The sequence below is a fragment of the Netta rufina genome, assembly GCF_964035555.1.
Source record: "Netta rufina genome assembly, chromosome: 5".
Classification (NCBI taxonomy): domain Eukaryota; kingdom Metazoa; phylum Chordata; class Aves; order Anseriformes; family Anatidae; genus Netta; species Netta rufina.
In genome coordinates, this window is record NC_140128.1 from 42,806,691 (window position 1) to 42,878,779 (window position 72,089).

The 72,089-nt window shown below is 39.8% G+C and overlaps 1 protein-coding gene across 1 annotated transcript; it reads left to right on the forward strand.

Moving 5' to 3' along the window:
- Positions 1 to 4,482: 4,482 nt before the first annotated feature.
- LOC311210143 (mucin-5AC-like) lies at positions 4,483 to 52,960 on the forward strand (the record flags this gene model as incomplete). The annotated part of the gene is made up of 45 exons (XM_084287932.1): positions 4,483 to 4,555; positions 6,399 to 6,470; positions 8,086 to 8,157; positions 8,544 to 8,805; positions 9,843 to 9,957; positions 10,441 to 10,531; positions 10,927 to 11,039; positions 11,373 to 11,589; positions 11,919 to 12,044; positions 13,051 to 13,168; positions 14,027 to 14,165; positions 15,684 to 15,794; positions 16,322 to 16,391; positions 17,236 to 17,373; positions 17,466 to 17,630; positions 18,346 to 18,440; positions 20,347 to 20,473; positions 21,065 to 21,320; positions 21,908 to 21,957; positions 22,576 to 22,676; positions 22,805 to 22,956; positions 23,523 to 23,661; positions 23,761 to 23,874; positions 24,211 to 24,390; positions 24,901 to 25,140; positions 25,734 to 25,890; positions 26,496 to 26,624; positions 26,991 to 27,132; positions 27,682 to 27,725; positions 27,826 to 28,023; positions 28,568 to 40,339; positions 40,925 to 41,127; positions 42,023 to 42,197; positions 42,379 to 42,629; positions 44,064 to 44,247; positions 44,634 to 44,832; positions 45,741 to 45,919; positions 46,188 to 46,257; positions 47,819 to 47,996; positions 49,362 to 49,484; positions 49,595 to 49,693; positions 50,467 to 50,595; positions 51,353 to 51,401; positions 52,023 to 52,137; positions 52,756 to 52,960. The coding sequence occupies 45 exons, from the start codon at positions 4,483 to 4,485 to the stop codon at positions 52,958 to 52,960; spliced, it is 17,937 nt and encodes a 5,978-aa protein (XP_084144058.1).
- Positions 52,961 to 72,089: the final 19,129 nt, after the last annotated feature.

The following is a 72,089-nucleotide window of genomic DNA, read 5'->3' on the forward strand; positions in this document are numbered from 1 at the left end:
AAGATACTGGAAGAAGAAGAAAAGAGGAAGGGAAGAAAGCAAAGCAGCATCAACTGCAGGTAGAGCTGATGTGAAGAGACAGTTGCCAGAAGCAGCCAGTCACTAGAAGGGTTATTCTATATTCAAAAATCCTGGGACAACCTGAAATTTGGCACTGGACTTACAGAGAAGGTGTAAAGGAAGGCTGGGGCTAAAACAATACTGTTCAACCTCTGAATGTTTTATTGCAGGAAAAACACCTCTACCAGTTACCAACAAGGTTACTCTGTGAACTTGTGGTAATGTCACATTACTGTGCTAATACTAACACTATTGTCCACTTGACAGTCACATCAGTCATGGCATTTCAGATCTTTCACAAGAAAAGTTTTGTTACAATAAGAGCATGGGTATATTTGAAATACGATACTTAAAAATGCTGTCTTTTTACCAGCCTTGAATAGGAGGAATTTCCTAATACAGAACTGTAAGATTTTCTGTGGCTGAGTTTCTTCCCAAAGGAAATCTGGTAAATAAAGTGAGAGATACTCACTGTGTTTTACTTTCTTGTTATGATGGTGTAAACTAGGGTCTTAAGTTGTAGCTAGACAGCTGTCAATTCCTGATTTCACTTGTTCCACTTTGCTTGGGTTCCTCTAATTGACACTGCAACCTTTGAAATGGACAGATAATAGAAATAGAAACAAAAATAGAAACTATTCATATTATGCATTATCTATTTTACAATAAAGCACAGAGGCTGCAGTGAATATCAGAGCATTATGTGCTTGGTCCTTTAGAAAGTACACACCCAAAGACAGCAACAGTTCTGAAAAGTTTGCAATGTTATATAGGAGAACTACTCATGTTAATGAAATGGGGTTTCAAATTTCAGTTATTAACATCCAATTTTCAACCCAATGAGTTTTATCTAAGCATTTGGAAGCAAATGAATGGATCAGTGACACCATGTTTTACTAAGATCTAGCAAAGGACACAAAAGAATTTTATCCCTATTGTAGTCTTTAACTATAGCTTTACTTTAGATAGACCATATCATATCGTACTATAAAATATCTACTGCAACTGTTCGAAATGCAGTTCATCATCATATAATTAAGAGAATAAGACCTGAAAAGTTAATGTACAACTTTTGAGTAGAAACTGATCAGTAGCCTTACATTCCCCTGGATATTTTCTGATTAAAGCTTGTGTTTGAATCTGAGCAGATTAAAAAATCAGGGACAGTTGGAATCCTTCTTCAGCTGAATGCAAAGCCTCATGTCCCAGCACTGATTCTGGAGCAAGAACTCAACCTCAGTGCTGGGCTAATGGCCAGACAGAAAAGAGTCCAGCAGACAGACCATTGTTGATGATCTCTTGCATTTTAGAGCTAGCACAGAGGAAGTACCACAATTTCTATCAATCACAAATGATTTCGTCCTACTCTCTAAAATGAAGTTATTCCAACTTTAGGTATTTCAGCCTTCATATGTGTTATCAAAACCAAAGAAATTAAGTAAATAAAAGCTCTTCTTCCAGTCTGACCCTGTATTTATAGAAAATTGCTGTCTCCTTTTCTTCAACTCATTGGACTAAGGCTCCTGTAGTTCCCTCAAACTGATGAGATTTGAACTGGATAAGTGGACAAAAAGGTTCATGGAAATGTGGCTCAACAGCCAGGCTCAAAGTGTTGTGATCAGTGGCATAAAATCTACCAGATGACACGGCATTCTAGTTTTATAATAAAAGAGCATAGATTTAGATTAGATATTAGCAAGAAATCCCTTACAATTCTGCATCTAACTATGAGTCAATCATTCCATCTGTTAGAATAAAAATGGAGACACTAATTTAAATTATTAGTGCACCCCAAAGCTAGACAAATTTGCTAGGAAATTTTATTTGCATTCAATAGAGAGGATGTATGAAAATAAGATATGATGGTCTCATTTTTTCTTTCAAAGAATCAGATTCAGAAATCTTAAGTAAGATGCATGAGGAACATCATTACTGTGGAATGTTTGATCATAAAGGATTAAAAAGGATGCATCTGAAAGTGCAAGCAACTCTTCTACTGAAATGTTCTTGTTCAACTGAATACTGCAGATGTAGAGTAGGGATATGATCCTGTGAAAAAGAAAGAGAAGATGTCGTTATCAGAATATTGCATCTTTTCTGATAAAAAACAATAACATGCATCAATAAATTATCCCTAGCTATTAACACTTCTGCTTATGCAGTTCACTGTACACAGATTTGATCATAAACAAGTATACAAATCTGGACATGTTACCCCAAACCAATTAAAAAAAATATCTTCCATGTTGCCTGTGTAGGTCTCTTGAGTGAATGGAGATGAAATAAAACTTAAAAAGGAAGAATTTCTATCAATAAATTGTAATACTACAATATTAAATTATCATAAATATTTGGAAATTATTTTCACAAGATTCATATATTTTGATATATTTCATGGTCATTTCTGAAAAGACCCAATATAAGGTAATGAATTAACTTGGCAAAAGGATTAATCAATGAAGTAACCATTTAGGAGCGTAAGAATAATATGATCCATGACATATATTTGAGACTTTCAACAAAAAAATGCAGACATATGGAACCACTTTTGATGGTGCCTTAAAGGTCAAAGGAGTAAAATTTAAGCGTAAACTTGTTTCAGCCTTATTTATGATGGCCATACAAATGGAATCATCAGCAGTGAGCAACCTGGGACCTTTGAGAGGTCATGGTACTTCCCTGACCGTGCAGGAAATATTAACTTGTGTATTTGAAACCACAGCATAGCAACTGTTGATATGAATTGATTTTTCAGTGGTAAGCAATGTAATGATTCATAAATCATATTTTCCTCTCACCAGCATGCATTACTTCATCAGAATCACTTAATAAACTTACGTGTTACCCAGCTGAGTTTACCTTACCTCTTTCATCATGACTTTACCTGAGCACCAGTTACCTCTGTTAACATTTTTCATTTTTAGCTCTTCATCTTGGTACCTTGATACTAAATAAAATGGTAACATTTACCTTAATTTTGCACTGCATATATTTCTTTACATATAACTATCCTGTAGTCACCTTCTTTTCCTCATTCAGATAATACTAAGGTTAATTCTACATTGATTTATATGTCAGTAAAGTTGTCAGAGGTATGCACAACTGAAAGCGGACAATTTTTTTCCTCAATGTTTCCAATTTTATTTAGTTATTTTCAGAAAAATCATAGAAAATCGAGTTCAAAGGACTCTAAAATGGCCATTTAGTCCATTCCCCTGCCTCAGGGCACTATCAGTTACACTTACACCATCCTCAGGCAGGTGTCTGTCTAACCTGTTCTTGAAAACCACCAGTGATGGAAATTCAACAGTGTTCTCAGGTAACCTATATAAGTACTTCACCATACCCGTAAAAAGATTTTTTTTGTCCTCATTGTCTAACCTAAAAGATTTTCCTGGTTTTACATCTAATTACATCTTGTCCTGTTCTCAGTGAATATGGAAATTATCTTAGTACTTACTGCTTTGCAGGAACTTTCAATTCATCCTTCTTCTGAAAGACTGTTTCTGTACAGCCCAGGGTAATACACTTTAAATGTTTAATTCATTATAGCAATATATATTCAAATTAATGTTTCAATACGTTCAAAAAACATCATTCACTCTCATTGCTCAAGATAATGAACATTCCAAAGGACATTCCTGTAAATTAAATGTATATACATATATATATAGATAGATAGATTAATTGTAGATAGAATCAATTTTAGTCGAAGCCATGTTTACTCAGAAGGGAAACTGCCGATCTAGCACTAAAATTGCACATATGAAAAGAAAGGAACCTTCAAGGAAGGGTCCATATTACCTTAGACGGCCTTTGATCTTTTCCATTTTCACAGGCAAAGTAGTTTCATACACAGATGCAAACTCATTAAAAATCTATGTCAGATGGAGCTTCCTTGTTTTTTTGTGTGTTTGGTGTTGTTGTTTTTTGTTTCTTTGTGTTTTTCTTTTTCTGTTTTGTTGTTGTTGTTTGTTTTGTTTTGTTTTTTGTTTTTGAGAAGTTGCTACCTTTAACTATAAGGAGGAAACTAAAAACATGTGAAGCCATTCATTCCAAGGTCCCACTCACAAGTTACTCAAAAGTCCCTTAAATTATATTTATCACATAATATTAACAATTTTGGAGGACTAATTCTGAGCAAGATTTCTTCCTGCTCACCTCTTGACATTTCATCTTAAGGACTTGTAGAAAGAAGACTCCTCCTAGAGTGCAAATACCTTAGGAAAGTCAGAGCATCCTCTATTTACCTGTACACCTGCAAAGGAAAAGTAAAACATCTGAAGCCCCACCTTTTAAGAACCTTGTGAAACAATCTGGGAACTGAGCCAAAACTTGCTCTCTCGCTATATAAAACTCAGGAGCAGACAGGTATTTTCTCAGAGGCAGGTTGTTCGGTAGTTTCTACCGGACTTCCAGAAGATGGGCACAGGTAGTGGGACGCGAATACCACTATGGATATCAATAATAGCACTTGCCTTCATACAGATCAAAGGTAGGAGGATTTATTTGCTTGGCATTTTTACAGTTTCAAAGAATTTATTGCCTGCGTCAGAGTTTGAAACCTTTTTTCTTGGCTTTGTGGAGCTACTGAACCTTTATGCAAGATTTTATTTTCTGTTACAAATACTTTCTTTCCTAAGAAGAGGAAAATAATTATCTTCAAACTTCATAACCTACTTGGTGTTCTTAATGTATTTTCTCCATTTGAAATCAGGAATAATTCTTATTTCTACCACTGTGCCTCAAGATTGGCATTTAGTTTTTGATGTCCACATTTGAAAGTACAGCATGTGTAAAAGCACAAGCCAAAAGGGGCAAAAATACATTTAAGAATGAACAAACCAGTGGAGCCAGCATTATTAAAGATTTTTTTTGTTTAGTTTTATCAGCTCATGATACACTAAGTATTTTGCCTGACAAACGTTGGACATCAGATTTTAAAAGTTAATTTGTCCTCGCACGTGAGATTCTACAAAAGATTAGAGCACAGGCATGTTTATTGAGGGAGTGAAAATAAATGGATCTGCTTTAAGCATTATAAAAGGACACTTAATTCTCACAGATGGGTAGAAAGTTTTTTTTACTCATATTCCTCCTGTTAATTTCCCTTAAGGTTTAAGGTGACAAAAACATTAGTTTTTAGTGTGCTTTAGTGTTTGTTTTTTTTGTTGTTGTTGTTGTTGGTTGTTTGTTTTTTTTTTAGTGTGTTTTGATCTCAGATGCGGATCCAACTGAGTTATTTTTTACTACTTCCAGCTAATTCTACACTAACTTATGGTCAAAACTAGTGCTAAGAGCAGTTCATCAGAAGGCTAGCTGTAGCATTATCATACCATGCAATGAAATGGTAATGGAATGGTAATCTGGGACGAATGTGGCACCAGGCATAGTGTTGAAGCCATACCATGCATGAAAAAAGAAGCAAAAAACTCTCTGAGAATAGATAGAAGAGGAGGGGAACTCAGAATGGTTCACATCTCCAGAAGGGGCACAATGCGTCCTTCCAACGCCAGCTGCAGATGTCCAGCTGGTGCAAGAAGAAAGGGATTTATGGAGCTCCCTGCAGCTCTAATTTCAGCACTAGCTCCTCTAGCGGTGCTACCCATGGACTGCCCTGTTGTGGGGTGCAGCAGACAGTCAGCCTGCCATCTGGGTTTTCTCCAGCTGGCATGGCCTCCCCTGCAACCTGCCCTGTATCTGATGAACTCTCAACAAGCCGTGCATTAAAAGTCCTCCTTGGCCCTGCAGATTTTGTGTGTATTCCTATTATGAAGCTGAAGTGGAACGGAAAAAAATGATTTCACCACTGGAAACACAAGTTCTGCTTTGGGGCAAAATCAGGAGTGTATCTATTGGAAAGGCCTATTTCTTTCTGTGTGACTTTTGGGTTTATTTTTCTTCTGCTGTTTATTATAAATAGTGCATGAAACCATAAAATATAGACTAACTTTGGCTTTGCATAAGAGACGACAAAGATCACTCTTATAATTAAAAAAAGGGGTTCTTCTGTCTGAAAAGTATATAAGAGCATCCAGGGGCTATTATGACAAAAACAGAATAAGGATCTGCTGAAATTCTCACTGACACACTTTTAATGGCTTCCTTTCAATAATTTATTAGCCTACTGAAAAAACAAATAGCTCAAGGAATGGTATGTGGCCATCATGGTTGCATGTAGTACAAGTTCTGATGTAAGTCTGACCTTCATGAACATAGCTTTGCCAATTTTTGATATACTGACTTTGCAAGTTTAAACAAATATAATGGAAAAAATGATGAAGGAACTCATACAAATTAAACATTTACATTTTACTCTTCTACTTCCCTTTATACAGTTCAAGTCCAGGGCGAAGAACAGCAATCACAATCAAACTATGATTCTCTATCCTTCCTGCAGAGAAAAAACAGTAAGTAATTTTATTCTGAGATATTTCTAATATTTTGCCCTAAATTAAACTGATAAAGAATATTCCTAGAACATCCATTCCTTTTACAAATATATATTTTTATACATATATATAGAAAAGAGAGACAGAGAGAGAGAGAGAGAAAACCTGTGTACGATACATCCAAGTCCCAGTCAGAAATTCCTCTGAGATCTGTCCCAGTAGATCTGGTCTACTGATGTGATACAGTTATCTAATCTTTAACTTTATGAAAGGTACATACCATCTATCTAAAAGTGTATTTTCAGAAGGGCGTGTGTATACATACATATCATCAAGATACCTTATAGTAGGTAATAAAAAATACATTTTTTATTCTTTGTAAATATGACCACGTCACTCACAAGTGAGAATAACAGAACTGTAACTACCTTAAACATTAGAATGATTAAGCACTAAATAATCATGTATAAAAAACAGTTTTATGACACATACTGTAACACACTAACAGTACACAGCAAAATAAGGGTGGAAGGATAAAACGCCTACTGGTATATTACTGATGAAAGGCTGAAATAATTAATCATTTAGCCTGCAATGCAAACTGCAATTTGTGAAGTCACTAGCTGGCAATTAAAACAGTGGTACACCCAAACTGGAAGTATACCTCTAATTATTTAATAAGTGTGCATTTAATTATTGGAATAGATTGTAAAGTAAGGTAGTATGTATGTTTACAATTCAAATTCTTACATCAAGACTTAACCAAATTGTCTTCCTAAAACACGTATTTGTCTTAGTGATATGTTTTGATCTAAATAGAGAAGTCAATGGTTAATAATCCACAGTCTACAGTTTGGAAGTTATTGAATGATATTTTGATACTTTCAATTTTGATTCTTTCAAAGGAGAAAACTGTAGCAAGTCCTCAGACTCTCATGTAAAGAAAATGCATAACAGGTTTTCTAAGTATTCTCTCTGCTTCATACCTGGATCTCAAGAGAAAACATTGGATTTGGACATAGAAAATTTAGGGCTGTAACCTACAAATAGAAGTCTTTCCATGAAGAGTACATGACTAAAGTTTTGCAAACTTTAAATGGCATTTTCTAAAAAAAATCTGCTTGCAGTTGGTTGTGCAAAGTTGCATGACTCAGCACAGAGAAAGATACAAGCTTCAGGGAAAAAAAAATTAAAAAAGGAAAAAAAAAAAAAAAAAGCTGTGGTTTCTTATCCTCTAAGATTCTTCTGTAACTTTCTAAGTGTACTGAGAGGCAGAGGTTCAGACAAAGACATTAGCATTTTCCCCACCTCTATTACAACACAGCAGTCAAAGGATTAGATTGCTGCTCTTGAGTTCAGATCAGCAGGGCCTGCATCAGGTGGGAGTCTTGAACAAATAATGGAAAAAAGAACTACAGCCAAAGAGGTCTTTGGGATTTGGCTCTTAGTGGAAAGACACATGGAAAGACAGAACACAAAGTGCTGTTTAAAATACATCTATAAATCCTTGTGGAAATTCTCCCTAGGGAGTAACTAGTACTAGGAAATATTAATCACTAAAGAAACTAAGCAACCTCTAGCCATATTTTAGGACTTCTTATGAGATTAAACTTGATCATTTTTCTCCTCATAGGTCTTTCACTGGGTACTAAATCCCATGGATTGACAATCATTCCACCTCTTCAAAACACACTGAAAGTAAAGGGTAAGTTCAACAAATGTCATGCCTCAGATACTTATTTGTTGATCAAACAGGCAGAAAGAATATGGAATGAACTGAACAGATTGGTAAATTGTGTAAGATCCTTTAGCCTCATAGAATAAAAAATAAACAAGAAAAGTAGTCAGTTCATCAAATAATGATAATCTATATGTGGCTTGATGCTCAGCTTGTATATTGTTAATATGATGAGGCTGAAAAAAAAAAGCACATATGTAATACTTGGATAAATCATGCACACTATTTCCAGTAAAGAAAGGGAAATGATAATGTGCTCAAAATATTGGTGAGATACCTTATCTAGGCAACCTAAGAGGAGGGTATCCATGGCAAATTGTGGAAAATTCTTATGGCTCATTTTGAATCCACAGCTGGCAACCCCTCTCACAATGGCCGTGTGTGCAGCACATGGGGTAACTTCCACTTCAAGAACTTTGACGGGGACATCTTTTATTTCCCTGGGGTCTGCAATTACATCTTTGCATCCAACTGCAAATCTTCCTATGAGGATTTCAACATCCAGATTAGGCGTACAATGGTGGAAAATGCTACCATGATCACCCACGTCATCATGAAGCTGGAAGGAGCAGTGGTTGAACTGACCCGCACATCCGTCCTGGTCAATGGCCAACAGTATGTTCATATCTTCTGCTATGAACTGAAATTGCCATGACTGCCCTTGCTCTCAGAAGGCTCTTTGAGCAAGCATCCCTTTCTTTCATCTCATCTCATATTGCTCCCACGCAGCTGTAGGACTCATGTCCTTCCTGAGGCACCAGCAAAAATAAGAGGGTCTGACAGTGAGCTGTCATTTCTACAGATTATTCTTGTGTTCATTTTATTCAGATGATCTGTAACCCAGATGCTGTCCCCCTCTAGTATAAATATATATATATAAATATATATACAATCAAATGTATAAGTTGGATTTAGTCAAAGTGTTAGGCTTTTACACCCTTTAAGTTTCTACTTTCCATTAACTTTACCAGAACAGGAGCCCTGTGATGAATTTCTGACTGTTCTTGTCCTTGCTCTGAAGACTGTGCAGTTAAGCACACTGCAACTGCAGCTTGCACCTGGGCTCATTTTAAACAAGCTAGTCTGGGAACTTCCTATCTATGTAGTAATGATAGCATTGATTTTGGCAAAGGGTGTGAAACTTGTCCAAAAGTTTGGGTAAATATTTGGACAGCTATGCCACAATGATATATGTATTACAGCAGCTATATATGGCAAGCTAGTAGAAAGACTATCTGGAGTACATCTTTGTGAATGGCACTCATGCCACAGAAAGCACAAAGAGTATCTCTTTATTATCAAGAGCTTTAAGGAATAAATAGTAATATCATGAAGCATAATGCCTGCAAAACAGAACTTCCCAGAACGTTTTTGAACAATATAACTGAAGACATGCCAACATTTCACCTACAAAAACACAACTAACAGAAATAGCCAAAAGGAACAACAGGGAAAGCAAGGCTGATCCATTTGTACACAAAGAAGCAATCAAAACAGCTAAAATGTTATAAATGTGCATTGTTTGCATTTAGTTATTGCACTGACTAGTTTTGTCATCTTTGCATGTTGAAGCTTCTCAAAGAGAGCAAGAATGGGTATTAATGTGGATATTCTGTCCCTACCCCCACTGAATTATAGTGATCTTTCCCCAGGGTTCAGATGCCCTACAACCATATGGGAGTCTTGGTAGAGAGAAGCAACAGCTATCTGAAAGTTTCTGCCAAGTTAGGACTGACCTTCCTTTGGAATGAAGAGGATGCCCTCCTGGTAAGAAAACATCCAAACCATGGCAGTTAGGTAGTATTTTGAAAGTAGTCCATTGACATCTTTGTAATCTTAATCAGTCAGGCAGACATTAGTTACTTAGGCTTCTGTACTAATTTTTAGTGTACTGGGCTATATTCCAATCTTCTCCTAGTTTTCCTTTATTATTTTTTTCCCAATGAGTTCTGTTCAGAGTCAATATACCCCCATATTATAATGTCCCCACATCACAATGGACTAATCCCAGATTCCAGACTTGGCAATGCTCACAATGCTCACAAATGTTCACAGTCCCAGTGCTAGACTAAGACTAAGCTTTTCTTGGTGGTTGTTGACCTTCCCAATGATGCCTACCACATCTCACAGCCTGCACAGCACACATATGTCAAATTTTGTGTACATAAGGAATATTGGTGTAGGCTGTGTTTCTAACCAGCAGGGTTGATGTTGCTGTGAACCTAAACTTGCTTTCCTCATTTCTTTTAGGTGGAACTAGATAAGAAATATGCCAATCAAACTTGTGGACTGTGTGGGGACTTCAATGGAATTCCAACCAATAATGAGTTTATTTCACAGAGTAAGTAATAAAAAGCATTATTAAGTATTGGCACTTTGTTTTTCTTTGTTTTAGCCTTATACAGTCACAGAGGTTGTGGGTTGTATTAACTGCAAAACCAGGGATACTTTTTTCAGTATATATTTTTATGATGTCAGTTGTAATACTTAAGTAACAGAGTCAGGGCTTTCCGTTGCATTAGGCTGTTTCCATCACTGTTACATCTTTTAAAACCTGCCACATGTTAACTTTCTTCTTTTTTCAATAGTTAGTCTGCTGTCCTTGATATACCTGTTTCATCTCCTTTTGCCTTTGCGTATCTGCTTTTAATGGGTAGTGTCACAAAAGAAAATACCTCCATGTAGAAGCCAGTAAATCAGTAAATATTATTCTAATACTTTAACATTTTTGTACAGATACAAAACTGACTGCCGTTCAGTTTGGGAACAGGCAGAAGATAGATGGACCCACAGAGCAGTGCGATGACCCTATTCCTCCTGCTGTTCTGAAGAACTGCTCAAGTGAATTTGTAAGAATCTCTCTTTCAGAATTCGTTTTTCCAATTCAGCATATATTATCCCTTTCTCTCTTCGGAGAATATCTGCCAGGATAGGAAAAACTACAGCATGAATATAACCCAGCCATGGGTCTGGAAGGAAAATGTTTCCAAAATGGGTTTTTCAATTCTTTGCTAAAGTGAAGGCTAAAAAATTATATGAGTTCACATCTGATTATGGTTACTACTGGACAGGTTTTTGGACCAGAAGGACCTTTGGCTTGTTTTGTTACATGCCTTAAATGAAATAATCATTTTCACATTTTCTTAACACAGTTGTTTTATTTTCACTGTTTTCCCTTCCAGGCTTCTATCTGTGAGACAGTATTAACTAGTAAAGCATTCACAAGCTGTAATGTACTTGTGGATGTTCAGGACTACATTGAAACTTGCATACAAGACTTATGCCACTGTGATACCTCTATGGCTGACTTCTGCATGTGCAACACCTTTGCTGAATACTCACGGCAGTGTGCTCATGCTGGTGGACAGCCTCTGAACTGGAGAACCTCAGAATTGTGCCGTAAGTATCTCTGGAAGAGACTTTCAGTTATGTTCCCTATTTATATCTAGTAAACTTCAAATATGTGATTTTTTTTTTTTTTCCTGAAGAAGACAGCCATTTAAAAGTGGATGTAATTTTCATGAAATCAGCTTTATTCTGAGCATATTCAAGAATGTTGGGATATTGCATTACTGAAGGTTTTCAGTATATTTCAGAAGATCTAAAATCTTGCACCTTCCACTTGGTTGCTCTCCATTGTATCTTGATGGAAAACATCCTAGATAGTAAATACTGTTTTATCAGCATTTCAAAGGAAAAGCCAGCATTATAACTCTTTCTACTTTCAGCCAAATCATGTCCCTTCAACATGCAACATCAGGAATGTGGCTCCCCCTGCTCTGATACCTGCAGCAACCCTGAAAGATCTGCACTTTGCGAAGATCATTGTACAGATGGTTGCGTCTGTCCTCCGGGTAAGTTACTTTATACTCTTTTCTCATAGTCGCAACCATCGAAACTTTCCTACTCTATCATTCTTGCCATATCTTGTTGTTATTATCATAGCATCATAGTAATAACTATGCTTCTTCCTTGACACACATGCACTATTTATATCCAGGTTAATAAAAACACCCTTTTGAACATGTGCCTGACACATGTATGTAATGACTGAACTGGGTATAAGATACTTCACTGTTATTGATAACATGAAGATTCCTGTTCTCAGCATCCATACTCAGTTAATAGAAAGTGTGTAACATTTAATTGCATTCTGCCCTGGGGTTAGCAAAGCTGTGTCTGGTTCCCCACATTACCACACCCTTCCATGTCCAGTGCTGTGTATCTAAACAACAAGGAGCGGAGAGATGACCAGGCAGTTTATAAAATCTGGTGTTTCACAGACTTACATCTGAGAACTGAGTATCAGCACAAGATGAATGATACAAATACGTTTTCTTTGTGCACACTTATTTCTGTGGCTGAGAATTGTTGCTGTTGTGACAGTAAGGTATGATCTTACCGCATTGCAAATCTTCTGCCCATCTTCCATGTTGTCTCACAGAATTCACCATCACTTGTTTATATAACATCATTGACTCCTCTTAGATAATCCTCTGCCTTGGGCATATATACATGTACTATGAAAATATGTCCCCAGGCAGTCTTACAAAAAGTTCATCTATTCCACTTTGCTATCTAGTATTTTTAATCCTAATTGCAATCTAATGAAGCTCATAACAAAAAGGTATTTCCCTAGAAGTCCCTTATGATCACCCGAAGATTTTAGATAGGCTTTAATGGACTATAGTTCCTTCAATCCCTACATAGCTGGCATCCTTCCTTAAAATAAGGAAGTGGCTTTCAATTTTCCGTGTAACACAGGAGAAATGAAAAATGCTTTAAAGCATCTGACAGATATGTGTACAAAAGTAGGTTCTGCAGCGCACAGAATGAGTAACAGACAATTTCTTTCCCTAGGAATGGTATTTGATGACATTAATGGTGCTGGCTGTATTCCCCGTAAGGAATGTCACTGCACCTATGAAGGTGAAACTTATGCTCCTGGTACCTCCTTCTCATCTAAATGCAGATCATGGTAAAATATTCCTTTTCTTCTATTTCTTTTTTAGGTGCATTACCTGGACATTTTGGAGACAGGGAAAAATGATTAATTGCTGCTTAAAAATATACAAAGAAGTACTTATGAACTGAACTTCTTTGATTATATTTTTTGGAAGATTTTTATATCCATGTTTTCTCCTCACAAATAGAAACAAAAATTTAAGTTTAGATATAAGTGCTCCAGTTTCAGGAAGAATGACCTAAAGAAGACAATCAAATTCACATATTGGAGACTGAAAAGCCATACAGAAATGTGAATTACTGTGTTACATCCTTTGCTGCCCTACAGTGTAACACTGGGGCACTTGTGTAAATACTGGAGTCAAGGGCTATGATATTCAGGAACATGCTGCATCGTGCATACTAGGAGATCATGTTTGAGAGGCATGTTTGGCAGATATTATGTATATTTTTTCAATTTCATTATTATTACTGAAGTCTTATTACATATGTATATGCAAATGCACCTATCTATATGTCGATGAATGCAAAAACCACAAACGTATTACTTTTCAAGAAATACATTACACATTTGAAGGTAAAATCATTCTCATGGAGATGAGGGGCAATCTTTCATATGCATCAGAATGGATGCCAGATTCAAAAGGACTGAATTTTGGCCAGAGACTGGAAATCAAAAGCATTATATAAAAAATATCATCAATATAAATGTGCCTTTTTGATACTTTTTCTGAGATTTCAAAGAAATGTGGCTTCTTTGTAAGCACTCTTTTCCTTCAAGGGGAAAATTAAGGCATCAGCTCCCCTTATTGTCACTTATTTAATTTATACTTGCACTATCCAAGGTTACAGAATGCCTTCTTAATTTCAGTACCTGTGCTGAAGGTGAATGGGCTTGCGTTACCCAGTCGTGTCCTGGAACTTGCAGTATTGAAGGAGGTTCCCACATCTCAACATTTGATGAAAAATATTATTCCTTCTTTGGAGACTGTAGCTATGTCCTAACCAAGGTAAAAAATCAGTCACATTCTTTGCTAAAGCAATATGCTAAAGGAAAATGCTTTTATTAAATATGCTTGATTTAAACTACTAGTAATCATGTCAATTTCCTGAAATTTAAAGGAACAACATGGAGCCTTAAATAGATTCCAGTAGGCTTTCTGTTAGTTTTATATTAAATAAATATATTATAGTATACTCGTGTACTTTGATCAATGCTTAAGAATTGCACTGAGTTCCATGTTCAGGTTCCATGAAACAATGCTTCCCATTAATTTTTAAATGTAATATTCCCTGTCTGGTGCTCTGTAACTATTTCCTTCTGAAAAATGCTCAGGAGATATTTCATTAAGATGATCAACCTTCCAAACAGTCTTTCCCAGTAAAAATATAAGACTTTTGAATTTAAAAGCAAAAGTTAAGAAATCGTACATGTATCCTAAAGCATCAAAAACTGATTAAAATAAATAAATAAATTTACTGGACTTCTAAGATTAGTAAGGGCTGAATTCTAAGTAGGTATGTCTAAAGTATATTTTCTGTTGATTTGTATTGGGTGAGCAATGTTAAAAAAAATATCTCATAAAGGCTTCATATTAAATAAAACCTGTTCTCAAAGAGTTCAGGCTAAATGTTACTAGGAAAGAGAATCATAAAAACTCAGAAATGAACTAGAATAAGGTAATTTAGATATAAACTAGATTAAATGTATGATGATTTTCAATGAGAATCACAAGCTGGATCAGCAATGGGTGCATACCTTTGGAGGTACAGAAAAACCTTAAACCTGGACTGAAAAGGTTTAAAAGCCCACAATTTTAACATTAAATTTCTACACAGCTGTAATTCTGCATTTCTGCTGTCCTCAATTTAGTCTTGTTAATGTCAAGAAAATGATAAGACAAATTCAGATCCATAGCCTTCTTTCTGTTTCCCTGTAATGTTTTGTTCATTAGGCACACTTTGAATATAGCTCACAGAAAAAAAAATCAGAACCAAGAGAAATCAGTCTGTAAAAAATCAGAACCAAGAGAAGAAATGCAGTTTGCCTTTATTTGGTAGCTCAATGAATGGTGATCTTGGCTCAATTTTCTCCTGTGAGAGGATATTTAAATGCATGTTTCCTACTTGTTAAAAGAATGTCCAAATTGCCAGCCTTTTTGATAATCTATTCAGTGCAGAAAAGATCAGAAGCAATTTTTTTCCTTTCCCAGGTAAACACCATAACCAATGAGGACGAAAGGCATACTTGCTTCTTCTCTAGCAGATTAAACTAGTACTACCTAAACATTCTGAAGTTTTAATGTTCAGTTTAACATGTCTAACTTGCCACTGAATGTCAGCAGTAATTGATAGCTTACATTGTGTGACATACAAGAACATCAGATTACTTTGCTGACTACATATGGATATGCAAGAAATGAGAAGAAAAGGAATAATCAACATTTTAAAAGACTCACTTTAATAAGAACGCCATTTGAGTGTGATCCTTTCTAGTACAGTAGACTTATTTTGTTTTCTTCTTCTAGCTCTGTGACAGCAATGATTTCACTGTCCTGGGAGACATCCACAAATGTGGCCTGACTGACACTGAGACATGCCTCAAGGGTGTAGCCATCAGCCTAAGTGGAGGACAAACTGTAAGTAGCAAATGCAAATACCTAGCATTCTGGAGGGATGTTTACAAAACTTAATAGGCAAGTAGTATGCAAATGACACATAACAGCACAGACAGGAAATCTACACTGTTTTTTGTTTTATCTCATTTGAACATTAATCAAAGAAAAAAAAAAAAAAGAATAAAGTATGTATATCGGAAGTCAAGATCCTGATAGTTTTCTGTGATTTAGTTGTCTTTGGGGTTTTATTTGGTTCTTATTTGTTATTTGTTCTTGTTATTACTTGTTTCTTTCTTTCTTTTTCTTCTTCTTTTTTTTCTTTTTTTTTTTTTTTGGAGGGGGGGTGGTGGGGAAGGCAGTTAATGGACCTCTATAATAAAGATCAATGAAATAGTAAGGGAATCAGAAAATCAATAGACCCTGAGTCTTTCTTCCACACACACCATTTTCCTTCCTCTATCTTTAATGATACTAGATACACGATATTTGGAACGTGTTTTTACCTTTCCTAAGCATGCTTGATAATCATTCCCTCTTTTTGTGGACAGAACATTGTGATCCAACCTTCTGGCAGTGTATTTGTGAATATGATCTACACACAGCTGCCCTTCTCTGCAGGTAAGTGCCTTTGGAAGACTCCTCTGATGTTTGTCTTTGAATTTAAAATATTTTATTTCTTCATCTGCTACCAAATTCTGCCTTTGGTTATACTACAGCAAACCCAAGGTACTCAGAGTATAGCCTCTTATTTTTAAATAAAAAGAGTTTGCCTAATCAACTCTGCTCTAATTTTAGCAAATTTATGGTCTGATTTTAGTAAGATCTGATCAAATGGAGATGCAGTTCAGACAAATAGTTTCATTGGACACTTCCAGATCCAAATATTGCCATAAGAGAGGAAATAAAAATTCTGATTTACAACAGGAATTCAATTTCCCAAGTTGTTTAGTTCTCCTGTGTCCCTTGTGTCTCTTTGTATGATGTACATTAATCACTGGAGATTTTCTCTGCCACTAATCCTCAAATAACTGCTGCACCTAAACAGAAAGCATAAATGACAGAATAGTTTGAGGTTAGAGGCTACCACTAAATCATCCTAAACAATTTTCATTAAGCAAAGGTGGCCTTTTAAATAGTCACAGAAGTGTACGTTTTTCCCCTTATTTCAAAACAGTTGATGGAAGGTGGAGTTTTTTACAATTTTTTTTGAAGGTAAAGACAGCCCACTTCAGTGCTGGATTTGAAATCTTAATTGATACATACATACATATATAATATATAATATATATAATATATTATCTGTAATTATATATATATATAATATATCTAATATTATATATTATATATATTGTTCTTCAACAACTAGGATCACACACAGCTGTACAATCCTCCTATATAATGAACAGTAGTTTCAACTGTTCATCTTAGATAAAATTGTAACTCTTATGTCCATTGTCCCCAGCAAATGTCACCATCTTCAGACCATCATCGTTCTTCATTATTTTACAAACAACTTTTGGTCTTCAGCTACAGATCCAGCTTACGCCTATCATGCAACTTTTTATAAACTTAGACCCATCACATAAAGGGCAGACCTGTGGTAAGTGATTTTATCCTAACAACTGCCTTCATCTGTACACTTGATTCTGTAGGTTCAATCTGCTTCCATCTGACCCACCTGTTTCCTTCTAGGTCTCTGTGGAAATTTCAACGACGTCCAGACTGATGACTTCAAAACCACCAGTGGTGTAATAGAGGGTACTTCAGCTGCCTTTGGCAATACTTGGAAAACTCGGGCTGATTGTCCTGATGCCAAAATCACATTTGAGAACCCCTGTACCCTCAGCATAGAAAATGGTAAGCTCAGCATATAGCAAACTCTTCCGTTCTCTTTTAAAATAAGAAGAAGAAATAAGCTAATCAACCACAAAACATTTAGCCAAAATAACAGCAGACCCTTTGCAAATGCACACTATTTTCCTCAATAGACATAAGAAATCTTCAATTAATAAATAATAACTAATAAAATATTTTGGATCTTCAAAAATATTCCTTTGGCTAAAGAAAGCAAATGTTTTTGCAAGTTTGCTTAAGGGGAACCAGAACCATTTAGCATATAAGGAATACACTCCTTGAAAGCTCTGATTGTCACATAGGAAAAAAGCTGAGTTTAGCCCCACTGAAGGCTGGATGACTTCAATGTGGTCCTTCCACTGTCAAAATATGAACCAGTCTTACAGTTCATAACTTCATAGCTGTCAGGCTGTCAAGAATTTCAAGCAATGAAATACTCAAGACTTGAGCATCCACAATGCATCTAAGGATGTATTATTTTATTCCATGACAACTACCATGAATTGAGAGCATTCAGTTTATGAAGAATTCTTATTTCTGTGTAGACGACGTGAAATGTTGTTCAATTTCCAGGAGAAAAAAAAAAAAAAAAAAAAAAAAAAAAGCTGAATTCTATTAAGTTAAGCCTCTGCAATTTCCCCGCAAGAAGTATTGTTACACAAAAACAGGAATTTAGACAATGAAGTGCAATACAAATTTGTATATTTTAAATTCACAGACAAGTACGCTCAGCACTGGTGTGGACTGCTCTCTGATACCACGGGACCTTTTGCTGAATGTCACTCAACAGTGAATCCAGAAGTTTACCAGAAGGTACTTGGTTTTAACTTTTTTGTGTTTGAAAGAATAAGACTTGGACTTCTGATTCTAACACCTGAAAGAACAACTTGCCAATCAGGTGGAGATGCATTCATTACAATTCTTTTGAAGCCCGAAGCCCATTACACATCATAACACTCCTTTTTTAAAGGTATCTTTCTTTCCATTCAAAGGAGGATAAACTTACAGGCATTTTCCTGATGCTAAATGCCTAATCTAGGAGCTTGGACTGTCTGGATTCCTTATGAGATCAAAGGACAGAAGCCTCCTTTCCTGAGATATAAGGAAAGCTTTAGTCAGGAGCTTAACTAGTACTTTGCATAGTTGCTCTCAGGAGGCATCTACGTTTGCATATATCCAAGGGCAAAGTAATAAATGCATGCACAAAGCAGCAAAGAGATTGTGGGGAAAAATACGTTCCAGGAATTCAAGATGATGAAGCTCTGGAACTTCTTGGGCAGCTTGAATATCTGTAAGAGTATGTTTAACAAATCCTTTGGAATGGCCACTTTATAGTGGCCTTACTTGGCACAGTAACAGATTAAGTGACTTCTTGTTTTCTTTGTTCCTCGGATGCAAAGAGCCCAAGCTTCAAATAAAAGTACTAAAAGTCAGGTGCAAATAACCTCTACTTGTCCCACTAAGTAACCATGGCACTGTGGCTAGAAACTGGAAGTAGCTGGGAAAGCTACCACCACTTGCAAAAGTAAAGAACAACCAAAAGGAAAAATAAGTTTAAACTCTGGTCCTCTGATTACTATCTCTCCTTGAAAAGACTATTTTCTGAAAGGACTCAAGGAAATCTTCAAATGAAAAATGAGCATATGCTTACTTACATATATGGGGCCGGTCCTCTTTAATATCTTCATCGATGATCTGGACGAGGGCATCGAGTGCACCCTCAGTAAGTTCGCAGATGACACCAAGTTAGGTGCGTGTGTCGATCTGCTTGAGGGTAGGAAAGCTCTGCAGGAGGATCTGGATAGGCTGCACCGATGGGCTGAGGTCAACTGCATGAAGTTCAACAAGGCCAAGTGCCGGGTCCTGCACCTGGGGCGCAGTAACCCCAAGCAGAGCTACAGGCTGGGAGAGGAATGGTTGGAGAGCTGCCAGGCAGAGAAGGACCTGGGAGTGATGGTGGATAGTCGGCTGAATATGAGCCAGCAGTGTGCTCAGGTGGCCAAGAAGGCCAACGGCATCCTGGCTTGTGTCAGGAACAGTTTGACCAGCAGGGCTAGGGAGGTGATCGTCCCCCTGTACTCGGCTCTGGTGAGGCCGCACCTCGAGTACTGTGTTCAGTTTTGGGCCCCTCGCTACAAGAAGGACATCGAGATGCTTGAGCGGGTGCAGAGAAGGGCGACGAAGCTGGTGAGGGGCCTGGAGAACAAGTCCTACGAGGAGCGGCTGAGGGAGCTGGGCTTGTTCAGCCTGGAGAAGAGGAGGCTCAGGGGCGACCTTATCGCTCTCTACAAGTACCTTAAAGGAGGCTGTAGAGAGGTGGGGGTTGGCCTGTTCTCCCACGTGCCTGCTGACAGGATGAGGGGGAATGGGCTTAAGTTGCGCCAGGGGAGTTTTAGGTTAGATGTTAGGAAGAACTTCTTTACTGAAAGGGTTGTTAGGCATTGGAACAGGCTGCCCAGGGAAGTGGTGGAGTCACCATCCCTGGAAGTCTTCAAAAGACGTTTGGATGTGGAGCTTAGGGATATGGTCTAGTGGGGACTGTTAGCGTTAGGTCAGAGGTTGGACTCGATGATCTTGAGGTCTCTTCCAACCTAGAACTTCTGTGATTCTGTGATCTTCACTTGCTTTCAGCTCTAATGAACATGACACTCTAAAATATATAAAGAGCCATGGCTCCGAAATGACAATCTGATGATCATATGTCATCCTCTGTCCCTAGAACTGCATGTTTGACACATGTAACTGTGAGAACACTGAGGACTGCATGTGTGCTGCCCTCTCCAGCTATGTTAGAGCCTGTGCTGTGAAAGGAGTTCTCCTCGATGGATGGAGGAACAAAGTCTGCAGTAAGTTTTACATCCCCTTGCCTCTTGAAAATGATCATCCAGAAGGCTTCACAAATGAGCTTTCGGGATATATGGAATTCCCAGAGTAAATTGTGTTAAAACTGTTTTTTAAGTATAGCATTCACTTTCAAGAATTTGGGGAGGAGAGGAATGCCATAAAAGCGAAGCAGTAAGCAGGGTGAAATATAAAAAATAGGCTTTGTTAGATTACTTGCTCAGAATCAGAAGAAGCAACATGGAATTCAATACTCTTGTAATAGCAATAAAATAACTAGAGTGTTTCTCAATTTACATTGACATAAAATATAAAAATAGCAATGAAGAAGAAATACACGATGCATTAATATAACTGAGCTTTTTTCCTTTTTACACCTGGACAAAATATTTGTATTTTTGATACATTCATAGACGATACATTTATATATTTTGCTTTAACAGTTAAAAATAATTGCAGTATTCACATATCAGAAAAGTATGTCTATATACAGTGCCACTTTTATCATATGTACTTTACCTCAAATACTGCATTTATGCCTACATTGATCCTTAAATTAACTGCAAACATAACTCACCTTATTTTACTCTCTCAAGCGAAATACACCAACACATGTCCGAAATCCTTGAAGTACACTTACAATGTTGATTCCTGTCAACACACTTGTCGCTCTCTGAGTGAGCCTGATGTCACATGCAACATCAAGTTTGTCCCAGTTGATGGCTGCACCTGCATAAATGGAACCTACATGGATGAAAGTGGCAAATGTGTGCCTGCTTCTAGCTGTCCTTGTTACTACAAAGGAATGCCTCTGTCTCCTGGGGAAGTCATTCATGACAATGGCGTTGTCTGGTAAGTTTTGTGAACAAAAGAATGAGACCGGATATGGGCAATCATGAAACCATATTTAGTTCATGCAATCAATTCAAACCAAATGCATTTCTCTGCCCAATAAATTCAACACATAAAACTAGAAATTCTTAAAAATTGTAAGGGCTATATATGTTTGGAAATTTGTACTTAGAAAGCAGTCGAACAAACCATATACTGTGGTAAGTTAGCCTTGGCTAACAGCCAAGCTCTCACCCAGATACTCACTCTATGCCAAACAATTTCTCATCCATGACCATAAAGGACTTGTTTCACAGTGAAAGATGCTACAAACTTGATAATCCTATTAGGATTAACATTATGAATCTGGAATATTCTGAAGGACAACTTTTAATCAAGCAAGTGCACAGAGCAGACCTGTCCTTATATAGAACATAATCGTATCTTGGTCTGCTTTAATATAAAATAATTTTAATAGTACAAACTATTCTGATGAAGGGTATGTCTTCTCTATTTTATCAGAGTTTTTTTCATTATTTCAAATTCATTAGGAAACAAGTTGAACCTTAACAAGAGAAGCAAACATAACTCCATTCTCTCTTTTATAGCACTTGCACCTATGGAAAGCTGAGCTGCATTGGAGAAAAACCACAAACAGGTAACATACCACTTAAGATTTTATTTAATTCTCCTTTTCCACCTTCACCCTTTCCAGTTATCTCTTTTTGTCATAATGATGCAAATTTTACAAGTCTGAAATCAAACAGGAAAATGAACAGATGATTTCTGTAATGACATTCCCTAACTGTAAAGAAGCACTTTTCATTTTCAAATGGCAGAAAGAAGTTATAATCTCCTGAATTACCAAGGGGAAAAGAACATTTGGTCACCTCACTAAACGCGAGGAGAAAAACAACCATATTTTATATTTTTTACATAAAATAAAAGGACTAAAAGCCAGTCACCTCAAACATGTAGAATAAAACAGTATCTTTGTTCTCTTGTGTGGCTTTCTTTTTTTGGGAGGGGTTGTTTTTTGTTGAAAGAAGTGTTTCATAAAGCTAACTAACAGGAGTTTCTATGAGCAGTCCAAGCAAAAGCTTAAAAAAAAAAAAAAAAAAGATGAGAAGATGAGTGTGACTTCAAAACAAAATTTTTCTTGTCAAATGCATTCTATTAAGGTTCATATATTTCACAAAGGATTTTTTTTTCAGTTTTTAAAGAAAGATAAAGATATGGTTCATCTCACATTTCTCATGGCTTTTTTGTCTTCCAGTCTGTGCATCTCCCATGGTCTATGTTGACTGTGGCAATGCCACTGCAGGTGTGGCAGGAGCAGAGTGCCAGAAGAGCTGTCAGACTCTAGACATGGAGTGTGTAAGTACAGACTCTTTACACCCAGTTGAAAGCATATTTATCTAGGTCACTTTTACACTTACCAGCCGTAGATGAACTCTTCCATCAGGGCAATGTTTCAATTCTTGTTTTCTATGTGGTCCTTACAGTACAAAACCCACTGTGTCTCTGGCTGCATATGTCCTCATAATTACGTATTAGATGGTAAAGGTGGTTGTATAGCTCCTGAAGAGTGTCCATGTGTTCACAACGGGGATTCCTACAGTCCAGGAGAATCAATCAGAGTTGGCTGTAACAACTGGTAAGAATTACAACTGGTAAATAATATTGAAACATGATTTTCAAGCACCTGGAAGGGGATAGTTTAACTCTAGGTGAATTATAGCTTATCACTCTAGCAGTATCAAGATTTATAGGAAAGAATCCTATCTACTTAGTACCTAAAAAGCAAGTTCCATCTGTTTTTGCAGTGGCACACAGCGAAGAAATTGCATGTGGTCAGAAGAGCAATGTGGTTTTAGATGCTGTCATATTCATTAGAGTCAATAAAGCTTTTTATCCTCTCAGGCCATCCCTATATTTCAATATATCCAACAAGATTTAGAAATGTGGAACATTCAAAGGTTTTTCTAACCCAAACTATTCATGGCATCAAGAAGTAACAGTCTTTGGATAAATCCTAAAGACAAATCCTAAAGACTCTATCTAAGTCTATGCCATATTTCTGGGAATAAATAAACCTTATTTTTTCACTATGGGCTTAACACAGAAATTAAAAACATGAATGTGCATTCAGAAATACATGTATAGGTATGTTATGTGCATGTCTATTTTTTTTACATTTAAAGTCCTTTTCATCTTATACAGCACATGTAGAAACAGAAAGTGGCACTGCTCTGAGGAACCTTGCCTGGAAACCTGTTCAGTTTACGGAGATGGACATTACACCACCTTTGATGGCAAACGCTTTGATTTTGAAGGAGACTGTGAATATGTTCTGATCCAGGTAACAGAGTCCTTCCCAGATTTTTGCACTGCCAAAGTACCTTGCATTTTACATATGAGCACAGAGCTTCATTAACACTGAGTATCATTCCTGTTTCAGAACTACTGTGGCAAAAAAGGTTTGGATCAGGGAACCTTCAGAGTCATCACTGAGAACATTCCATGTGGCACTACAGGAACCACCTGCTCTAAGTCTATTAAAGTTTTCCTTGGGGTAAGTGTGCTCTTCAGTAAGTTGTGATCCAAGCCTAATGTGCTGGAAGGATGAAACAGGTTGTCCCAGATAGACTGCATCATAAAAGTGTCCTGCAGGACTGTAAAAATGTTACTACACTTTCTCGGTTACAGCCAAACAATTCTGCTCTCTGCTAGGGAAAGCAAAGGAGGGAATTCTAAAGAGAAAAAGATTAACATGAGTTTTTTGACTAGAGCCATTTTGATGATAATAGATTTATTATTTCAATAATAGTTACTGGTAATATATAAAAAAATGGAAACCAAAAGGTGACTTTTTAAAATTGGTCTCTAACTTTTTGTTTTCCTGTCCCAGAACTATGAATTGGTACTCAGCGATGGACGTTCTGATGTCATCCAGAGAACACCTGGAGGAGAAATGCCATTCCAAATCCGTTCCATGGGCATCTACCTGGTTGTTGACACTACTGTTGGCTTGATACTCATGTGGGACAAGAAAACCAGCATATTCATCAAACTTAGCCCCAGCTTTCAGGTACATTTTAAAATCCAAAACCTGAAGCCAACAATTTCTGATCCATATTTATGCTATCTCTCACAGGAAAAAAAAAGGAAATTTAGGCTGCAACTGGAACACTGAAAGAGCAGTGATTGCATACTATTATCCTTGTAGTATTGACTTAGATTCTGTATACACATTTTCCATAAATTATGTTATTCAACAATAGCATAACAGCAGCTATATCAATATTTCCTTCATGAAAAATCCTCACTGAAGAGGTACATTGAGGATTAGATAAAACTAGCTCAATACTAAGCTACGATATTAAGAACAAAACCCACAGCTCTACTCTGCTTCTTTCCCTATCCTTCCTAACAAGTTAGGGGTACCTCTCTTCATAAAAGATGTTTTATGAGAATGTCCAAGACTGTTGCTGAAGAGGCCCACACCATCTTAAATAAAATTCATTCTGAGGCGTGTTAGTCATAGATACCAAGAAACTGTACCCTACTGATCATTGATATTTTGTTTATCCCCATGCAGGGACATGTCTGTGGCCTTTGTGGAAACTATGATGGCAATGGAAACAATGACTTCACTACCCGCAGCCAGTCTGTGGTAGGAAATGTGCTGGAGTTTGCTAATAGCTGGAAAGTATCTTCTACTTGCCCAAATGCCAATCAAACCAAGGATCCATGTACTGCAAACCCATACAGGAAATCCTGGGCACAGAAACAATGCAGCATCATTACCAGTGAAGTATTTGCAAAGTGTCACTCCCAGGTATGGTACAGCTTCAGTCTGAAATTCTCAAGATAGAGATTACATAATTTTTTTATGCGGGGCAGCTGAAAATGCACTAGGATTCGGACTATGTCACACCTGATAAAGTGAAGTGAGACCAAGTTCCAGGGAGACTGCATAGAAAGGATTTTCACTTCAGTTTCCTCAGCTTTTGCTGTAACCAGTGCAGTACAGAAATTCATAGGGTTTGTTTGTTTGTGCTATAGAAGAGACAATCACAGATAAATCTCAATATATGTTTATTTTTTAATGGCATCATTTATATCTATTAATATCAGTATCAGCTACCTAATATCTATGATTGTGTGCTACTGTGTAGTAATGTAACAATACTCTTTCTTCTAATGTCTTTAACATCAAGTAGTTCTTACAGTTATGATTTACTCCTAATAGCTGTATTCTACATATTTCTCTTGATTTTTCAAAATATTCTCACAATTTCTTCATTTCTTATGATTATCACACATATAGAGTTGCCAGTTTCAGGTATTTCCTCAGCATATTTAAGACAGGAAATGCCTTTTCAAAGTGGGCAAGTGCAAGAAATCCAATTCAAAGGTTTTCTCCAACAGGTTGAACCAAATGAATATTATCAAGCATGTGTGGATGATGCATGTGCTTGCGACACTGGAGGAGACTGTGAATGTTTCTGTACAGCAGTAGCTGCCTATGCTCAAGCATGCAATGAGCTGGACATCTGCATTTCATGGAGAACCCCATCCATTTGTCGTAAGTCTCACTCCATGACTTTTCGAAGGGGTCTAGAGGGAAAGAAAATAGAGAAGGAAAAAAAAAAAAAAAGAGAAAAACAAGGAGGGAGAAGAAAGAAAGGAGGATTAAATTGTATTTATAAGAGGCACTGCTTGAGTAAATCATTGGAAAATAATCATTATTTAAAAAGAAATCATGTGCTAGTAACTTTACTGCTGGTGTTATTAGTGTCTTATTTAATTGTCAGTCATGACAGACAAGTGGCAAACTAAAGTATCATATTATACTCCTAGCTGTCTACATCACATACACTGTAAATAAATACTAGTTCATTTCAGCTAAAATTTGTGATTTAATTGATTTTTCATGCTTAATGTCTAACTGTTTGATGCTTTATAACATTATTGGTATCAAAATGTGGTAGTATAACAATAGCATTAAATAGTATTAAAAATAGTGTTAAAAATAGTATTTAAAATAGTATTAAATGAGACAACATACTGTTCACCACTTACATGTTTATGTTGATGACGTGGGATTTTTACACAGGAAAATTATAGCAATGAAAGACCTCGGAGCAATAAAAATTAAAGATCTTTTTCTGTCATTTCTCCTTCTTCTAGCTCTGTTCTGTGATTACTATAATCCACAAGGGGAATGTGAGTGGCACTACAAGCCATGTGGAGCCCCTTGTATGAAGACATGCAATAATCCAAGTGGGAAGTGCCTTCATGAGTTGAGAGGCTTGGAAGGTAAACATAATTATGCATATCTCATTCTATTTATAAAAAGATAAAATGGACTATGATGAACAAAATTTATATTACTCAGTGTATCAATGTTTATATTAGAAATTATAAGAGGAGATTTTCTAATTAATGTCTAACTCCCTAATTAATCATGCACTTCTTTGAAGTGAAGATGAAGAAAAAATGCTTCAAAGCTTAATGTGTAATCAATGCAATAGCAGTAATGGGAGTATGAAAATCCACTTTCTGTATTACTGGAATATATACTATATTACTGGAATAATTTCAAGAGATCAGATATTGACAGAGTGTAGAGTTACTTCTGTCTGGGAAAGCCTAGTGTCAACATAACTCTAATTTTTATTGCAGGCTGTTATCCACACTGTCCAAAGAATAAGCCCTATTTTGATGAAGAAACCATGACTTGTGTTTCTAATTGTGGTTGCTATGAAAATGGAAAACATTACAAACCAGGAACACAGATGCCTTCAAAGCAGAATTGTCAATCATGGTAGGATTAGTAAAGATTTTTAAATGTTGAGTTGAAATTTGCAGAACTTAATTCTTCGTGCACTCAGTCATTTGTTTGCTAACAGGAACTAGGCCAGTCATAGGCTGCTGAGTAGTGTTTAATTTTCTTCTGTTCCCAGAAACATAAAAGATGACATGATGAAACATTTTATTTTAGAGAGGTTAATTTACTACTTATTCTGAATTCTTACTGATGTCTTTGTAAATTATTATTATCATTATTAAGTAAAAACAAATTAAAATAATAATAGTTACAACAATAATCTGAGCACTTATATTAAAATATGCCTAAATAAATATTTAGAAGTTAGTAGACAACTAATCTTCATTATTTTGAGCTTGTTTCTGTTATTCCAGTGGCACTTGCATATTTCCAAAAGTCAGCAAGTATTCCTATAAATTCTGTAAGAACTGCTGAATATAGCCATACAGGTTGGGAAAGTCCTGCTAAGCCTTCTATCAAGGAGAAAACAGTGCTATTTTTAACCAATATATTCACATTCATCATATCCTTTTTCCTCTTTTCCAGTGAATGCACAAACCATGGCAAAAAATGCAAATATGATGAACATGGTATGTTGACAAAGTTGTTTTCATCTCAGTAGGATACACTGAAAGCACTCTACTCTGTGTTTTCAGATACCAAGTAATAACATCTTGTTTTGATTTACAGAATGTGTCTGCACTTATGAAGGACAGACATATAACTATAACGACGTGATCTACAATACTACAGATGGCATAGGAGGGTGTATTGTTGCAATCTGTGGTCCCAATGGAACACTGCAAAGGGTTGTGTATGACTGTCCAGTCTCAGCATCACCCACACCATTTCAGTTCAGCACTACGCCACCTGCCACTACTTCCACAGGTACATATTTTATAGCCACTGAGAGGTTATTCTATTCATTGGTGAGTAAAATATAGCTACAAGATAACCACTAAGTCTCATTTTTCATTGGCATTTGTTTTCAGTCAATATTTGGCAATCAAATTAATACAAACAAATAAACACAGAAAATGAAATAACTTCCCAAACAACAAAATGGAAACCACTGCATACTGCTTTGATACTATTATTTTATTTGTTTTCATGGCAAACAATAACGAAACAGTATGAGATTTATTATCTCTAATTGTAACTATTCCTATACCTGGAATAATCTTTACTGAATGAATAGATGACTCATTATGTTTCCTATTAAATTACCAAATGATTACTTTGTCTAGAATTCCTGGTAGGGTACATGATATGTGTACATATGTGTACATATGTGTACATACGTGTACATATCATGTACCCTACATACATGACATGTATGATACTACAGTACTAAGTGGACTACTCAGATAGTGGCATTGAGATACTGAAATTTTCATTCAAAGTTTCATGGTATTTTCTTTTACTCTTTCAGTTACATCATCACCAACAACATCAGTATGTGTTCATGAAGTCTGTCAGTGGTCAGAATGGTATGATGGAAGTCTACTCATACCTGGATTTGATGGTGGAGATTTTGAAACGTTTGATGATTTGAGAGCTAAAGGTTATGAAGTCTGTAGAGCTCCAAAGGCTGTTCAGTGCAGAGCAGAGAAATTTCCTAACATACCACTGAAAGACCTTGGCCAAACAGTAGAATGCAGTACAACGTCTGGACTTATATGTTACAACAAAGATCAAATTTCAACAATGTGCTACAATTACGAAATCAGAATCTTATGTTGTGTTTTTGTACCATGCTCTTCCACACCTTTCATCACAACACCTTATGAGACTTCAACACCGATCACACATATCCCAGTTCCAGAAATGACAACCACAACAGCAAGTACCAGTGCCACAACTTCAGCTACAAGTCCAATTATCGAAACAAGTACTCCTTCAGAAACACCTCTGGAAACAAGTACTTTCACTGAGCCTATAACCAGTACAATGCCTTGCCAACCAAAGTGCAAATGGTCCCAATGGTATGATGTCCATTTCCCAACTTTGCAGAACAAAGGAGATTATGAAACTTACCATGACATTAGATCGGCTGGAAAAGCGATCTGCAGACATCCTGAAAAAATACAGTGCAGAGCAGAAAAATACCCACATAAATCCATTGAAGAAATTGGTCAGGTTGTTCACTGCAATGTATCATTTGGACTTATCTGCAGGAATGAGGATCAGAAAGGAGAACTGCATATATGTCTTAATTATCAGATAAAAGTACTCTGTTGTGATGACTACAGCCACTGCTTAACACCTACTGTACCAAGGGAAACGTCTGCCAGTACACCAACAGTTCCTACAACTTCTGAAACGTCAACATTCACACCTTCAGTTACTAAAGAAATAACAACAACCACAACCAAAACGATGACACCAGTCACAACAACTCCTTCAACCACTCCTGGTTGCATAAAAGAGGAATGTGACTGGTCAATATGGTATGACGTTAGTTATCCAGAATCTGGATACAATGATGGAGATTTTGATACAATTGAGAACATAATAAAACATGGATATAAAGTCTGTGCTAACAGAAAGGCTGTAGAATGCAGAGCAGTAAGGTTCCCTGACACACCATATCAACTTCTGGAGCAACACATTACATGCAATGCTGAAGAAGGATTAACATGCTACAATAAAGACCAGCTACCACCAATTTGCTATAACTACGAAGTAAGATTTAAATGCTGTAGAAACATAACAGTACCATGCCAAACAACTCAAACGACCACACAAGAGTCAACAATGACATACTCAACAACTCAAAGTACACAATACACAAAAATATCAACAACAGAACAAACACCAGAATTTCACACCAAACATAAAACCACAACTGCATCAACAATACCACCAGAAACAGAACATATTCATAGTGAAACTACATCGACACCAATGACACAAACACAAACAGAAAAAAAGACCACGTATACTACATTACCAATACCAGTCACAACCTCCACCTCAACAGTGCCCATACCCTCAGAGTCAACACCACTAAGCTCCACCAGCACCAGCACCTTCACGACGACCCCTACTGTCATCCCCTCAACCAGCACGACTTACAGCACTAAAGCCACTACCATCTGTCAACCTGAATTCTGCTCCTGGTCAGAATGGTTCGATGTTGACTTCCCTGCCTCGGGACCTAACCAGGGAGACTTTGAAACCTACCAGCACATCCGGGCCGCTGGGAAGGAAGTCTGTCAACAGCCCAAACAAATCCAGTGCCAGGCGGAGGACTACCCCGAGATTTCCATCGAAAACGTCGGGCAGGTTGTACAGTGCGACGTCCACTTTGGACTGGTGTGCAAGAACGAAGACCAGCCCGGCAGATTCAAGATGTGCCTCAACTACAAGATCCGCGTCCTCTGCTGCACCCCGAACTACAACTGCCCAGTCACCACCACACCTACCACCAGCCCCACCAGCACCATCATCCCACGCACCTTCACATCACCCACCACGGTCACCACCTCCACCTCTACTAGCTACTCCTCCACCACAGTTCCAACCTCATCACAGTCAACACCACTAAGATCCACCAGCACCAGCACCTTCACGACGACCCCTACTGTCATCCCCTCAACCAGCACGACTTACAGCACTAAAGCCACTACCATCTGTCAACCTGAATTCTGCTCCTGGTCAGAATGGTTCGATGTTGACTTCCCTGCCTCAGGACCTAACCAGGGAGACTTTGAAACCTACCAGCACATCCGGGCCGCTGGGAAGGAAGTCTGTCAACAGCCCAAACAAATCCAGTGCCAGGCGGAGGACTACCCCGAGATTTCCATCGAAAACGTCGGGCAGGTTGTACAGTGCGACGTCCACTTTGGACTGGTGTGCAAGAACGAAGACCAGTCCGGCAGATTCAAGATGTGCCTCAACTACAAGATCCGCGTCCTCTGCTGCACCCCGAACTACAACTGCCCAGTCACCACCACACCTACCACCAGCCCCACCAGCACCATCATCCCACGCACCTTCACATCACCCACCACGGTCACCACCTCCACCTCTACTAGCTACTCATCCACCACAGCGCCAACCTCATCACAGTCAACACCACTAAGCTCCACGAGCACCAGCACCTTCACGACGACACCTACTGTCATCCCCTCTACCAGCACGACTTACAGCACTAAAGCCACTACCATCTGTCAACCTGAATTCTGCTCCTGGTCAGAATGGTTCGATGTTGACTTCCCTGCCTCGGGACCTAACCAGGGAGACTTTGAAACCTACCAGCACATCCGGGCTGCTGGGAAGGAAGTCTGTCAACAGCCCAAACAAATCCAGTGCCAGGCGGAGGACTACCCCGAGATTTCCATCGAAAACGTCGGGCAGGTTGTACAGTGCGACGTCCACTTTGGACTGGTGTGCAAGAACGAAGACCAGCCCGGCAGATTCAAGATGTGCCTCAACTACAAGATCCGCGTCCTCTGCTGCACCCCGAACTACAACTGCCCAGTCACCACCACACCTACCACCAGCCCCACCAGCACCATCATCCCACGCACCTTCACATCACCCACCACGGTCACCACCTCCACCTCTACTAGCTATTCCTCCACCACAGCGCCAACCTCATCACAGTCAACACCACTAAGCTCCACCAGCACCAGCACCTTCACGACGACCCCTACTGTCATCCCCTCTACCAGCACAACTTACAGCACTAAAGCCACTACCATCTGTCAACCTGAATTCTGCTCCTGGTCAGAATGGTTCGATGTTGACTTCCCTGCCTCGGGACCTAACCAGGGAGACTTTGAAACCTACCAGCACATCCGGGCCGCTGGGAAGGAAGTCTGTCAACAGCCCAAACAAATCCAGTGCCAGGCGGAGGACTACCCCGAGATTTCCATCGAAAACGTCGGGCAGGTTGTACAGTGCGACGTCCACTTTGGACTGGTGTGCAAGAACGAAGACCAGCCTGGCAGATTCAAGATGTGCCTCAACTACAAGATCCGCGTCCTCTGCTGCACCCCGAACTACAACTGCCCAGTCACCACCACACCTACCACCAGCCCCACCAGCACCATCATCCCAAGCACCGTCACATCACCCACCACGGTCACCACCTCCACCTCTACTAGCTACTCCTCCACCACAGCGCCAACCTCATCACAGTCAACACCACTAAGCTCCACCAGCACCAGCACCTTCACGACGACCCCTACTGTCATCCCCTCAACCAGCACGACTTACAGCACTAAAGCCACTACCATCTGTCAACCTGAATTCTGCTCCTGGTCAGAATGGTTCGATGTTGACTTCCCTGCCTCGGGACCTAACCAGGGAGACTTTGAAACCTACCAGCACATCCGGGCCGCTGGGAAGGAAGTCTGTCAACAGCCCAAACAAATCCAGTGCCAGGCGGAGGACTACCCCGAGATTTCCATCGAAAACGTCGGGCAGGTTGTACAGTGCGACGTCCACTTTGGACTGGTGTGCAAGAACGAAGACCAGCCCGGCAGATTCAAGATGTGCCTCAACTACAAGATCCGCGTCCTCTGCTGCACCCCGAACTACAACTGCCCAGTCACCACCACACCTACCACCAGCCCCACCAGCACCATCATCCCACGCACCTTCACATCACCCACCACGGTCACCACCTCCACCTCTACTAGCTACTCCTCCACCACAGCGCCAACCTCATCACAGTCAACACCACTAAGCTCCACCAGCACCAGCACCTTCACGACGACACCTACTGTCATCCCCTCTACCAGCATGACTTACAGCACTAAAGCCACTACCATCTGTCAACCTGAATTCTGCTCCTGGTCAGAATGGTTCGATGTTGACTTCCCTGCCTCGGGACCTAACCAGGGAGACTTTGAAACCTACCAGCACATCCGGGCCGCTGGGAAGGAAGTCTGTCAACAGCCCAAACAAATCCAGTGCCAGGCGGAGGACTACCCCGAGATTTCCATCGAAAACGTCGGGCAGGTTGTACAGTGCGACGTCCACTTTGGACTGGTGTGCAAGAACGAAGACCAGCCCGGCAGATTCAAGATGTGCCTCAACTACAAGATCCGCGTCCTCTGCTGCACCCCGAACTACAACTGCCCAGTCACCACCACACCTACCACCAGCCCCACCAGCACCATCATCCCACGCACCTTCACATCACCCACCACGGTCACCACCTCCACCTCTACTAGCTATTCCTCCACCACAGCGCCAACCTCATCACAGTCAACACCACTAAGCTCCACCAGCACCAGCACCTTCACGACGACCCCTACTGTCATCCCCTCAACCAGCACGACTTACAGCACTAAAGCCACTACCATCTGTCAACCTGAATTCTGCTCCTGGTCAGAATGGTTCGATGTTGACTTCCCTGCCTCGGGACCTAACCAGGGAGACTTTGAAACCTACCAGCACATCCGGGCCGCTGGGAAGGAAGTCTGTCAACAGCCCAAACAAATCCAGTGCCAGGCGGAGGACTACCCCGAGATTTCCATCGAAAACGTCGGGCAGGTTGTACAGTGCGACGTCCACTTTGGACTGGTGTGCAAGAACGAAGACCAGCCTGGCAGATTCAAGATGTGCCTCAACTACAAGATCCGCGTCCTCTGCTGCACCCCGAACTACAACTGCCCAGTCACCACCACACCTACCACCAGCCCCACCAGCACCATCATCCCACGCACCTTCACATCACCCACCACGGTCACCACCTCCACCTCTACTAGCTACTCCTCCACCACAGCGCCAACCTCATCACAGTCAACACCACTAAGCTCCACCAGCACCAGCACCTTCACGACGACACCTACTGTCATCCCCTCTACCAGCACAACTTACAGCACTAAAGCCACTACCATCTGTCAACCTGAATTCTGCTCCTGGTCAGAATGGTTCGATGTTGACTTCCCTGCCTCGGGACCTAACCAGGGAGACTTTGAAACCTACCAGCACATCCGGGCTGCTGGGAAGGAAGTCTGTCAACAGCCCAAACAAATCCAGTGCCAGGCGGAGGACTACCCCGAGATTTCCATCGAAAACGTCGGGCAGGTTGTACAGTGCGACGTCCACTTTGGACTGGTGTGCAAGAACGAAGACCAGCCCGGCAGATTCAAGATGTGCCTCAACTACAAGATCCGCGTCCTCTGCTGCACCCCGAACTACAACTGCCCAGTCACCACCACACCTACCACCAGCCCCACCAGCACCATCATCCCACGCACCTTCACATCACCCACCACGGTCACCACCTCCACCTCTACTAGCTATTCCTCCACCACAGCGCCAACCTCATCACAGTCAACACCACTAAGCTCCACCAGCACCAGCACCTTCACGACGACCCCTACTGTCATCCCCTCAACCAGCACAACTTACAGCACTAAAGCCACTACCATCTGTCAACCTGAATTCTGCTCCTGGTCAGAATGGTTCGATGTTGACTTCCCTGCCTCGGGACCTAACCAGGGAGACTTTGAAACCTACCAGCACATCCGGGCCGCTGGGAAGGAAGTCTGTCAACAGCCCAAACAAATCCAGTGCCAGGCGGAGGACTACCCCGAGATTTCCATCGAAAACGTCGGGCAGGTTGTACAGTGCGACGTCCACTTTGGACTGGTGTGCAAGAACGAAGACCAGCCCGGCAGATTCAAGATGTGCCTCAACTACAAGATCCGCGTCCTCTGCTGCACCCCGAACTACAACTGCCCAGTCACCACCACACCTACCACCAGCCCCACCAGCACCATCATCCCAAGCACCTTCACATCACCCACCACGGTCACCACCTCCACCTCTACTAGCTACTCCTCCACCACAGCGCCAACCTCATCACAGTCAACACCACTAAGCTCCACCAGCACCAGCACCTTCACGACGACCCCTACTGTCATCCCCTCAACCAGCACGACTTACAGAACTAAAGCCACTACCATCTGTCAACCTGAATTCTGCTCCTGGTCAGAATGGTTCGATGTTGACTTCCCTGCCTCGGGACCTAACCAGGGAGACTTTGAAACCTACCAGCACATCCGGGCTGCTGGGAAGGAAGTCTGTCAACAGCCCAAACAAATCCAGTGCCAGGCGGAGGACTACCCCGAGATTTCCATTGAAAACGTCGGGCAGGTTGTACAGTGCGACGTCCACTTTGGACTGGTGTGCAAGAACGAAGACCAGCCCGGCAGATTCAAGATGTGCCTCAACTACAAGATCCGCGTCCTCTGCTGCACCCCGAACTACAACTGCCCAGTCACCACCACACCTACCACCAGCCCCACCAGCACCATCATCCCACGCACCTTCACATCACCCACCACGGTCACCACCTCCACCTCTACTAGCTACTCCTCCACCACAGCGCCAAGCTCATCACAGTCAACACCACTAAGCTCCACGAGCACCAGCACCTTCACGACGACCCCTACTGTCATCCCCTCAACCAGCACGACTTACAGCACTAAAGCCACTACCATCTGTCAACCTGAATTCTGCTCCTGGTCAGAATGGTTCGATGTTGACTTCCCTGCCTCGGGACCTAACCAGGGAGACTTTGAAACCTACCAGCACATCCGGGCCGCTGGGAAGGAAGTCTGTCAACAGCCCAAACAAATCCAGTGCCAGGCGGAGGACTACCCCGAGATTTCCATCGAAAACGTCGGGCAGGTTGTACAGTGCGACGTCCACTTTGGACTGGTGTGCAAGAACGAAGACCAGCCCGGCAGATTCAAGATGTGCCTCAACTACAAGATCCGCGTCCTCTGCTGCACCCCGAACTACAACTGCCCAGTCACCACCACACCTACCACCAGCCCCACCAGCACCATCATCCTAAGCACCGTCACATCACCCACCACGGTCACCACCTCCACTTCTACAAGCTATTCCTCCACCACAGCGCCAACCTCATCACAGTCAACACCACTAAGCTCCACCAGCACCAGCACCTTCACGACGACCCCTACTGTCATCCCCTCAACCAGCACGACTTACAGCACTAAAGCCACTACCATCTGTCAACCTGAATTCTGCTCCTGGTCAGAATGGTTCGATGTTGACTTCCCTGCCTCGGGACCTAACCAGGGAGACTTTGAAACCTACCAGCACATCCGGGCCGCTGGGAAGGAAGTCTGTCAACAGCCCAAACAAATCCAGTGCCAGGCAGAGGACTACCCCGAGATTTCCATCGAAAACGTCGGGCAGGTTGTACAGTGCGACGTCCACTTTGGACTGGTGTGCAAGAACGAAGACCAGCCCGGCAGATTCAAGATGTGCCTAAACTACAAGATCCGCGTCCTCTGCTGCACCCCGAACTACAACTGCCCAGTCACCACCACACCTACCACCAGCCCCACCAGCACCATCATCCCAAGCACCATCACGTCACCCACCACGGTCACCACCTCCACTTCTACAAGCTATTCCTCCACCACAGCGCCAACCTCATCACAGTCAACACCACTGAGCTCCACCAGCACCAGCACCTTCACGACGACCCCTACTGTCATCCCCTCAACCAGCACGACTTACAGCACTAAAGCCACTACCATCTGTCAACCTGAATTCTGCTCCTGGTCAGAATGGTTCGATGTTGACTTCCCTGCCTCGGGACCTAACCAGGGAGACTTTGAAACCTACCAGCACATCCGGGCCGCTGGGAAGGAAGTCTGTCAACAGCCCAAACAAATCCAGTGCCAGGCGGAGGACTACCCCGAGATTTCCATCGAAAACGTCGGGCAGGTTGTACAGTGCGACGTCCACTTTGGACTGGTGTGCAAGAACGAAGACCAGCCCGGCAGATTCAAGATGTGCCTCAACTACAAGATCCGCGTCCTCTGCTGCACCCCGAACTACAACTGCCCAGTCACCACCACACCTACCACCAGCCCCACCAGCACCATCATCCCAAGCACCTTCACATCACCCACCACGGTCACCACCTCCACCTCTACTAGCTACTCCTCCACCACAGCGCCAACCTCATCACAGTCAACACCACTAAGCTCCACCAGCACCAGCACCTTCACGACGACCCCTACTGTCATCCCCTCAACCAGCACGACTTACAGCACTAAAGCCACTACCATCTGTCAACCTGAATTCTGCTCCTGGTCAGAATGGTTCGATGTTGACTTCCCTGCCTCGGGACCTAACCAGGGAGACTTTGAAACCTACCAGCACATCCGGGCTGCTGGGAAGGAAGTCTGTCAACAGCCCAAACAAATCCAGTGCCAGGCGGAGGACTACCCCGAGATTTCCATCGAAAACGTCGGGCAGGTTGTACAGTGCGACGTCCACTTTGGACTGGTGTGCAAGAACGAAGACCAGCCTGGCAGATTCAAGATGTGCCTCAACTACAAGATCCGCGTCCTCTGCTGCACCCCGAACTACAACTGCCCAGTCACCACCACACCTACCACCAGCCCCACCAGCACCATCATCCCAAGCACCGTCACATCACCCACCACGGTCACCACCTCCACCTCTACTAGCTACTCCTCCACCACAGCGCCAACCTCATCACAGTCAACACCACTAAGCTCCACCAGCACCAGCACCTTCACGACGACCCCTACTGTCATCCCCTCAACCAGCACGACTTACAGAACTAAAGCCACTACCATCTGTCAACCTGAATTCTGCTCCTGGTCAGAATGGTTCGATGTTGACTTCCCTGCCTCGGGACCTAACCAGGGAGACTTTGAAACCTACCAGCACATCCGGGCTGCTGGGAAGGAAGTCTGTCAACAGCCCAAACAAATCCAGTGCCAGGCGGAGGACTACCCCGAGATTTCCATCGAAAACGTCGGGCAGGTTGTACAGTGCGACGTCCACTTTGGACTGGTGTGCAAGAACGAAGACCAGCCTGGTAAGTTTAAGATGTGCCTCAACTACAAGATCCGCGTCCTCTGCTGCACCCCGAACTACAACTGCCCAGTCACCACCACACCTACCACCAGCCCCACCAGCACCATCATCCCAAGCACCATCACGTCACCCACCACGGTCACCACCTCCACCTCTACTAGCTATTCCTCCACCACAGCGCCAACCTCATCACAGTCAACACCACTAAGCTCCACCAGCACCAGCACCTTCACGACGACCCCTACTGTCATCCCCTCAACCAGCACGACTTACAGCACTAAAGCCACTACCATCTGTCAACCTGAATTCTGCTCCTGGTCAGAATGGTTCGATGTTGACTTCCCTGCCTCGGGACCTAACCAGGGAGACTTTGAAACCTACCAGCACATCCGGGCCGCTGGGAAGGAAGTCTGTCAACAGCCCAAACAAATCCAGTGCCAGGCGGAGGACTACCCCGAGATTTCCATCGAAAACGTCGGGCAGGTTGTACAGTGCGACGTCCACTTTGGACTGGTGTGCAAGAACGAAGACCAGCCTGGTAAGTTTAAGATGTGCCTCAACTACAAGATCCGCGTCCTCTGCTGCACCCCGAACTACAACTGCCCAGTCACCACCACACCTACCACCAGCCCCACCAGCACCATCATCCCAAGCACCATCACGTCACCCACCACGGTCACCACCTCCACCTCTACTAGCTATTCCTCCACCACAGCGCCAACCTCATCACAGTCAACACCACTAAGCTCCACCAGCACCAGCACCTTCACGACGACCCCTACTGTCATCCCCTCAACCAGCACGACTTACAGCACTAAAGCCACTACCATCTGTCAACCTGAATTCTGCTCCTGGTCAGAATGGTTCGATGTTGACTTCCCTGCCTCGGGACCTAACCAGGGAGACTTTGAAACCTACCAGCACATCCGGGCCGCTGGGAAGGAAGTCTGTCAACAGCCCAAACAAATCCAGTGCCAGGTGGAGGACTACCCCGAGATTTCCATCGAAAACGTCGGGCAGGTTGTACAGTGCGACGTCCACTTTGGACTGGTGTGCAAGAACGAAGACCAGCCCGGCAGATTCAAGATGTGCCTCAACTACAAGATCCGCGTCCTCTGCTGCACCCCGAACTACAACTGCCCAGTCACCACCACACCTACCACCAGCCCCACCAGCACCATCATCCCACGTACCTTCACGTCACCCACCACGGTCACCACCTCCACCTCTACTAGCTATTCCTCCACCACAGCACCAACCTCATCACAGTCAACACCACTAAGCTCCACCAGCACCAGCACCTTCACGACGACCCCTACTGTCATCCCCTCAACCAGCACGACTTACAGAACTAAAGCCACTACCATCTGTCAACCTGAATTCTGCTCCTGGTCAGAATGGTTCGATGTTGACTTCCCTGCCTCGGGACCTAACCAGGGAGACTTTGAAACCTACCAGCACATCCGGGCCGCTGGGAAGGAAGTCTGTCAACAGCCCAAACAAATCCAGTGCCAGGCGGAGGACTACCCCGAGATTTCCATCGAAAACGTCGGGCAGGTTGTACAGTGCGATGTCCACTTTGGACTGGTGTGCAAGAACGAAGACCAGCCTGGTAAGTTTAAGATGTGCCTCAACTACAAGATCCGCGTCCTCTGCTGCACCCCGAACTACAACTGCCCAGTCACCACCACACCTACCACCAGCCCCACCAGCACCATCATCCCACGCACCTTCATGTCACCCACCACGGTCACCACCTCCACCTCTACTAGCTATTCCTCCACCACAGCACCAACCTCATCACAGTCAACACCACTAAGCTCCACCAGCACCAGCACCTTCACGACGACCCCTACTGTCATCCCCTCAACCAGCACGACTTACAGAACTAAAGCCACTACCATCTGTCAACCTGAATTCTGCTCCTGGTCAGAATGGTTCGATGTTGACTTCCCTGCCTCGGGACCTAACCAGGGAGACTTTGAAACCTACCAGCACATCCGGGCCGCTGGGAAGGAAGTCTGTCAACAGCCCAAACAAATCCAGTGCCAGGCGGAGGACTACCCCGAGATTTCCATCGAAAACGTCGGGCAGGTTGTACAGTGCGACGTCCACTTTGGACTGGTGTGCAAGAACGAAGACCAGCCTGGTAAGTTTAAGATGTGCCTCAACTACAAGATCCGCGTCCTCTGCTGCACCCCGAACTTCAACTGCCTACAGTCCACTACGTCATCCCCCACCGCTTCAACCATCCGTACAACATCAGAGACCACAAGTTACACTACTTCTTTTCCTACGTCTACACCATGTTTCTGCAAAATTGGAGATGACATTTATTCACCTGGTAAATTTTCTCTTTTTTTTTTTTTTTTTTTTTTTACTTATTTTCCTTTTATGTATTTCCTTCATTTATTACTATATTTTTTATTTTCTTCGCATTTTACATTTCTTCATATTCATATGCCTTTATGAAAGAAAAACAAGAAAAAACATAATCATGAGGGAAAGATTAAACAGAAAAACACTTGCACAGTTGAACTGCTCGGCACTATTAGGACACTTCTCTTCCCATTCCCCATCAATATACACCCCCTGTCCTACTCTTCCCGTTTTATTTTACACCATGATGCCATGTGGTGTTCCCTCTCATCTTCTTTTGCACTCCTAGCGTCTTCGTTGGCAGGGCAGCCTGAGAAGCTGCAAAGTCCTATAGTTGGTGTCAGCACTGCTCAGCCACAACTAAAACATCAGTGTTTTATCACCATTATTTTCATCCTAAATACAAAATACTGCACCATACCTGCTGCTATGAAAAATACTAACTCTGTCCCAGATGAAAACAGGACGCCTGGATATCTAATGTCTGGTTAAATTTTTATTTTTTATTATTTTCTGTCTCTTTCTGACTGCATTTTCTTTCTTTCTTCAGGTGATGTGATTTACAACAGAATGGACAGTGATGGATGTAGGTTTTATGCCATTTGCAGTCAAGCATGTTCAGTTGAACGATACACTGGACCTTGTAATGTTACTACTCCTGTAACCACTACTTCCCCTCAGACACCTACTGTAACAACATCAGCTCCACCTCCTCCTTCAGGTTGTGTTTCTAGTACTTACCCTCCACTACAGGTATGTAGTTCCTGTTTTATTATGATGGCTGAAATAACATTGGTGGTAGTTTGATACCAGAAAAGAACTGTCAGCAGTCTTTAAAATTTACACATCCAGATTGTCAGAATAAACGTTGCTAGTGATGGACAATGTACAACATAAAATTTTTATGTGCCTACTTTATATATATATATATATAAAATATATATATATATTTTGCAAACTAAGAAAAATGCACTTTTTTTCTTACAATTTCAGGGATAGCAAAATGTGCTTTTTGATTCACTACATTGCATAAGTAACAAACCTTCTTAGTGAAATAAAAGAGCAAATCTTCTTATGTATTTTCCCTCTTGATTAAATGGAAAAATCTAAGCTACCACGGAAATTTGTAACTGTTTCTGTTTTCCTATCCTCTTCCCAGTACTTTTTTTTTTTTTTTTTTAATGGTGATTGTGCTGATAGTGAAGTACAGTATGCATATACATGTATACTTATCCAGTACAAAGGATATCAGTTCCCTTAACTCAAAACCCATCTCACAAACTCTCAGAAGAGCTCCTAATGTAGAATGAATAGATGGAATTAAGGCTTTACGTCCTTCTAGTATAAAAAAATTGAATTGCGTAGAACGCTGTGAACCTTCTGCTGCCAGCGAAGATTTTCATTTTAGTTCTTGTTCCAGATTTGGAAAGCAAAACAATTTCCAATTCTCCATACCATGGTCAGAAGAGTGAATACCTCTGGTCAACATCTTAAATCATTAGTACCACAAATTCAAAAGAAGGAACTTATATACTTTGCTTTCCAACAACACTGTCACTTGAAACATTACACAATTGAACTAAAAATATGAGTAAAATTCATACCTGTTTGCAAATTCCTGTGATAGCAATTCTTGTTTATTTTGCAGCCTGGTCAGAGACACAAATTATCCAACTGTACAGAAATCATCTGTGAGGGAGACAACAAAATAAAAGTATTCCAACAAACCTGCCCACCAGTAAAGGAAATTACCTGTGCAAACAAATATCCACCAATACTGGTACCTGATGAAAATTACTGCTGTTACCACTATGAGTGTCAATGTAAGTACCAGTAGATTAAGGAATTGCATTTTTGGAAATAAGCAAAACTTTGCACAGAATATATAGGGAGTTTGTTTTCCTAAGTTTGCTCTTGAAATTGTAGTATATTCACTTCATTCCCTAAATTCTTTCTTCTACATTAACTTTCATGTTAATCCTCTAAATATTTTCTCCCTACCAGGTGTGTGCAGTGGATGGGGTGATCCTCATTACATTACTTTTGATGGAACCTATTATACTTTCCTTGAAAACTGCACTTATGTCCTGGTGAAACAGATTGTACCTAAATACGACAACTTCCGTGTTTACATTGACAATTATTACTGCGATTCAAAAGATGGACTTTCCTGTCCTAAATCAATTATTATTTTCTACAAATCTGCAGAAGTGGTGCTGACCCGTGAACTCATGAATGGTGTGATGACGAATGTGGTATATATTTTTCTTAATTATTACTATATTTTTGAAAAAAGAGAAATAAGGTCCATAGGCCTTACTGATTTTCATTTGAAATATAGCCTGTTAAGAGTATCAAATCACAGAGGTGACAAGGGCAGAGGAAATCATTAGTTAAAAAAATGATTATAGTAATTTCTTTAAACTTAGTGTCACAAGCAGCTTAGCACTACGCAGGTATGAATACATTATATGCGTATTTGCATGTGTATAAATGACACTAGGAAACAGATGAATACAGCTGAAGACAAAAAGAATGCTTACACTGCTACTTGATCCATGTTTCATAAAAACTAATGCACTGTGCCATTCACTTCTGTAAGCAAACACATTATGAAGAAACACAAATGCGAATTGAAAGCATCATTTTTCTCTCATGGTCAGACTGGTGTGTATCCCATAGTGGCTGGCTGACTAGGAATTGCTTCCTTTGCATGGAGAACTTCAGGCACTAAACAAAGCTATAACATGAATCCTTCTCTGATCCCTTGCTGGGAAGAGTGGTATAGCTGAAGAAGAGGGGTGACCAGGGGTGTCACTTCATTTTAGGATCCTAACTCAGTGTTGGCAGCCAATGAAAAACAGAAGTCAGTCCCAGTGTTACACTGGGACTTTATTAGGTGGTTAGAGAACAGAAAGAGGTGAGATGATTAGTTTGTCTTAATATGCACTCTCCATCTTCTGAGCCAGGCAAACCTCTCCTTACTTACAACCAGAAAGTCATGCTGAAATAATTGGTCCAGTGGTTCCCTGTGAAAGAGAACAGTAACTGACTGTTCTAACCCTGACTTTATTTCAATTCAATTATAAAAAAAGTTGCAGAATAACTCCTGACAAAAAGTTATTAAATGAGTATGTCCACCTCTTATAAAATACAGACTACAAATGCTTAGATTAAAGAATAAACATGATCACTAAGTAAAATTGGCAATGGGGACATTTGACTTCATTTTGAGTTCAAACAACTCTTCTAACATCACACAACATGTAGTTTAAGGATGGTGTGATTTTGCAGCAAAGTTATTACACAATAATGGCAGGAATATTTCTGTAGCTAAAGAAAACTACCATTTTTTAAATGAAGAATATTTACATTAAACAAAATTGTGAGGGATACAAACAAAATACTTGAGTTTAGAATGCTGTACATTAGCACACAACCTGCACTAACACAGTACTTAGAAGCCACTCAGGTTATTTTGTCACACTATAGCAACATAGCAATAGAAGCTGAGAAATTAATGCATTATATGTTGTTACTGAAATGCAACAGATTGGATATGATGCGCAACAATACTGAGTTAAGCATGATTATGAAGATTATAAAATGTGTTATTGAAAACAGACAGAAGCAGTGCTTATTCTGAAGCTGTGTTTGTTTGTTTGTTTGTTTTTTAACTCTGCATTCAGATGTATTTCAACAAAAAGATTGTCCAACCAGGCTTTAAAAAGGATGGCATTTATTTCTCCACACTTGGCATCAATATGATTGTTGAAATACCAGAAATTGGTGCAACCATCACCTTTAGTGGTCTGATTTTCTCCGTGAAACTTCCATACAGTAAATTTGGCAACAATACTGAAGGACAATGTGGTAAGATAGATGTATTAACAGTATTTTCCCCGCCCTCTCATAGTTAATCTCACCCACTCTGGCTATGAAGGATCATGACAGACAGAAATATTTTGAACAGTAGTAAAATAGAATCAAGAACAGTTCTGGTCTTCATCTTTTGTACGACCAAAAGTTTATTATTTCAGCAACCTGTTTTTTTGATTTGGGGTTTGTTAACTAAATTGAAATTCATATCACTATAAAGAAAGCAGTCCTTGTGAAGGAGGACACCTTACACATTTCATGAGCACATCACACCTAAACTTGACATCAGCACAATAATGTGTGGTGATGTAGATCATCATCACCACATATTGCAGATGTGGAGAATGAGGCTTATATAGCTTGTCTCTGATATCTTCCAGGAACATGTACAAATAACAAAGCAGATGAATGCCGCTTGCCAAGTGGTAAGATCATTTCTTCCTGTCCCCAAATGGCTCATCACTGGCTTGTTGGTAACAACACATCGTGCACTGGAGTACCACCACCACCACTCGTAACCACACCTCCACCAAGGCCTCAGTGTAAAGTTCCTGAACTCTGCAAGATTATCCTGAGCAAGTAAGAAAAAAATAAAAAATAAAAAAAAAAAAAAAGAATGAATTTGCTCTTTCCAGACAGAAATGTCTCAATATCCTATGAAATGAGTAAGAAATGTAACCCTACCATGTAATCATAGCTGAAAACCTCAGCCTAATGTCAGGAAATATATAGTAAAGGGCCTCTGAAAAAAAAACTCCTCTCCTTTAAGGACATGCACCCAAAGATAGCTGAGTAAGGCAAGGTAAAATCAGAAAATGAGGGAGACAGCCAGCACTGAAGTTCTTAATTCCTGGGTTGCTATCATAAACATTTCTCCCTCTGCTTTCCAGAGTATGTTTACTCACTCTTAGTCTCACTATTAAATTAAGCACTGAACTTTAAAATTGAAGTGAGCCATTAGTCCAAAAGGTAAAGAACTTGGTTACCAACAGGGGTAACAAAGCAGATAGAAACATAGCCAAAGTGTCTTTCATTCTTTGTATATGCTAGGTGCAATATAGAGGTCCAACACCAACAAAGGTCTGTTTCCTGCAGTATTTCCTATGCTTCTGTGAGCTCTGGCAAAAGTTTTTTTTCAACTGTGTCATTTGTAAAGGCCATGTCTGCACACTCACTGTAGTGTCTAATAAGTTATAAGCTATTCTATGTGCAATTTTTCTATCTCTTGGATACTTTTAGCATCCTTTTATCACCTATCTGATGCATTTGCCTTCTTCATGAAATTTCTGATGTCAGGCTGATGAAGTTATGTACACTTACATACACACAATAACTATTAGCCTCTTTAGAAAAAAGTAGAGATTCCAGCTTCCTAGACTTTCCCTTCCTGAGTCTATCTCCCACATTAGTGGCCATTTTTACATTTAACTGTTTGTATATAATGACTTGTTAGCATTAAAAGCTTTTGCTGTCTTTTCTCTCTGCAGAGTTTTTGCAGAATGCCATGATGTGATACCCCCAGAACCATTTTTCAAAGGATGCGTTTTTGATGGGTGTCGCATAACTGAAGAATCCATGCAGTGTTCCAGTCTGGAGATATATGCTACAGAGTGTGGTTCTAGAGGTGTCTGCATTGACTGGAGAGGAAAGACAAACAACACCTGCCGTAAGTATTGAAGAACTCAAAAATCTGTCTGTAAACCAGTAATATGTGGTTACTGTGGCTTACTGAATAAAAAGTGTTTTATTCAGTAAGCACATCGTGCATCTTACAATTGACTATCATATTTTCCCTACAAAAATTCATAATTGACAAAAGGCAGCAATGCCAGAGTCCCTTTGGCTGCAAGATGATCTACTATCAATTTTTTACCTACTATCTACCATTAGATCCCCTTTCAATTTTTAATCTTTTGTCCTTTTTTCCCATATAGCATACAATTGTCCAGCAAACATGGAATACAAGCCATGTGGGTCCATTAATCCTGCTACCTGTGAGCAAAGGTATGGAAATATCAAAAAAAACAACTGCTTCTCTTTGTCTTTTTTCTATTGTTACCTACCTATTTCCCTTACTAAGTTGAACTATTTCATAATTAAACATCTCATGAATTTGCATACTTCATTCGAGATTTATATGTATCAGTCAGCTCTATGAAAATGCACTTGTTGTTGCACTTTTGAAAACATAAATCCTTTTGTCTCCTTTTTATCTGGCATGGCAACCTTCTGTACATGCCTCTTTCTCTCTCCAGCTTTAGTGAAAAAAAAACATGGTATTCAAATATATACATTCCTCCCACCCTAGCTCTGTGGACCATCCTGGCTATGGAGTAACTGAAGGATGTTTCTGTCCTGAAGGAACAACACTCCTGAGTGAAGACAGCAGCATCTGTGTTTCTGAATGTTGTAAGTACTCTGTAACTAGTTTGGGGAATAAATAGAGGTCTGGATTAGTGGTTATGAGGCCTGAGTTCTACTGCCATCTTTTACATGGTCAGTCCATGGGCAATTCCATTTATTTAAGCTCTTCTAAACTCCCATCTAAAAACAGAATAATAAACAATACCCCCTTTTCTCCATCTTCTTTACTTACATAAGACTTGGCAAGACGGAAGAATTCTGTCATTTATATCTCATAAGAACTAGTCTGCATATTCATTTTCTTGTTTTATTTATCTTCATAATGGTTCTATTTGGAACTGCATAAACTTATTCATTTTGTCAGTTTTCAGTAGTATAAATCTCCATTCCTATTTTTTTTTTCCAGCTTGTAGGGAACCAAATGGAGTATACAGAGAGGTGAGTATCACAATCAACTTGATTTATAAAGTACAGAGAGGTGAAGCAAGAGGATTTTTCAGGTTTCACAGGAACAAAGTTATGCTTAAGTTTGGAGAGACTTTCATTTTTTTTCAAACATTTGTTCCCCTTCAATCTTAAAAAAAAATAACTCTGAGTGTGAAAGCAGAAACCACATTACTTCCTAAGAAATTAAACAGCAAATAATGGGATAGTCTTTCAATAACCATCATCTCACAAAAAAAGGGAAAACAGATGGCGTTAGTGGAACTTTCGCCATCTGCTTCTTTTATTTCCTCAAATTTGGTCTATTAAAGTAACTAGAGACAAAGTTGCAGATGGGTAACAAACTTTACCTGTTGCTGATAATGCTGACAGTCTGCATTCTTAGCTCCTCAACTGCATACAAATTACAGAAATTTATCTCTGTAATCTAATGTGTAAATGAGTATCTCATATGATAGTTTCTTATTCAAAAACGCATGCAGAGTTCAATTCCTTCTAGTTTAGATCCCTGTATCCCTCGGACTAACACTACTAGTAAATAGAAATTGTAAGCTGTGTGAACGTGAGAACATGCTGAGAACCCTAGTGACCTCCAGAATCTTCTCTTAATTAGATTCAGTTTGAGGGTTTCTTATCAAAATACTAGAGCCATGAAAAAGATTATGTTATTAGGTATCATTATATCCATGACTAAGACAACTAGAAACAAATAAGTTGATTTTGTTTTGAACTTACATATGTGTTTTTTTTCATACAGCCAGGAGAAAAATGGACAACAAATTGCCAGGAATGTGTCTGTGACAGACACACTCTCAGAGTGCAGTGTACAAAACATGTATGCTCTATGCCTCAGCAAAAAGCTTGTTATGAACCAGGTTACATTCCTGTTCAGATACAGATACCAGAAGATCCATGCTGTACCAGGACTGAGTGCTGTAAGTACTGTTTCAGTTCTTTATAATGGGAAATATACTATATTCATTTCAGGGAACTACAGCAGTAATTTTTCTTTTTTTTATACTTTGCATTAATCTCATTATGCTTTCTTAAGGTTTTCTTGCAACATATTTACTAGAAATTGGAAGAGAACAAAAATAAAGATGAATAGATTTTACCTAGACAGACACAGGAAAGTAACTGTAAATCTGCAATTTGACTTTTGGAAGGAAAAAAGAAAACCTTTAACACTTCTACCACCTGAAGCTATTCAAAACCTCTTCTTTTTCAAAGACCAGCATAAACTGTTTATCTTACCTTAAAAGATCTCTTGAATTTTTAAAAATTGTTCAAGAGCCTCTGGAGAGCCATCAGATTTTCCAGTCAGTATAGATTTCTCTTTAGAAATGCCTTTCCAGCAATCACCACTCTATTCTCCTCAGTGAATGCTTTGTTTTGCAAAGGTTATAGAAAAGCCTGTTCACTTTAAAAATAGCTGGGCGAATATACTGAAATAGGCATTAAACTAGTTTGTGTATTTTTTTTTTATCTACAACATTGTATCTGCCTCATTGAAAAACTTCAGAAGTTCATAAAAAAACAAACTTGCTAAACTTGCTTTTGTATGAAAATTGTGAGTTCACTACTTTATATCTTTTTTACATTATACAGACTGTAATACCAGCCTCTGCCCTGAGGCCACACACCAGTGCTTAGAGGGACAGGAAATAATCACAGTAACACAGCCTGGAAAATGCTGTCCTACCTTTGAATGCAGTAAGTACCATGCACTTTTTTCAATGTGTTACTCAGAGCTATGAATACAAAAAACTTAAAAGAGAAAGACGCGAGTTATCAGTGTTATTATATTGGGCCAACAAAGCAGCAGTTTCTTCATATACTTCTGCTTCTTAAATTTTGTACCTCTATGACACTCTTTCTTCCTTCTTTCCAGGACATGGCTGTGTAGTCAATGAAACCTACTATGCAGTAAGTACAAAGAGTAACTCAATAAAATACAACTTTACATTGATTCACAATGCAACATTTCTGAGATCACTATCATAGACCACATTTGGCAGAAAGGCCTGAGATAAAACATTATTAATTGAGGCCAGCATATCAACACCCTTCCTACAAGCAAGAACATTTTCTGCTCTACTTTATATATTAGTAGAATTTACTTTGAAAATGAGAAGCATGGATATTACAACAGAACCTCTGCTTAAATTAAACAAACAAAACTGTAAATTAAATATATTTAAGGATAGTTTAGCCCATATGCACAGATCAGCTTTGGTCTGTGATGTACATACAGCAACTTTCTTTCATTAATAACGATTTCTCTTCTGACTTTTCCCCAGCCTGGAGCTGTGATACCATCAGGCCCCTGTGAAACCTGCACCTGCTCTGAATCCTCTTACTCAAGCCTTCAGCAGGTTGCTGTCAAGTGCCAGCCTGTTATCTGTGACACCTACTGCCCAATGGTGAGTACTATTTTGCAGTCAGTAATTCCTACCCCCCTCAGTTCAAGTAGCTGCAAACACGGTCAGTGTCCTGGCTCAATGGCATTTCCTCTCTCTTTCTTTTAAACCAGGGATATAAGTATACAGTGGAACCTGGAAAGTGCTGTGGCACATGCAAGGCAGAGGCCTGTATAGTGATCACGGAAGACAACACTACACACGTGCTTAAGGTAACTAACCCTGTTTCAGTTCACTTTTGGTGAACTGTTAGCCTTTTCATTCTTGTCTCTATTACATTCACTTCCCATGTCTTTTCTCATGTTAGACTAATGCTTATTCAAAGGGGATGAACTGTCTCACGTGGCTTGAACAGCGTCTTGAGCCATGAGGCTGAGGCTTCTGGAAGCAACCGTGACACTGAACACCAGCTCTCAGAACTCAAAATCAAAAAAATATATTACATATATATATGTGAAAGCAATGGGTTACCTTATTTGCCTTCAGCTCTGAAAAGGCAACACAGATTTTGCTCAAAGCATAATTTTGTTTTTCTGTCTGTGGAGGAAGTTTCTGCTCCAAACAGTGAGTCTCGAGGTAGCTGAGAGCTTTGGGACACAGTAAGTCAATGAAAACAGCAGAAATTCTGCCATGTATCTGCATGTCATGCCATAAATTCTCACAATACAAATTTATGTCATGCCATAAATTCTCACAATACAAATTAGTCTTTCCAGATGAGTCCACATACTTTTCCCATGTATACAAAAAAAACATTACCATATCCAGATAAAAATATGGATTTTTTACTTGGTTAATGAAAAAGACTTACGGCAGTATGATAATATAACAAGTAACCACCAGCTGCAATTCAAGGACATTATTCAGAATAATCACATTGCAATACACTGCAATGACAGAACACTGGTTGTTTGGGAGGGGCGGGTCGTTTCATTTTTGTGCAAGAAGAGTTTTATTCACCTATATCTAATTTAATTACTTTCAGATTGGAGAATACTGGCATCAGCCTGGTAATAACTGTACAGCCTACACATGCGAAAAACACAACGGACAGTTCATTACAGTCATCGTAAAGAAAACCTGTCCCTACTTTAACCCTGATGACTGTGAGCCAGTAAGTACTCTTCTACCTATTCTCATGTTTGTTTGAAAAGATTGCAGTGGTTAACACCAGTGATAGCAGGATCATGATGTCCAATGAAAATACCTAGAAGAAGCATCACAATTTTATCCTCTGTGAATCTTGTCCCCATCAAATTTCACTTCCAAAAAGCAAATTGATATTCAAAAGGTCCATATATCCTCACTGAAGCAAAAGGATCACAGTGTAATGCTTTGGATTCCTAAAAGTGCCAGGTGACTAGAAGCAAGAATCTTAACAGAAAATAATGGGATTTTTTTCCTAAATTTTTTTAATTCAACCATTGATAGCAAAGGCAAAGGAAAACAAGCTATTTCAGTTCACATTAGTCAATTTAATACAGGTCAGGGTAGATCAGAACCAACCCCAGACATCTGGGGATTCAGTATTTCATTAACTGTGTTACTCTGTCTGACATAATCCTTCATTTGCACAGACCTCGGTCCCTCAAAATATCCTACATGTGCTACAAGCTTTATTTTGAAATTTTACTACTGAATTCAGGTGATAGCAAAGTAATTACAGTCTCCCCAATGCCTGCTTACAAACAACTCAATATTCAGTTGTAGTAGTAGTTATGTGCCTTTAATATTTAGCCCTGCTTGAAATTAGATTCCATGTCAATACAAAGAACTTTCTGGCACTAGAGAAACCTAAGAAGCAGGGAAAATATCCGCATTAGTATGCAGATATGAAATGTAAGTTACCTTTTTCTGTTTTCTCACTCAAGAATACCATCAAGCTATCGGATGATGGATGCTGTAGAGAGTGCTCAACAGGTAAGTAATGATAATTTTGAATAAAAGCATCATATGTGCCTTATTAGGTGTATTAGTCCGACTTACACAGTATATACAAAGACAGAAGAGGTGAACAGATCAGGTGTGGGACAACTGTCTTGCACTGGGGTGAGAAAGATAGTAAGGGACAGAATGTTTCCAGCACACACTTTAGGGCATTTGAAAACATGGATATGGAGAACTTTCCCATCCCTTACTGTTAAATATGAGCCTCCTAATGAGATGGCGAGGACTCTGTTTATTCTCCAATTTTCACAGATATATTCTCTTTAAGGAAGAAAGTGAAGATGGTCGCAGGAGGTGGGTGTGCATTGAGCAGTTGCCACGGCACTGTTCTTGATTTCTACATTCTGTACCAATGCTGCATAAGGGAAAAGTAGTTTTCTATTTGTTCCTAAAACAAGGAAGGAAAAAAAAAAAAAAAGCCAAAAAAAAAAAAAAGCCATCATTTAGATATAAGCAATTAAAAGAGAAATGCATTGTGACCTAATTTTCTATTTCAGCTCCATCCATCTCAGTTTTGTACTAAGAATTGCCTATCATATACAGATATCTATCAACATGGACATATATTTTAAAATATTTTCTCTTGGTTTGTAGCAAAAACAGGTTGTAAGAAGCACAACACCACTACTGTCATCAAGCACCGTGGATGTGTATCTCCTGCACCTGTTGAGATGACATACTGTGAAGGCAGCTGTGATGCTTACTCAAGGTAAGTGGTGTAACAGACAATTGTGGTCTCCTGTCTTCTATTTGTTACAATAGTGACATAAATCAAATTTCTAGTTATTTTCTAGTATGTCCAAAACCCACCCAGCTATCCCATTGTGCTAACTAGCATTTTTAACAGACACGATGCTATATTAGCTTTATTACCTCAAGACTCACCAGGTCTTAACAGTCTGTTCAATGTGATAGTGAACAGACCTGGATTTTGATCTTGCCCATGTAAAAGTAAGGTTATTTGTTTCGTACTAGTCTGTCATTTTGGACTGGCTTGATATATGATCTGGATTATTTCATTCACTTTTTCTGTCTTAAGGAATCATAGAATCATAGAACTGTTTGGGTTGGAAGGGACATTTAAAGATCATCTAGTTCCAACCCTCTGACACACTTTCCATTAGATTAGGATAAAGAGCTAGATTCAGCCATTTTTACAATGAGAAACAACTTCTATGTCACCAAAATCCTCTAAGAATAGTAATATCAAGCCATATCCTCACATGCAAACACACAACAATTGGTTATACTTAGTAATGGATGAGAGGGGCATTGATATGTCTCACATAATTTCTGAATCTTTCTCTTCTGTTGGTTTTCCAATCAGATATTCTCAAGAGGCAAACATGATGGAACATAAATGCTCATGTTGTCAGGAAGTCCAGACTAGCATAAGAAAGGTGACTCTGACATGCAGTGATGGAACCCATCTTGATCACTCATACACCTACGTGGACCAATGCAGCTGTGTGGGTGCTGAGTGCATTCCCCAAGACACTGTCAACCAACAACAGCAAACAGGCAATATATGAGGCAAAGACCTCACAAGAAAAAGGGAATGTCTAAAATTAGAACTAAAGAGAAGCCAAACAAGAGTTGAACATAGACTAAAACAAACCTTTGGGAAAAGAAAAAAAAAAAAAGTAACAAAAGCAGCTAAAATTTTGGACAAACAGGTAATATTTTCTGCATAAAAGCTCAATATATCTGTCTAAATTATTTCAGTTTTCATCACTATTTTATCTCATACTGGTTTTCATTTCTTTTCTTTTACATCTTGAGAGGTACAGTATAAGATCATTTTGACATTTGTTGCTAATTTGTATGTCTTCTGGAAAGCACTACACCGTAAGACTGAGAGCTTACATTTACACAAAGTCAACATTCTCTTCTGGCTTGACGCTTTCCTATGGTGACATAATTAACATAAACTTCGTAGGCATAAAATAAACTTTACTGCATAGGAAAAAAGTTTTGCTGGTCATTGCATTCTGCAACCGCTTGACAATATCTAAGATTTCCATTGATGTAGACTGACTTATTTTGTAATATCTTCATTCCAGTTTACTGAGACAGATTAAAAAAAAAAAAAAAAAAAGGAAGAAAACTGTACCTCTCTTTTTCTTTTTCTTTTTTTGCATTACAGAAAATTTAGTTTGCAAAAAGCCATACCTTCTCAAAACTGTAAAATTCAATATTATAAACAACTTATAGGGCATTTTCCCTATCTATGTTTGTGAGAAAGAAAGAAAGACAGACAGAAAGAAAGGAAGAAAGACTGAAAGATAGAAAGGCTGTCATGAGAAGCTGCTGCATTCTACTCTTTGTTTACATAACACCATCAGCATATTAACTTTATGAAAATTTGGAATTTTTTTTTTGTTTGTGGTTAACTGTTTACAGAAGAAGTATATATATATATATATATATATATATTGCCAACAGGGGCATATGAAGGATTTTTGTAAACAATAATAATAATAATAATATATGTAAATTCTTTCCTAGGAAGCTTTTAAAAAGTTGTACCATTGCTATTTATTTTGTTTTTGGAAAATTGATTTATTGGGCCATTTATTTCAGAATTAATGTTACCCCATTTCTTAGTATTAGTCATGTTATCTGGGTGTGGTGTATTTTCTTCTTCCATTTTGTTTTGGAATATTGTTTTATTTTTGTTCTTCATGAAAAAAGGAATGATGATTAATAAATTTTAAGCATTTTAAAGCATGTGTCCTCTGTCTTTTCTCTGAATCACTGACATGAGTGTTGCTGGCCCTAAAAGATATTTGCTTCCCACCCTACTACATCCATACTTCAATAGGTCCACAGAATCACAGAATAGTTGAGGTAGGAAGGGACCTCTGGAGGTCATCTGGTCCAACCTCCCTACTCTAGTAGGAACACCTAGAGAAGATTGCCCATGACCATGTCCAAGCAGCTTAAGACCTACAACCTCTCTGGGCAACCTTTAGCAGTGCTCAGGCACCAGCAGAGCACAGAAGTGCTTCCTATGCTCAGATGAAAACCCTTGTGTTCCAGTTTTTGCCTATTGCCTCTGCTCCCAGCATTGGGCACCACTGACAGGAGCCTGGCTCAGTTCCCTCAGGTACTGATAGACAACGATGAGATCCCCCTGAGCCACCTCTTCCCCAGGCTGAGCAGTCCCGGCTCTCTCAGCCTCTCCTCACGGGAGAGGAGTTCCAGGCCCTTGGCCATCTTGGTGGCCTTGTACTGGATTCTTTTCAGTATGTTGATGTCTGTGTTGTACTGAGGGACCCAGAACTGGACTCAGTATTCCAGGTGTAGCCTCACCAGTGCTAGGCAGAGGGGAAGGATCACCTCCCTCAACCTGCTAGTTATATTCTTCCTAACCCAGCCAAGAATACCATCAGCCTTCTTAGCGGCAAGGACATACCGCTGGCTCATGTTAAACTTGGTGTCTACCAGGACACTCAGGTCCTTTTTGGCTGAGCTGCTTTCCAGCTGGGTGGCCCCCAGCATGTGCTGGTGCCTGGAGTTGTTCCTCCCCATGTACAGGACCATACAACTCTTCTGGCTGAACTTGAACTATTGAGCTTTCAGTAAGCAACCATGTTTTGGGTCTGCACATATTTTATAACTCTGTAAGTTCTTTATCTTACTGACTGAAACTACCTAAAGTCCTCTAAACTAGTCAATCTCATATTTTAGTGCCCACTGAAACCGACGAAAATCTCAAACAAGCCTGAAATTGCACTGCAGCAAGCTTGCACGTTCTGGCAAGTTACCATGCAGCTATACTTTGAACCAGCTACCACAGACCTGACTGATATAATGACAAGTTTTACACAACTTAAAAATGACTCCTCTAGGCCCAGTAGAGGGAACAGTAAAAATTAAGGGTGATGAACTTTGTCCTAACTGACAGTTTGGACAACTCAGTAACATTTCTTTCTTAGTTGTATCCACAGGATTAATTGGGCAACAACATAGGATTTCTGCAGATGCCCTGCTTAGGCTGCTTTCCTCACCTGTTTTTCTTTACAGAACAGGAACTACCCATATACTTCCCCATTCAGAGGTGAGCACTTGGTTGTCTGTGAGGATCACCAGTAACTTACTTCCTCCTGGCAACAATCTGCCCCAATTCTTCCCAGTTTCCTGATGACAAATTGTTACTTCACTGTCTGGTTTTTGGCTTTTCACAAAACCTTTTTTTCCCTCTCTGTCTTCAGCCTTTTCTGCTTCCCAGCATTACAGGCTTCCCAAATTTTCCTTTACATAGAAGCTGTCTTCACTCTGAAATATTGCTGACATGTGAGGTAATAGCTCCAAAGTAAATCAATGAATCCCTCCTAAAAACTAGGATGGATGTGATCAGTTACAACTCTCATAAATTAATTACTAATTTTGTAAACCATACATAAATATTAAAGTCAATAAACAATTATGTGGAAGAAAGTGGTTGGCTTGGTAGCCCTTTACTGACACAAGTCATGCAGTTCACACTGAACTTTATTACTGTAGATAACTAATGTGTATCACCTTAACACTAGGTGGCTCTAGGCTCACGGTTTACAAAGCCTAAATGAAAAGGTGTTCTTTCAATAGGATTTCTTTCAAAGCCCTTTGAAGTGTGCCACATATTGCTTTAGTTTCCAGTCATCAAGATAAATTTTGGTCGTAATTATCTCTTGAATCTACAGGCATCCATTCTAAACAATGTCCCAAGACTTATGTCACTTATTTTCATTTTTTTTCCCCTTATCTGGTCATCTTTGAAACAAATCACAGCAGAGAAACCATTCACTTTGGACAGAATTTGTTCTATCTGTGTAATAAACATTCAAAGGCTTTGGGTCTAAGTTCAATACTGGCCATCAGAGGTCCTTCCCTGGGGATTCATAATTTCCTCCTGTTCAGGACTTTTCTTACATGGCCTAACTACTGCATGACAAGCTTTTTTCCCTCCCTTTTCTACACACCATTTTAAAACTCAGTAGTATAAATAACTAATTGCTAAGAGTCACTTTTCAACTACACTTTGTAACAATGAGTTATATATGAAACTCTGAGTCTACTCATATTTACCACCTGGGAGTCCCATTTCAAGTAATTTATTTGACTGTAAAAGAACATGACAGCCAGCTTTTAAGACATATTACATTCTGGAAACAGCTTAGTCCTAAAGAGTTAGGATTGTTTATTGCACAATCCAAGAGCAAGGTTGATAAAAAAAAAAAAAAAAACTTGAGAATGGCAACCACACTTGATAATAGCAAAACCTAACCCTGAGCAGGGAGCATCAGGCATAGTACTGCTTGCCGATCGAGGGAAGGGATTGGCGGCCTCACCTCGAGCACTGTGTGCAGGTTTGGGCGCCACAGTATCAAAAGAAGATAAAACTATTAGAGTGCCCAAAGGAGGGCCACAAAGATGGTGGCAGGTCTAGAGGGGAGGACATATGAGACATTTGAGAAGAGACTGATTCCATATCGTATTTGGAACCTGGCTTAAGCTCTGAAGAATATTAGATGTGGACTCCACAGATCCCTGCCTCAGCAATAAGCCAGTTAACACCTCTTGTTCCACTTTAGATAACCTTTAGGGGTGGGGTGGGCCAAAGCTGAGTTTTATCGCATTGCTCTGTGTCACATTTGTGTCACATTGCTGAGTCATATGCCTGCCAATTGCAGCACAGGCATAATACGAGAAGTGGCATACAAAATATGACAGTAGATGATACAGAATCTGCCAAAAAGGTATAATAAACACCATCATGGAATGATCTCTTGCCATAGCAGAACTAACCTTCTTATTTGCATTAGTTGGTCATTGCTCGGTTTTCTGGAGAATTATTATACCTGATGCAATTTTATCACTTGCCCTGTTATTAATGCTTTTGTGCTTTATGAATTAATTCTAACAAAAATCCAGGTCCATTGTTCATATATCTGTTATTTTACAGGAAATGAGCATTATAATTGCACAGAATTTGTGTTGACTGAAGATAACAAAAAATACTGAACCACATACCTTGTGGCAAGGTGCTGTGTTACTTAGCATTCATATTAGAGAAGTTGCCACATTACACTTGATTTAACCAAGACACGTAAAAAACCTTTCCCTTTAGCAGTGAAGCTCTGGGCTCAATATAATCCATCCCTCAATACTCCTAGACAGGATTTTAAGGACTAATATTTCAACAAACAGTCTTTCAATCTCAGATGAGATTACATCAGAAGCAGTTTTTCAACATAAACCACTCTCAGTTCTCTAATATACTCTAGGCTTTTATAAAAGAAAAAAAAAACTTTGTTACTGTAAATGTATACTACATTATGATAGATAATATATTTATTTTTTTATATATTTGTGTATATGAAGACCAGGAAATGATTTAGAGGACAAAATCAACAATCCTACCTGCCATTTATCTTTCATCTTCAGTCTGAAATGCTTAGCTGTGTGGTAGGCACCAGAGGCTTCGTACACACAGTCTGTTAATTCAGAGCAATTGGTAACCAGAAATAGAAGAAAAGCCCGTAATTTTGTTCCAACCTAAGAAGCTAGAGGTCCTGGAGAAAATGCATCTCTGAGCAAGCTTCACAGCAGAATACAACCATTTAGCAGACACTTCAGAAAATCTGGCTTTTTACATAAACAAAGAATAACCTCTTACCATATTAGTTTACCATTCATTTATTAGATCTGTTCTTAAACTCTTTTCTGAAGAATTCATCTATGTCTCCATCTTTGTGAAAGGCACAGTGGGCTAAAGGGAAAAGAAGAAGTGCCACTAAAAAGTATAAGCTTTTCAGTCAGCCATCAGACAGCATAGGTTCACATGTGCCTTTCCACACGTGGAAGAAGTGACCAGGAAGGTCTTCCACAGCAGTGGGAGACTAAAGCCTCAGTCATGCCCTTGTAAAATCTGCATAGTCACTGTTGAATCACATCCTGGAAAAGAGGGGAAACGTATACTCTGTGGTTGCTTTGAAGATCCACAAAAAAAAAAAAAAAAAAAAGCCAGGTAGCAGGGTGAACATAATTAAACAGTGCACTTCATGGGAGTACTTATCTTATAGATTGCCTTTTTATGTTAAATGTACGGACTTATTTATGCAAAATCTGAACCTAATCTTTGTTTATAATAAAATTCTGGTAACTTTTACTGAGATAAAACTACACTATAAAATTGATATAAATCATCAGTCAGGGACTTACCTAGTGCAAGGAAGACTTCAGCTGATTAAAAGGCTACATGAACTACTCTAACCTGCTTCTTTTCAGCTCTCCAGGCTCAGAGTACACTGCAGGGATAGAGTAAAAAAAATAGCTGAAGTCTGCTGAACTCCAGCAAATGTCACAAAGCTCAAAACCTGTTCTGCATCAGTATCAAAGAAGACATTTTTGCACTCCTGAAACAGAAATTCATACAAATCAACAATCATAAACCAGAACACCATCAAAGCTATCCTGCACTACAATAGACAGAAAAATCTGTCAGCATTGCACTACAATTGATATATTAGCAGGATGTTAATTTACCTCACAGTAAAATACAAATATGCACTATGACTAATCTCTGAAACTTTCAGGAAACTACAGAGACTTTTTTACAGTCCATCCATTCCAAATGAAAAATGACTGAACATCCCAAATATATTAGTAAGTACACTCACTTACCCCGTTGAGGAAATGCATTTGAGCCAGACACAAGGATTAGAAATAAATAGACTATAGCTACCACAGTGTACTGGGCTTACAGGGCAAGGTTCTGGTAACAGGCGGGCTACAGCGGTGGCCTCTGAGAGAAGAGTTTGATACGAGCCATTTCCAGATAACTTGAAAAGGGACCTGCAGCTTGCCGGAGCTGAGACACGGAGTGACATTGAGAGCACCTCTGTGAAAGCATACTGAGGAAAGGGAAAAACTGCAGCACAACAGCAGCTGGGAGACAGGTGGGAAAATGTGAAAGAAACAACCCTGCAGACAGCAAGGTCATTGAAGAAGAAGGGGCAGGAGGTGCTCCTGGCATGCAGGGGAAGTTCCCCTGCAGGTGGTGCAGAGGCCCCTGGTGGAGCAGGCTGTCCCCCTGCAGCCCATGGGTCCCACAGCAGAGCAGATCTCCATGCTGCAGCTTGTGGAGGAGCCTAGGATGGAGCAGGAGTTCTGTCAGGAGTTGCTGCCTGTTTGGGACCCACGCTGGAGCAGCATGTCTTTGAAGGACTGCACCCTGTGGTATAGACACATATTAGAGCAGTTCTTGAAGGAATGCAGTCTTCAAGAAAAGCCCACATAAAATCAGTTTAGGAAGGACTGCATACCATGGGAGGGAACCCACGCTAGAGCAGGGGAAGAGAGTAAGGATGAAGGAGCAGCAGAGATGAAGCATTATGGACTGACTGCAACACTGTTCCCCTATGCCACTTCGTGTGCGGAGGAAGAGGGTGGCTGAGAGGGGCAAGGTATTTTAAGTTTGCTTTTATTTCTCATTGCTCTAATCTATTATCAATATGCAATAAATTACATTCATCTCCCTTATGCTGAGTCTGTTTTGACTGTGACAGTAACTGCTGAGTGATCTCCCTGTCCATATTTCAACCCATGAACTTTTTTTCATCATATTTTCTACCCCTGCCCTTAGAGGAGGGAGAGCAACAGAGTGGCATGGTGGTGCTTAGCTGCACATCAGTTCTTCAACTACCATACACAGACAGAGATTTTCTTCTATCTTGGTTCCCTCATTCTGTACAGTCACACGGGCATTATTCCACAAGTCTGCTAACACACATGAAAGGAGAATCAAGACCTTGCATTCCGCGAATGAAACTACATACAGTATGAGGGTTATTATCTTTCTTATGTTTACAGTAGCAACAATAAAGAAGTGACCATCTTTTTAAAGGCAGTTTTAATTATTCAAGCAGACAATTCACTTTAAGCAATGTGAGATTAATCTGATCTGGCAGCCTTGGCAGGAAAAGCATTTAGAAACTGCACATAATAAAGCTGTCTGGTAACAAATTGCTTTAATCTAATTGCTTTTTAAAAAAAAAAAAAAAAACAGTCCTCAGATTAAATTATATATATATATAATTATATAAAATATAATAATTATATAAAATATATAATTATTATGTACAATTCTCTTGTTTTAAAGTGTCCCCTTGGTAATAGTTAATGAGAGCAACAGAAATGTATTAATTATGCCAAATATTTATTCCATGCTGCCATTACTCCTACTGGTAAATCTAGTGTGTACTGACCTTATTCATTGTATCCAGGACATTATGTAAGGGAAAAGTATGCATAATGTTGTTGTGGACAGTACATCCCACACTTAACACAGAATCAAAGTACTCTTTAAGACATTTTGTAGAATCTAACCAGTGATACAGACCAGATGGCAAACTTTCAGCATACAGTGTTTGCAGATTTCAGCTGAGCCCTCTAAGAAATCTTTCTGGATGTGAATGGACTTTCTACTCTCTATACATTAAAAAAAAAAAAAAAAAAAAAAAAAAAAAAAGCTTATATCAAAAGTAGAATTAATGTAATGCACTGAAAATATTTTTTTTACAAATAATTTAGTCCCAAATGCCATTAAATAACAAAGAATCAAGCCCTGCACAGCTCTTTGAAAACCATTTTTATAAGGTCTAAGAGGAAACAGAAGTCGATGAAACAAATTTAGTTGAAGATGCCACATTTGTCCATGATGCAAGAGAAATTTGGGAGAGAGGATAGAGAACAACAATCCACTACCCTCAGAGAGCTTTACGTGCTTAAAACATGACCAGAGCTGTCACAAACAGCTCAAGATAATACTGGAAATAAGCACCAGTGCATGAGCCATGAGGAGCCTGGCAAAAGGAGGTTTTGTCATTCCCAGGTCCTAACCCAAAACTCACCAAGCTCCAGGAGTGACCTCATGTAGCAGTGACAAGGGAAATACTTAGAAACATAGCAGAGACAGGACCCCTTCCTCAGCTGGCCTTTGGGTACACCCTCTTAAAGCTGCGGGGTCTACTTAGGCTGACTGGCCATGGCGGCAGGAAAGGCTTTGCTCTGCTGTAGCTGGGAGCAGAGTGGCTGAGGCAGGCTGTGCTTTGTCCTGGCCAGCATGAAGCTTAAGCAACACCTCAGAGATGATGTCTGCCTGCAAGCAAAGCATCACCAGACCTCCTGTGGACAGCACAGCCCTTGCCAGGGACTGGCATGCATGCTTTGCCTCAGCACACAGCACTGAGGGGTGACAGGCACTGCTGCGGCAGGGCCCTGCGTCACACGCGGGGTGAGATCACCAGCTCTGGAGATGGCGATTCAACATTGTTCCTGCTTCTTCAGGAGAAAGGCAGCAAGGTATGTACAAACAGAGGTACTCCTGCCTCATTGGGAAACCTCTGCTGAGAGGACTTGTGTAGTATGTCTGCTGTATTTCTTGTATTTCTGCTTCTGGGGCAGCAACCAAAATTGTGCTTGAAGGGGGCCATTAGTCTTTTATTATTATTATTATTATTATTATTATTGTTATTGTTATTGTTATTGTTATTGTTATTGTTATTATTATTTGCTGTTGTTGTTTCTTTCTTTTTTTTTTCTTTTTTTTTTTTTTTTTCTGACAGGAATTCGGGGTGAAACCCATTCCCTCGTGCAAGCAGGAACCACAAACAATCGCAGTCTTTCCAGCCAAAATGCCTCAGTACAAGCTAATTCACTCTGGCAAGGTAACCTGCTACCCCAGCACTGCAGGGGAGATTAAATGTGATGGGTTGAAAAGCACAGGTGACAAAGTGTCCCCCAACACTCCCTGCAGAAAGTTTCATTGGTGTTGCACTTTACAGACACCTGTGTGCCTTAACAAGTGCCCCACTGCCTCTGTCTGGTGCCCATTTCTGCTCTGCTGACAGGGCCTTCAGGCAACGCTGAGGTAGGTTTCTGTCAGTTTAGACAACAGACAATGCAGGAAACGATCGGAGTTGTATGTGTTCCTCTCCATAAGGTGTACCAAACTGTGTTCTGGCACTGCTGAGAATTTCATGTCTCATACAAATGAACACAGGCCTCCTGACTGCAAAAGTGATGGCTGTCAAGATCAACAGGTAGCTTTCAAGGAAGTGCCAGAACATATGCCAGGACAGTACAATTGCCACATTACTAAAATAGCAATTCTATCCTTTCTTATATTTCTCGAGGCTCTGATTTTCTTGTTATTTATTCTTAATATCCATTGTATCGTGCAGCTTCATGTGTATTTGTACAGATGATTATATATTGCATTTCTTGTGTTACATGACATGGCTATTGACTGTTTCATTCTGTTTAATGACGTTTGTTTTCTTGAAGTTTCTAAATAGATATTTTAAGCATAATTTTTAAAATATACTTTAAATCCATAATCTTCCACTTTTCAAAAGAAGGTGAAACCATATTTTTTGTCTTTGGTAAATATAGCTGTCTGCTTTCAGATCTGCATATGAAGTTTAACAGCTGTGCATTTGATTTATTCACCTATCAGCAGTTACATAGAGGATGGATGATCTATCTTGACAAAGTTAAGCTTCTATACAATACAATAGCAAAAGGCTATTTGCTTGAGGCTACAGATTATTTTGCTCCTTTCTCCCAAATACTTGTGTGTAATCTAGGATGCACCTCGGATACTTCATCTGTGTTAGGCAATCTGCATTGATATACATACATATATATATATAAACTCTCACATTAAGAATACTTTCTTTGATTAGTGCACAAGGATGCCAAAGGTTAAAGGATCTACAAAAAGAATGTAGATTTATTGTCTCTTTAAGTTTCTTATTTAAACCATTTTTTTTCCTGTTCCTTCCAGTAATCAGTTTGGAGCTACTTTTATCGCTGCTTCTCTGAAATCATAGGATCATTAAGGCTAGAAAAGACATCCAAAATCATCTGTTCCAACAGTTCCCCCTACCACCAATGTTACCCACTAAGCCAAGTCCCTAAGTACCACATCCAACCTTTCCTTAAACACCCCCAGGGACGGTGACTCCACCACCTCCCGTTCCAATATGCCTGACTACTCTTCCCGAGAAGAAATTTCTCCTAATTTCCAACCTGAATTTCTCCTAATTTCCAACACTTCCTCTGGTGCAACTTGAGGCCATTCTCTCTAGTTCTATCACTAGTTACCTGCAAGAAGAGGCTGAACCCCAGCTCCCCACACCTTCCTTTCAGGTAGTTGCAGAGAGCAATAAGGTCTCCCCTGAGCCTCCTCTTCTCCAGACTAAACAACCCCAGATTCCTCAGTCACTCCTCATAGGACTTGTGTTCCAGACCCTTCGCTGGATTTGTAGCCCTTCTCTGGACATGCTCCAGGGCCTCAATGTCCTTGTGCTGAGAAGCCCAAAACTGAACACAGGACTCAGACGCATGGCCTCACCGGATCCAAGTACAGGGGGACGTTCACCTCCCTGGTCATCCATATAGCCTCCTCTCCTCTCCTCTCCTCTCCTCTCCTCTCCTCTCCTCTCCTCTCCTCTCCTCTCCTCTCCTCTCCTCTCCTCTCCTCTCCTCTCCTCTCCTCTCCTCTCCTCTCCTCTCCTCTCCTCTCCTCTCCTCTCCTCTCCTCTCCTCTCCTCTCCTCTCCTCTCCTCTCCTCTCCTCTCCTCTCCTCTCCTCTCCTCTCCTCTCCTCTCCTCTCCTCTTCTCCATTCTTTTAGATGGTATAAATTAGAAAAAAATAGGCAAAATTTTCAGCACACAAAGCCTTCAGACAGCTTCTAAAAAGATGACTAATTATTATTTTGCTGTCAGACAATTATTAGACACACCTACCTAAGTGGATGTAACAAAGCCAAATCCTACTCTCCTAGCCAATTTAGCTGAAGCCAAGAGGACTGGATTTGTGCAGTCAGGACAAAATTTGGCCCAAAGTCAGCATCATGAAAATACTTGCATCATTGACACTTGAAGAGAAGTCTTGCAATATTTTAGCAATGTGTTTAAATGCTTGCTTCTTCCATGTACTTCTATGTCACTGTAGACACTCTAAGGAGTTAGTATTGCTACTGTGAGATAGATATGTTGATAGACGTAAAACGGGATATGTGGAACTCACTCCCACAGGCTGTAGTGATGCAAGGGTATCTTTTTGTTTCCAGTAGAGCATACTGTAGTGTTACATATACACATCTTTATGTTGTATGTAACATGTAACACACATATATGCAACAACCTTGCAAACAAATTGTAAACAAGCAGTCAGCATATTATCTGTAAACACTTTCTTAGAATGTGCCTGCCTCTTGAGGAATTGCTTCCAGCAGAAAGTATTGGTCCCTCTGGTATTAATGTTGGGGTGGTTGGGACAGTGGTAGTTGCTTTTTTCACCGCATCTGATTTGATTATAGGTTCCTTCAGGATCCTCTGTGTCTATTCATGCTTGTGACATCATTAGCTGCTGGTAGCAGACATAGTTCTCCTTCTAAGTGGAAAAACTGCTTTGCCCTTGAGTTCTGCAAAGGTTGAGGGTAGTTGTCATTTTAGCCTTGCTAATAAATCTCCTATTCATTTTCACGAAGGCTTAGATGTTTACCAAGCGTCACACAAACTGAATCTATACAGAGCAAACAGTTAGACAGAGACTGGCATTGTAATGAGTTGTGTTACCTTCAGCCTTGTGCCTAAAAATGTTCATGAGGTGTGGTCTTGGCTCAGCCCCAAGACAATGTACATGCTGACAGATTAGAACCTTGTAAAATAATCGCTAATAGCTAAAATAAATCCTCATCAAAAATGTACTTTTTAATGAAGAGATCAAAATATAAGCCATCAAGACATTCAGTTGGATAGCCATTTGAAGGATACAGGAATATGGTACAAAGACTGGAAGTTTTGGTTGAAATATTTCTGTAAAAATCATGCAACACATTAAGCAACATTCCTTTATAGAAGGGAATGAGTAGCAGTGAAAGGGTAAGTCTACTCTTTTCTCCTGCCGTCTTTTCCTTCCTCCCTTTCCCTCCACTGGGTGTTACCTTTTTCTAGTTTTCTGATTCTCTTGCATTAAGAACATTCCCATTTCGGGTCTGTGGGGTATTGGTTCTTAGGCGTAAACTCAGCAATCTTCTCGAGAGTTTGTTAAACTCTAAGCTCATGAATAGCTCTGTTAAAACAACTGGGATTACTTGTGTCTGCAATGTCAGATTACACCTAATACCCAATTCAATTCCACATACTTATTCAGAAAGGTAGCGTAAGAACATACGCGTTTCAGAATAAACTAAAAGCTTGCTTTGGCATTGTGTTGCCCTGACAGTTCAGAATCCTACTCACACAGACCAGGATTTTCCTGTGCTAGACAAAATAATAAACTATGCTCTGAATCAGTTCTTTGAAACATTCTCATGCATGCTTTGCCAAACTAGATTAGAGTTTCATTTTGCTTACATCTCTTTGCATTGTCCTGTTATTATTTATCTAGATATTTATTAAGCCATGGTAGTGCTTGTAGTAGAATGACATACCATTATGCTCTGCTGTGCTGTACAAACACAAAATATGAGAATTCTTAGAGATAAAAGGTAATATAAAGACACGGAAGAGAGGAAAGAAAGAACAGTAATAGGCATCTAAGGTTACATATGCTATTTATGAAGCTTAAAGGAAACAGACAAATACCTGAAAATGAGAATTTGCTAGTTATTTCTGTAATAATGTGGCCCCCACTCTGGTAGTTTTAGTACGTTAGCCACAAGCCAGGGAGAGATCAAAGTTGGATAGGGATAGAAACTTTTCTTAAACTCCAGAAAGCAATGTCATTTAAAGGAGACTCCGAGATACAAGGATGTCCGTGCACCACCTCCAAGACAAATAAAATTCAATAGCATGACGTCCTTTCCATGGCTTGCACAGAACAGCACAGAAGGGAATTATTTTTACCAAGATGTTTAACTCTTTCAGTCACAAAGACCAGCCAGTATCTTTAATTGTGTTTAAGTTAGAGGTACAAATAGCTATATTATCCCATTATTTTTTTCACTTGCTACCTCATACTCATTCTTATCTTCCTCACTTGTGCATACCCATTTCTCTCTAGCACCTCTCTGCATTGTGTCTCCTCATTCATTCTTCCTAGGTATTCTCCCTTTATGATCCCCGAGTCCCACATTTTTTCTCTCCCCTCTGTTTCAGTCAGTGCTCCACTTTTCATCTCCCATTGGCTTTTGTAAGAGGAAGCTGTTGCTCTTGTAGCCCGGTGCTGATGGCAGCAGCAACAGCAAACGGCAAAAGGAAAAGAAATAGTGAAGAGGAAGCTCATTTGCTGGCAACAGCTAATCTGCCGCAAAATTTCGTGAAGAGAATGAAAATGGTCAGTCTTCAAGGTCTTTAACTCCAATTTTAAGCTTGCTTCTTTAACAGATTGACTGCAATCATGATCTATATCCCCTTTTGACTTAGAAGTAATAACAAAACAAACAAAAAAAAAATAACAACAAAAGAAAAAGCCATAGAGATATTCAAACCAAAGGCAGGATACTCTGGCCTACATAGTTGTGGAGTAGGGTGGGATTTATGGGGGTCAATCACTTTGTGCTTGCTCAGTTCTTTCTCCTTGACATCCAGTGTTGGCCACTGCCACAGACAGGGTATTGGGTTGGATGAACACTTCCTCTCATTTGCTGTGGTTATTCTTATGGTTAAGGAAGAGGGTGAAAGTAGTTCTCATGTTGGGTAAAACCAGCAACCACTTAACTACATTCTTTACATTAGTTCTGGGAAAAATAAAAACTGCACATTAACAAAGCAAACAGATATTTATCAGAAAGGCTTGATTCTGTTTCCTAGTATCTAGTTTACTTTTCAGCTGAATTACAGAAAGGTTAAGAGTTTGATTTGGCATTCAGTAAATGCTTTACCACACAATAGAAATATCAGGATCTTTTTGAGATAAAAAAATAACACCTTAGGATGGCATCAAAACTTGTATGAACAACTTGAATTCCGATGAATTCCAATGAAGCGGTGTTTTGCTTTGCAAATGTAGTTGACAAGATATCCTTTTTAAACAGAAGCAAGATCCTCCCAGATTCCCATATCCTGCAACACCTTGACATGTTAAATGATACACCAAGCAATTTGTTCTCTTGTCTCATTCTGAACAGCTGAACCATTCTGACTGAAATATTTCCATCTTCCTCTTCCAAAAATATTTGATGCAAGTATATAAAAAGCCTGTAAAATGTCAACTAAACAATTAATAGATCGACAAAGCCATAGCAATTGGAAAGAGGGTCTTAGCATGGAAAATGTTTTAATCACATCTGGCAGTGCTATAAGTTAATGTTTTCATAAGAAAGATTCAGGAACAAATCAAAACTAGTCAGTCATGTTCTAGCTAATGGGTAACTAATGGTTCAGGAGTTCGTATCAGTAGATATGCAGTCATTCGGGTTCCAGGAGTCTTCATTGTACATTGCCTTGAGATAGGAAGCATTGTGCTCACATAGTAAGCCAGTCTGTGAGGGGATGCAATCATCAGCAAAGTGTACATTATTAAAGAATTAATAAAATTTGTATGAGCTTCCATAGAATTCTCTTCAGTGGGAAGTGAATAATGTTCTGCAGAGACCAAATTCTTACCAGACTGTGAAGAATAGAGGATCTCTAAGGTCAATCACTGTAAATGCAAGTTCTTATATTTTAGCAAATTATCATAATTAAAAAATAAATAATATTTTTTGTATATCTTTGTCATGACTTTCATTTGGACCACAGAAAAAATATCTGAACACAGTTCTTTTCCCGAAGTGTTCTTCACAAAATCGGTTTAGAAAATGTTCCTGCCTCAGCCTACAGGAACAACTTCCCTATATTAAAATTCAAGAGCCATTGATTTTCAAATTACATTTTTGTTTAAAACTGAATAAATCACATCTGTAAATGCACTTACATTCCTTTCTCTTTATGAGCAAATATTAGCTAAAATAGTGACTGATTAGCAGATACGCCCAAAAGAATAACCATGAGAGTTTCCTGACCCTCCATTCTGTTCTCCTTGGTTTCAAAATATAATACACCAAATGTTTTGTTCCATTCAGAACTTTATACAGTTTTGATCCACAGATATCCTAGCAAATAATTCTACAGCCAGATGTCTTCTTGGGTACAGCTAATGTCTCTGACGTATGGAATGAGCTCATTCAGTTTTTTTCATGAGTGGTCAAACTGGAACTCTTTCCCAAAGCCCTACTTGTGCTTGTCTTGTTATATACAGGATGTTGCTTCTGTTAGGAGAAAAATAACAGAAAATGGAAAAACCCACTGAATTGTCCATTTTGTAAATACAGCATGCTCTGTGGTAGAGACCACCATTGTCTTCACAATTAAGATGTCTGATGTTAATCCAACAATACATTTTATTACATACAAAAGTCTCAAAAGATTCCCTCACTGTTGACATGATTATGTTCTAACTGAATACAAGGGTAAAACTTCTTATTGACTTGAACAGGAACAGAAAAGAGTTCAGTTTATCTCAGATATATAAAGCACACCTAAAAAGTACTAGAGTTGGGTAAGTTTGTGCTTAAAACATTAAATATTACTTTGATATATTAAATATTAGTTTGATATTTGTTCCTTTGCCCAGATTAGAACAGTCTGAAAGACACTATACTTTGCTTCTAGTGCCAAGTTATAACGAAGTCATTGCAGGCAAAAGAGGCCATTCCTACACACCAGAGCAAAATCTGGGGAAAAAGATTAGTATTTTTAACTAGCTATTTCCTTATTAAAAAAAAATAAAATAAAATCAATTAGCAACCATTTCCACATTCCTGTCGCACTAGTATGTAAATGTAGAATTTGTTAGTTACTTATTGAGGTATTTATAATCAAATTATATTAGCCAGGCTGAAGATAAATGGGATATCAGACACAGAGGAATCTTACTCAATTGTTCTGCAAGGAAATCATAAAGGTGAAAAGAAATCCAAGGACTCCTGTCTCTCAGCATATTGCCACAGCCACTTCTGTAGGAGACCACAGACCCTGCAGATTCCTGCAATGATCCCAGTACTTAAGGGGGGCCTACAAAAAAGATGGACAGGGACATTTTACAAGAGCTTGTATTGGTAGGAAAAGGGGTAATGGTTTTAAACCAAAAAAAAGTGTAGGTTTAGATTACATATTCAGAAGAAACTCTTTACTGGGAGAGTAGTGAGGCATTGGAACAGTCTGTCCAGAGAAGCTGTGGATGTCCCATCCCTGGAAGTGTCCAAAGAAAAAGTTGAGTGGTGGAGAAAATGCAGTGTGTAGCCCTTCACAACACTGCCTGCTGTTTCCTGGCAGAGAACCAGCAAGCTCAGCAATGAAATAGCAGCTACACTTTTATTCCCAATGATTGATTTCCGTGTTAAATTTTTGGGGAATTTGAAACTAGAAGTGAAGAAACAAACTCTATTACAGCACTTCTCAGCACTTGCAATGTATTCATTATGGTAAACTAGCACAACAGCATGCATATACAACATACACTGAATGGTTATGACATGCAAACAATAAATAGAATGAGTGACTTGCAGCCTCTCCCAAAGCAAAGCCTGATTGCATGAGATCCATCAACATTCTGAATTGACTGCCCTTAAATACCATATGCAGAATGGCAATTAATTTAAACCAAGGGCAAATTGCTTTACATGTTCTTTCTGTTTGCAAGGAAAGAATAAACATTAAAGCTCACCTCAGCAGTAAAAAAATAAAAAATAAAAAATCCAATAAGTAATTCAATTCTGTTACTCTGGAACCTTTCCCTGAAAAAAGGACCAGTCAAACTGTGCAGTCAGAGAAACATCCTCAGTTGACAGGCAGCACTTTGCTTGGTTTTAATATAAAGGATGCTGTTGCAGTCCACAGAACACAGAAGCTCACTTACTCTTATACTGCCTTTGTCCAGTATAGGTTGGGGCAAGAGAAATAATACTAAATTTGCATCCATTCTTTGCTTCTCTTATTCTGCTTGCTGGCTACAGCATAATCAGAGAGCATGGTCTGTACTTACCACCAGGCTGTTTTGACAGATAGCATATGGAAAGCATTGCCACAGGATAATATCACCACAGCTACATGGCTCACAGCCCCTCTCCTCCAAGGATACACCAGCCCTTTTGATGACTTGTGTACAGGACAACACCTGGAGTTTCGGAAAATCCTACTTTTAGGAAGCATTTGATGAAAGATCAAATATACATGTATATATACATATATATATAAAGAATTAAACTAGAACACTGATTCCCTGTCCCTGAGCAGACAGAAGTGCACTTAACAATCTCCTGGTGATTTTTCTAATATTTAAGAGATCTGAAATTGAGGTAGGAATGTGTAATTAAAAGGAAGAATGAAACAGAATTACTAGATGGGGGAAAAGGCTTACAAGTGCTGTAACACCTAGATATGCTCTGAGAAAACAACAAGGGCTTGTATGAAATCATAGAAGTTCCCTCCAAAAATTTTTATGCCACAGATATGTCATGTTAGGTGTGTTTTTCAGTGTACGTAACCCAGAATTTGGAAAAATAATAGGCCGCAAGCCACCAAAAAAAAAAAAAAAAAAAAAAAAAGATCCTTATGATTGTCAAAACTTTAGAAAATATTTGAATTCATGATGGATAACCTTACACAAAAGAGCAACAAAATTTTGGAGGGAGGGAGTGAACATGTGTAGCCAGTGCTGAGGAACAGGAGGTAGCAGCAGCTGTGCTTTAAGTGGGTTTGAACTTCTTGGGAACCCCACCTTAACTAATGGTATAGAACATGATGTCACGAAGAACAGCAGTGCCTGTGGTCATCTCTGCTGACCATTAGCATCAGTCATGCCAAAACAGACTTGGTAGTCCACAACTAGACTATCTATATTGTGCTTTTATTTGCAAATCAAGCTCTTTCAGGAGTTAGTTTGTGTAAGACTTTTCTCGACTTGTAGATTTGTCTTCTACTCTGCATGAGTGGTAGAGAGGGAAAGAGGGAGCAGAAGAGCCATGAACTGAAAACAAAATTGTTGCACTGGTGTTTGCTTAGGATGGATACCAGGTAACTTCCATCAATCTGAAGAATAGGGCAGACGAGGAGATAAGGGATAAGCTTAACTTCTTATGCAGAAGTTCATCTGAGCCACTAAACTCAGTCAGCACTGCAGACAGGAGTCAAAATTATAACCTGGTCTCTGCATACAGTCTTCAAACTGAACTTAGAGTAACCTGTCAATATTGGCATAAATTTAGTCTATCATGGGTTGAGCTATATGAAGCACTAATGAGCACACCCGCATCTGAACAGCTTTTTGTGGAGCAGATGCAGAAATGACTCATCAGGCAGTACTGAAAAAGCTGAAAATGTATTCGACAGCAGATTCTGAAGATGACAAAGAGGTGTTAATGAAAGCATGAGAGTGCTTTGGAAAAAAAAAAAAAAAAAAAAAGTGAAAAAAGTGGGGGGCAACATGCAATGGCTGGGACAGGAGAAATGCCAAAGCTTGTGAAGAAAAAGAAAGGAAAAATAAACAAAATAAACTTTGTCTAAGTCACCATCAGTGATTCAAAAATCAGATTTAGCTCATCTGAGTCTTTACTGTCCCACAGAATAAGCATTTTATGAAATGAAGATGTGTGCAGACAATGAAAAAGCTCAATAAGA